This window comes from Dendrobates tinctorius, unplaced genomic scaffold, assembly GCF_039654945.1.
Source record: "Dendrobates tinctorius isolate UK_male_01 unplaced genomic scaffold, ASM3965494v1 ptg000157l, whole genome shotgun sequence".
Taxonomy (NCBI): domain Eukaryota; kingdom Metazoa; phylum Chordata; class Amphibia; order Anura; family Dendrobatidae; genus Dendrobates; species Dendrobates tinctorius.
The window spans coordinates 15,518,974-15,591,062 of NW_027361824.1; positions in this window are offsets into that span (position 1 = coordinate 15,518,974).

A 72,089-nucleotide genomic window follows, 5' to 3' on the forward strand; every position below is an offset into this window, starting at 1 on the left:
CTGCCCCGCTATCACCTCCTCCTGGGGAGGGGTCAGACACCTTCCTTTTTAGGGAAGCCCCCGACGTGTCCATCCCTCCCCCCCAGTGTCCTCGCCCCCGGGTTCCAGGCCTGTCCCCCCCTCAGGAGGAACAGTGCCCCCTGAGGGACGGACTCCACCATCCCCCGAAGGACCCTCTAGTGTTACCCGCGGCCCAGCACCCTCGTCTTGCGGATCATCATCTGAACCTCCGAGGGCGCTGAACCGGTTGGAGAGTCTGATCAGAGGGGGGTCAGCGGGCTCTTCCGTATGCACTCTTGTGGTCGGGGGCGGGGGGGACTTTGAAGACTTGTCAGCCCTCTTCCCTCCCGATTTACGGTTGGCACGCTTGTTTTTGCCACCTGATGCTGTAGGCTGCCCCCTGACATCCTCGTCGACACTTTCATAACGAGAGGAGTCGTCTGAGTCAGCCGCTTTCTCCTCTCTCTCCATCCTCCTGATCTCCTCACTCACCGCACTCTCTCCCAGGGCCTCAGAGGCTTTTGCCACGGGCCTAGAGGGAGGAGCAGGCATCACCCCAGTTTCCCGAGGCTCCACCTGCCCCTTGCCTCCATGGCGTTTTTCTTGCCTCCGCTCATACGCGGGGCCCCTTGCCTTAGCATTGCCCTTCCTCACTGGCCCCTCAGCCCTTCCCCCTCCGCCACCACCTGCCATGGCAGAAGCACCGCCAGAGGTTACCCCCTCACGGTTTCCCCCCACCGGGCCTGCAGCGGTATTGGAGAAAGAGCGAGGGCAGCGGCTGAGCGGGTGACCTAGGTCACCACACAGGTGGCACCGAATGTCTTTGCACAAGGCGGCCAGGTGGCCTACCCCACCACACAATGCACACTTCTGCACCTTGCAGCTGGCGCTGAAGTGGGTGGGGTCGCCGCACTTGTGGCAGACCTTCGGTTGCCCCTGGTAGAAGACCAGGATCCTGTCCCTCCCCAAGAACGCCGAGGAAGGGATGTGGGTGACCGTGCCGCCAGAAATCTTCAGCTTTACCATGAAGGTCCAGCCCCCCGACCAGATGCCAAATTCATCCCTGTTCTTTTTTGGGACCTCGGTGACTTCCCCGTAATGAGAAAGCCACGTCATTATGTCCACGCCTGTGAGCGACTCGTTACAAGTCACCACGGTCACTCGCTTGACGGCATTTTGGCGAGACACCGCTTGCGCAACGAAGTCTCGCCATCCGGCCTCTTCTCGCACCAGCTCGTAGTTCGACCAGAAGAGCTCAAGCCCCTCTGGCCGCACAAAACTGACATCAAGGAAACGGGACGCCGAAGGATGTATCAGGGCAAAGATGTCATTCGCCCCGAAGCCCATCTTTAGGAGGAGCTCCACCACCTTGCTCCTGGGTGGTATAGCTTCATTGCCCCCCCACCTAAGACGGACCACATTCCTTCTTGGCGGCCCCTGCCCGGCTGTGGGGAGAGACCAAACAGTCCCTCCCTCCCTTTGATTTTGGAAGGCAGCAAGGCCGTGTCTCTCTATCCAGAAAGACAGGTCCACTGTCCTCCCCTCTACTGTTACCGACCTTTCTCCCCTTTTAAGGGCCTCCAGGAAATGGTGGTGCAAAGCGCCATCCCTGGAGCCCGGAGGCGAGGAGACCCCCCCAGGACCACCCTGACCCCCAACCGCGGCCCCCACATAGTTACGTTGGGGTCTCACGGCCGGGGGGGCAGATGGGCCAGCCCTCCTACCACCACTTGTGCCTGCACCCTCATTCGTCCTCCCACTCACTCTCCCATTCACTCTATTATTCCCAGCATTCACTCCAGCACTTTCAGCCACATTCACTCCCTCATCCATGTCACTCACATCCCCATTCACGTCCACCAACAACTCCTCAAAAATATCAGTCACCCCGCTCTCACATTCACTCACGCACTCCTCATACTCCTCAGCACCAATTTTATTTATATTTACATTTTTATTTACATCAGCATTAACAGTTCCTTTGCCGCAATTTTCCCTCCCACCTGCTGGGGGCCCTAGCTGGCCAGGTGCTCCATGATTGCCCTTACTGGCCAGGAGTGCTGCTGCCCCTTTAAGTGCCTCAGCGCTGATAACATACTGCACATTTCCCTGGCTGTGCCTGGGAGCAGCTCTTGGTTTCTCCAGCACCATTTTTTTTTCTTTTTCAGAGTTTCTTTTGTTTTCCTTGCTCTGGGCAGGGATGGCCTCTGGCACCGCTCCCTTCCCTGCATCCTTCTTCACTCCCTCTGCCGGCTTGCCAGGGGGCGCCAGAGTCCCCGCACCCTCAGATGAAGGTAGGTGGGCTGGGGACCCCGACAACGCCCCGCCAGCTTTTGGGGGCAGCTTGCTTGCACTGCTTGGGAGGGTGGGTGGGACAGAGGGCAGCGGGCCTGCCGTGGCCACGCCCCCCCGCCAGTCACGGCCACCACGGGCAGAGCAGTGACCCCTTGCGAGGCCACGCCCCCCCAGGTGACGCGGACCTAGCGAGCGGGACAGCGGCCGAGGAGGACACGCCCCCCCGCATGCCACAGCCTTTGCAGGCCGGGCAACACTCGGGGAGGCCCCGCCCCCTCGCAGACCACCGCCGCCACTCTGTGCCCACCACTTGCCACGGGCAGGGCCGGCCACTCCCCCTCGTCGCCCAGTGGCGGCGGAGCCCCCTGCACGGACCCCCTTTTGGGTCGACGTGCCGGAGACCCCGCTCTTACCACGGGCGCCGCCATGGGAGCGACCAGCTCCCTGCACCGCTTCAGTTGTTGTTTTATTTTTTGCTCGCCCTTCCTAGACTTCTGGACCCCCACTAGCGATCCAGACTTAGCGGATCCGTACGTGGGGGGCCCAGAAGCCCCAGCACTCACCGCCGGAGGTGCGGCCCTGGCTCTACCAACTTTACCTGGTGCCAGGCCAGCCCCCCCTGCCACCGAGGGTTGAGCCTGGACACCACCACCAACACCACAACCAGCACCGACCTCCATGTCGCTGCCCTGGTCTGAACTGTCACCAGATGCGACAGTCAGGTCACAACAGTCATCTCTCTCCCCTCTCCCTCACTGCGGACCCACCACAGGGCCCGAGCCGGGGTGGGTAGCGGGTTCCACACAGCGGGACAGAGGGGCCCCGGGAAGAGGAGCAAAAACCAGTTGTTCCTCCACGCCTTCAGAGGCCTTACGCCTGCGCCTCCTGTTTCTCCTCTTCCCGGTTGCCTCATCCTCCGGGCAGACTTCATCCCCAAACAACAGTGTGCCAAACCGTGCTGGGGATTCCATCTGCCGCACTTGCCTGAGGATGAGGCAGCCCCCCTCGGTATTACTCCCACTCCCTCCATCCTCCCCCTCGCTCCTGCTTTCCTCTGCGTTACTGGAGTCCAGCGGGAGGGCCAATTGCTCAGGGGCTATCCCGCTGCATGTTACCTGACTCCTGCTGGTGTCCGTCAGGTCTTCAGGTGGAGGCGGCCCGGGTGTAGCGTGGGCGCCATCTTGCTCTTCCTTCTCCTCACTTTCCTCCACCTGGGTGGGGCCTCCTGACCCCCCAGGAGACCTACCGGCCATGGCCCTGAACCGGTCCTCGTTCCGCAGCTTCTCCTGGAAGGGGCCGCTGCCAGCCATGATGACACTTCGCCGGCCCTCCAGGGCCCGAATCTCCTCTTCCAGCCGCTGGACTGTGGCGGCGACCTCCGCTTTCTTTGAGGTACGGAGCCTGTTTTTAGATATTATCCTGGCTCCCTCCAACTTCCCCCGAAGTCTCCTCAGCTGCTTCCCGGCCTCCTCATATTCGGAGAGGTGGGCATGGATGCGGGAGGCGTAGGTGGTAGCCAACTCTCCCGCAGCCTTGGAGCCCCAGATGTTAAGGGGGGACCCCGCCTCACCTCTGCCGGCTGCTGCACCTCCAGGGGAAGGGCCCGCCACAGCCTTCACTTCAGGGGTTCCGGACCCTGGAGCCTTGCGGCCCCCTGGTGTCCGCTTTTTCCCCATCCCTGGGACTGGCTGGCTGTGCCTTGGGCCTCCTGGTGGTGGATGAGGCCCCCCACCCCCAGCTGGCTTGCCGGGGGGTGGGAGGCAGGGGCACAGCCCCGGCGCTCAGTCCCAGGTAGAGTCCTCTTTCCTGGGAAGGGGGCAGATGGAAAGTCCTTGCAGGAAAAAAAAAAACCTCCCTTCCCAGGAGCTTAGCAAAATCCCAGCCTGCAGACGCTCAGCTGCGATGCTCCTCCTCTTCCTGGGCGTGTCCAGAGCTGCACTCACTATTCTGCTGGTGCAGTCACTGTGTACATACATTACTGATCCTGAGTTACCTCCTGTATTATACCCCAGAGCTGCACTCACTATTCTGCTGGTGCAGTCACTGTGTACATACATTACTGATCCTGAGTTACATCCTGTAGCTCTTTTTTATTATAAAAGTATCAAAACACAATACATAACAGACTACATAATACAAAACACAATACATAGCAGATAAACAATGCTCCCGACATAAATATTTGTGCAAACCTCGCAATTTTACCTGATCCCCCAGGCTTTCCAGCCTAGAGGGCCCCAGCAGGATCCCTCCACCCCTATACAACTTGAAATAAAGAAACCCCTATGTAACACATTCATCCCCTACGCACACCCTTTCACACTCCATTCGCGCTTTGCACCCATACCTATATACAAGTAATAAAGAAAAAAAAACATATTCCGGCCCTTCTGCCTTAAAAAAAAACCATAGCCACTTATACTGGCAAAACCCCAGCACCAGCCTAACACCTCTACGAAAAATTTTTTTTTTTTTTTTTTTTTAAATTTTAATAATTTTTTTCCCTTTTTTTTTTTTTTTTTTTTTTATTTATCATCCCCCCACCACACCCAAGGTCCAAAAGTCCATGGCCCATTACACGAAACACACAAGGTCCATCAATGTTCATGGCCTATCACATCTATCTCTTGGCAAAAACAGTTTATGCTCCAAGAGGAAAACCCTCACCCGGCTCCACCCAAAACCTATGCTATTTACCACGTGGTCCATTCTTCTTTTCCTTTCCACGATTTGTCCATCCACTTTCCCTTCAGATAAAGGTCCTCTTTTCCCATTCTCACCCCCCATTCACCCCCCTCCCAACCTCACTACACCCTCCCATGCACTCCTAACTAAAACAAAAGAAAGTATGTATAATACACAAAAATACAAATATACAATATATATCTACATATACACCACATAACATTATTACCATATTTGTTTTGGCTTGCCACCACACACTTTCCTTTGCAGACCCAAGATCAGTGCCTGCAAGCCCAATATCCATTAATGCTCTATGTTTCCAAAACAAAAGTCTAGAGTGGCATGCTTTAGCCCACCACCAGGAAAAGGAGTTCTCAAGGCCCCGTCCCTCACTAACTCATTCACCCTGTCCCTCAACAACTAAGACTGTCCCTGCTTCTGTCCCTAAAGAAACTGTCCCTATCTGTCCCTTCCTGTCCCTACTCCACCTAACTTAATATAACTAACTTTCTATCTGTCCCTCAGTGCCTGTCCCTCCCTGTCCCTATCTGCCCCTACTTCTGTCCCTAGCACACCCAGTGAAACTTATGCTATCCCTACCCTCATTCACACGGAGCTAGCTCTCCCTTGAGTGCGTTTTTAAAAGGAGAGGCCTCTCCAAAGCCAAGAGGCCTTCCTCACACCCAAACTTTCGAACTCCAAAGAACGGACCTTCACCAGGTCACCCAAGATGTTTCCTACCACCTCATCCCTTGGGAGGGTTTTTTTCCGCGTCGAAACTAGGCACCGTGCATTCCAAGTGTAGAACCTAACCACTACACTGACTAGAAATAAAGTGCATGGGTCCCGGCCACCCAGGGATCTGAACGCTCCATAAACCCACTCAGCGTAGGAGAGGGACGCCAGCCGCGGCCAACGTATGGAAGCACCCACCCTGTTGTACACCTCTGCATTAAAGGGACACTGAAGCAGGAAGTGCTCCATGCTTTCCAGCACGTCGCCACACTCCTCACGGGGACAACCCCGATCATCGGATTTCCTGCACTTCAGGTTATCCTTTACATACAGCCTCCCGTGGAAGCAACGCCAGGTCAAGTCCCAAAACTTCATGGGGATCCGCTTAGAATTTAAAAGCCCCAGCCCGACCCCCAGATCCCGGCCTGGGCAATCCTTAAGGGCCAGGGGCTTCTGGAAATGGGTCAACAGGACCCTCCTGTCAAGGCATTGCCTCGACATGGTCCTGATTTCCCACATTCCCAGACCCCACCGGCGGATCACCTTCAGAACCGGGGTAGCGTAAGCCGGGAGATGCCCATGAGGTGTGCGTAGGTCCTTCACCTGCCCTCCTGTCTCCCATTCCTGGAAGAAAGGCCAAAGCCAACCCTTGCAGGAGACTACCCACGGAGGAGCCCTCTCTAGCCAGAGGTTGGAGATGTTAGTCTTAAGAAAGGTGTTTACTAGAAACACCACCGGGTTGACCATACCCAACCCGCCTAGTCTCCTCGTACGGTATGTAACCTCCCTCTTGATTAGGTTAAGCCTATTCCCCCATAACAATTGGAAGAACAGGCTATAGACCCGTGTCCAGAGAGGTTCCGGCAAGATGCACACACTGCCCAGGTATATTAATAAAGGTAGCAGAAAGCCTTTAGCCAGGGCAACCCTTTCCCTCAGGGTTAAAGACCAACCCTTCCATTGGTCCACCTTTTGGGCAGCGATCTTAAGTCTGCCCTCCCAATTTTGCTGGGGGTAATCCCCGGGGCCAAATTCGATGCCTAGAATTTTGGCGGTGGCCTGGGGCCCTGGAAGGGTGTCCGGGAGATCAAACCTGGGATCTCCCCCTCCCAGCCAGAGACTTTCACACTTATCCCGGTTGATCATGGACCCGGATGCCTCCGAGTAGCGCACTACCTCCGACATGACCCAATCCGCCTCCCTTCTCGAGGACACGAAAAGGGAAACATCATCGGCATACGCCACCACCCTCAGAGGACCCAGAGCCCGCCTGGTCCATCCCGACTCCCGCCAACGGTCCACGATCTACCCTCCTTAGGAAGGGATCGATCGCGAACACGTATAAAAGCGGGCTCAGCGGACAGCCCTGACGGACCCCAGAACCCACCTCAAAAGGGCGACCTGACCAACCGTTCACCAGCGGAAAAGTCTCAGCCCCTTGGTACAAGATCTCTAACCATTTTACAAACCTCCCAGGCAGACCATACCTCAAAAGGACGGACCAGAGGTACTCGTGGTTGACCCGGTCAAAGGCTTTCGCTTGATCTAATGACAGCAAGTACCCCCTCCAGTGACCTGCCCTACCCTGCTCCACTGCCTCTCGGACACCGAGCACAGCACTAAAAGTACTGCGGCCCGGAACAGAGCAATGCTGGGCCCCTGAAAGGAGCCGGGGTGCAAACTTCACCAGCCGATTAAACAGCACCTTGGCCAGAACCTTCCGGTCCGTATCGAGAAGCGCTATGGGACGCCAATTCTCGATACGGGACGGATCCTTACCCTTTGACAGAATAATGAGGGCTGATTTCCTCATTGAGTCGGGAAGAGTGCCCGAGGAGAGACACTCATTAAATACCCCTGTCAAGAGGGGGACCAAGGAGTCCCTAAAAGTCTTATAGAACTCGGATGTTAAGCCATCCGGACCTGGCGATTTCTTGGGCCGAAGCCCATCAATGGCCAGTCTCACTTCCTCTTCCCTGATTTCCTCTGCCAAAACACCAAGAGAGGGATCACCCCCTGGCTCAGGGACGGTTTCAGCCAGGAAAGCCGACATCCTGTCCCGATCCAGATCCTTCTTTTCCAAGAGGTGTGAGTAGAAGGATCTGACCACCTCCAGGATCCCTGATTTGGATCTGTTCAGGGACCCCGTACTGTCGATCAGTCCTGTCACCATCTTACAATTCACTGACATCTTACAGTTTCTGTAAGGGTCGGGTGAGCGGTACTTCCCAAAGTCCCTCTCAAAAACTAAAGATGTGTGTCTATCATACTGACACCTCTTGAGCAAAGATTTCACTCTGGAGATTTCCTCACGGTCACCTCCAGTCGAGACAAGCTGCTCGAGTTTCCTCCCCAGGGCCTGGTACAAGCGGTGCCTGTTCAGACTCCTGAGGCTCGAGAGCTGACGGAAGAACCCCGCCACCCGCTTTTTGAAGATCTCCCACCACTCTGACTTACTACTACAGAGATCCAACAGCGGTACCTGGCTCTGAAGAAAGTCCTCGAAGGATTGTCTCACCTCCGCTTCTTCCAGCAGGGACGAATTGAGCTTCCACAGCCCTCTTCCCATCCGATGAGTCTCTGCAACATTCAGAGAAAAGAAAATTAGACAGTGATCGGAAAACTCCACCTCAACGGCGGACACAGCAGAAAAGATGGCGTCCTCCTTAAAAAAAAACCTGTCTATTCTAGACCTACAGCTACCCCTATGGTAGGTGAAACCTCCGTGACCTGGGGTGTGCCGGATGTGGACATCCACCAGGCGAGCTTCGCTGGCTATGCTATTCAACGCGACGCAATCATAAGCCAGGCGATCTGCGGGACCCCCCCGGTCACGGGACCTCGTAATGGTGTTGAAGTCCCCACCGAAGACCACCTGCCGGCTCGTAAAAAGAAAGGGCTTGATCCTCAGGAAGAGACATTTGCGGTCCCACTTGGACTGCGGGCCGTAGATGTTGATGACCCGAGCTCTTGTCCCCTCATGAAGACATCTAGGATCAGGCACCTCCCCATTTCCAACTCAGTAACCCGTCGGCATTCAACAGCTGCAGTCTTAAAAAGGACTGCCACCCCGCTATACGGCTCGGCCGCAAGAGACCAGTATGAGGGCCCGCACCTCCACTCCCTCCGTGCTTTATAGATGGCCCCCATGTCTGTTAGTCTGGTCTCTTGCAAGAATAAAATTTCTGCCTCAATCCGGGAGAAAAAATCAAAGGCCGTGAAGCGAGCCGCATCTGACTTTATGCTGGCAACATTAATAGATGCCAGCGTCAACGGGGCGAGTTCCGCCATCATGGGTGATCAAGTTGGATGGCCAACTTCTTACCACTGCTATCACCTCCACCTGGGGAGGGGTCGGACACCTTCCTTTTCAGGGAAGCTCCCGTTGTGTCCATCCCACCCCCCCGGTGTCCTCGCCCCCGGGTTCCAGGTCTGTCCCCCCCCCAGGAGGAACACTGCCCCCTGAGGGACGGACCCCACCATCCCCCGAAGGACCCTCCGGTGGTACCCCCGGCCCAGCATCCTCGTCTTGCGGCCCATCATCCGAGCCTCCGAGGACGCTGAACCGGTTGGAGAGATCAATCAGAGGGGGGTCAGCGGGCCCTTCCGTGCGCACCCTGGTGGTCGGGGGCGGGGGAGATTTTGAAGGCTTGCCAGCCTTCTTCCCCCCCGATTTGTTACGATTGGCACGTTTACTTTTGCCACCCGCTGCTGTAGGCTGCTCCTGGACCTCCTCATCAACACTTTCATACTGTGAGGACCCGTCCGAGTCAGCCGCTTTATCCTCCCTCTCCATCCTCCTGATCTCCTCTCTCACCACACTCTCCCTCAGGACCTCAGAGGCTTTTGCCACGGGCCTGGAGGGAGGAGCAGGCATCGACCCGGTTGCCCGAGACTTCACCTGCCCCCCACCCCCATGGCGTTTTTCTTGCCTCCGCACATACGCGGGGCCCCTCACCTTGGCATTGCCCTTCCTCACCGGTCCCTCAGCCCCTTCCCCTCTGCCACCACCTGCCACAGCTGCAGGAGCGCCGCCAGAGGTTTCTCCCTCACGGACTCCTCCCGCCGGGCCTGCAGCGGCATTAGAAAAGGAGCGAGGGCAGCGGCTGAGAGGGTGACCTAGGTCACCACACAAGTGACACCGAATGTCTTTACACGAGGCGGCCAGATGACCTACCCCACCACACAAGGCACATTTCTGTACCTTGCAGCTAGCGCTGAAGTGAGTGGGGTCGCCGCACTTGTGGCAGACCTTCGGTTGCCCCTGGTAGAAGACCAGGATCCTGTCCCTTCCCAGGAACGCCGAGGAAGGGATGTGGGTGACCGTGCCGCCGGAAACCTTCAGTTTAACCATGAAGGTCCAGCCCCCCGACCAGATGCCGAATTCGTCCCTGTTCTTTTTGGGGACCTCGGTGACTTCCCCGTAACGGGAAAGCCACGTCATAATGTCCACGCCGGCAAGTGACTCGTTACAAGTGACCACGGTCACTCGCTTGACGGAATTTTGGCGAGACACCGCTTGCGCAACGAAGTCTCGCCATCCGGGCTCTTCCCGCACCAGCTCATAGTTAGACCAGAAGAGCTCAAGCCCCTCTGGCCGCACAAAGCTGACGTCGAAGAAGCGGGACGCCGAAGGATGTATCAGGGCAAAGATGTCATTCGCCCCGAAGCCCATCTTAAGGAGGAGCTCCACCACCTTGCTCCTAGGTGGACAAGCTTCACTGCCCCCCCACCTAAGACGGACCACATTCCTCCTTTGCGGCCCCTGCCCGGCTGTGGGGAGAGACCAAACAGTCCCTCCCTCCCTTTGGTTTTGGAAGGCAGCAAGGCCGTGTCTCTCTATCCAGAAAGACAAGTCCACTGTCCTCCCCTCTACCACTATCGACCTTTCTCCTTTTTTGAGGGCCTCCAGGAAACGGTGGTGCAAAGCGCCGTCCCTGGAGCCCGGAGGCGAGGAGACCCCCCCAGGACCACCCCGAGGACCACCCCGACCCCCAGCCGCGGCCCCCGCATAACTATGTTGGGGTCTTGCGGCCAGGGGGGCAGACGGGCCAGCCCTCCCACCACTACCACCACTTGTGCCAGCACCCTCATTCGTCCTCCCACTCACTCTCCCATTCACTCTTTTATTATTTGCATTCACTCCAGCACACTCACCCACATTCACAGTAGCACTCACTCCCTCATCCATGTCACTCATATCACCATTCACTTCAGCAAACATCTCCTCAAATATGTCCACTCCGCTTTCATACTCACTCTCACTCGCACAATTGGTGAACATAGCAACATTATTTACATTTTTTACATTTTTAACATTTCCCAAACCAGTGTAGTTCCTCTCTTTGCCTGCTGGGGGCCCTGAGCTCTCTTGCTGGGAGCTACTCCAGCTCCTGTCCAGGAGCGCCGCTGCCCCTTTAAATGCCTCAGTGCAGATGACATCATGCACTCTGCCCTGGCTGGGCCTAGGAGCAACAGCAGCTCCTGGTTTCAGCTCCATTTTTTTTTCTTTTGCTGAGTTTTGTTTACTCTGGGCAGGGACGGCCACTGGCACCGCTCCCTGCCCTGCACTTTTCTTCACCCCCGCCTTGCCAGGGAGCGCCAGAGTCCCCGCACCCTCAGATGAAGGTAGGTGGGCCGGGGACCCCGACAACTCCCCGCCAGCTTTTGGGGGCAGCACAGCATTACTTGGAAGGGTGGGTGGGACAGAAAGCAGCGGGCCCGCAGCGGCCACGCCCCCCCCGCCGGTCGCAGCCACCCCAGGCAGAGCGGCGACCCCTTGCGAGGCCATGCCCCCCCCGGGCGACGCAGACGCAGCGGGTGGGATGACGGCCGAGGAGGACATGCCCCCCCCCGCACGCCACAGCCTGCAACACTCGGGGAGGCCACGCAACACTCGGGGAGGCCACGCCCCCCTCACGGACCACCGCTGCCACCCCATGCCCACCACTTGAGACAGGCAAGGCCGGCCACTCCCCCTCGTCGCCCAGCGGCGGCGGAGCCCCCTGCACGGACCCCTTTTTGGGTCGACGTGCCGGAGACCCCGCTCTCACCACAGGCGCCGACATGGGAGCGACCAGCACTTTGCACCGCCTCAGCTGCTGCTTGATGTTCTGTTCGCCCTTCCTAGGCTTCTGGACCCCCACTAGCGATCCAGACTTAGCGGATCCGTACGTGGGGGGTCCAGAAGCCCCAGCACTCGCCGCCGGAGGTGCGGCCCTGGCTGTACCAACTTTACCTGGTGCCAGGCCAGCCTCCCCTGCCACCGAGGGCTGAGCCTGGACACCACCACCAACACCACAACCAGCACCGACCTCCATGTCGCTGCCCTGGTCTGAACTGTCACCAGATGCGACAGTCAGGTCACAACAGTCATCTCTCTCCCCGCTCCCTCGCTGCGGACCCACCACAGGGCCCGAGCCGGGGTGGGTAGCGGGTTCCACACAGCGGGACAGAGGGGCCCCGGGAAGAGGAGCAAAAACCAGTTGTTCCTCCACGCCTTCAGAGGCCTTACGCCTGCGCCTCCTGTTTCTCCTCTTCCCGGTTGCCTCATCCTCCGGGCAGACTTCATACCCAAACAACAGCGTGCCAAACCGTGCTGGGGATTCAGTCTGCCGTACTTGTTTAAGGATGAGGCAGCCCCCCTCAGAACTACTCCCGCTCCCTCCATCCTCCCCCTCGCTCCCGCTTTCCTCCGCATTACTGGAGTCCAGCGGGAGGGCCACCTGCTCGGGGGCTATCCCGCTGCATGTTACCTGACTCACGCTGGTGTCCGCCAGGTCTTCAGTTGGAGGTGGCCCGGATGTGGTGTGGGCGCCATCTTGTTCTTCCTCCTCCTCGCTTTCCTCCACCTGGATGGGGACTCCTGACCCCCCAGGAGACCCACCGGCCATGGCCCTGAACCGGTCCTCGTTCTGCAGCTTTTCCTGGAAGGGGCCGCTGCCGGCCATGATGGAACTTCGCCTGTCCTCCAGGGCCCGAATCTCCCCTTTCAGCCGCTTGACCGTGGCGGTGACCTCCGCTCTCTTTGAGGCAGGGAGCCTGTTTTTACTGATGACCCGGGCTCCCTCCAACTCCCCCCGGAGTCTCCTGAGCTGCTTGCCGGCCTCCTCGTACTCGGAGAGGTGGGCATGAATGCGGGAGGCGTAGGTGGTAGCTGGCTCTCCCGCAACCTTGGAGCCCCAGATGTTAAGGGGGGGCCCCGCCTCACCTCTGCCGGCTGCTGCACCTCCGGGGGAAGGGCCCGCCACAGCCTTCACTTCGGGGGTCCCGGACCCTGGAGCCTTGCGGCCCCCTGGGGTCCGCTTTTTCCCCATCCCTGGGACTTGCTGGCTGTGCCTTGGGCCTCCTTGTGGTGGATGAGGCCCCCCACCCCCAGCTGGCTTGCCGGAGGGTGGGAGCCAGGGGCACAGCCCCGGCGCTCAGTCCCAGGGAGAGTCCTCTTTCCTGGGAAGGGGGCAGATGGAAAGTCCTTGCAGGAAAAAAAACCTCCCTTCCCAGGAGCTTAGCAAAACCCCAGCCTGCAGACGCTCAGCACAGACGCTCCTCCTCTTCCTGGGCGTGCCCAGAGCTGCACTCACTATTCTGCTGGTGCAGTCACTGTGTACATACATTACATTACTGATCCTGAGTTACATCCTGTATTATACTCCAGAGCTGCACTCACTATTCTGCTGGTGCAGTCACTGTGTACATACATTACATTACTGATCCTGATTTACATCCTGTATCTCTTTTATTATAAAAATATCAAAAACACAATACATAAGACAGACAAAAACAACATTCCAGAAATCAAAAACCACGATACATGAACTAAAATAAACCACACCGACATACAAAAAAAAAAACTTGTGCAAATATGCTAGTTTACGACAGTCCATCTCTGAAGAACATAGTGCAGTGTCTCCAGGCTTTGCAGCCTGAGGGACCCCCAGCAGGAACCTCCAAAAAAAAAACAAAGAAAACAAACAAACAAACAAAAATCCATTCCTTCACATTCAACCCCATTCACACCTTCACTCATGCTCCCATTCATTCCTATATACTGGATTTAAAACAGGAAAGTAAACACTTTTTCTGGCCCACTGCCTTAAACAGAAAAAACAGCCATCTTGGCAGACCCTCAACTACTTCCCCTCAACACAGCAAGAAACCACCCCCCTTTTTCCCTTTTTTTTTTTTTTTTTTTAATATATATATATATTTTTTTTTTTTCCCACCACCCACACCACAGGTCCACAAGTTCGTAGCCTTTTCCACACCTAGGTCCATGAAAGTTTATGGCCTCAGAAAAAAAAACAGCACCTCAGGGTCCAGGAAAGTTTATGGCCCGTATCTACATTTCCTTATATATTTCCCATGGTCCTTGGTGTAGTTCCCAGGCCATCTCCTTCTGATCTTCGGCCCTTGATTTCTCAGGGTCCATTCCAGGGTCCAAACTTCCCCCCTCCCTCCCGCAAGAAACCCCCACCCAACCTGACTGTACCCCTTCCCCCTTTCCTAACTATAATATATACATTTTTTTTTTAAAAGCACCATCCTAGCGACATACATACAATACTGCATACATGTACAGATACACAAAAAGCACATACTACACTTGTTATACACCTAAGATACGACCTGCTATAACCATTGATAATATTACCCAAACAATAAGTATTAACCACATTTCCAAAAACCTTGCCACAGGCCCAAGTTTGGTGCCTGCAAGCCCAATATCCATTAAATTTCATGCTTCCAAAACAAAAAGCTAAAGTGACATGCACCAGCCCAACACCAGGAAAGGAGTTCTGGAGGCCCCATCCCTCACTAACACATTCACCCTGTCCCTCAACAACTAAGACTGTCCCTACTTCTGTCCCTAAAAAAAACTGTCCCTATCTGTCCCTACCTGCCCCTACTCTACCTAACTTATCATAACTAACTCTCTATCTGTCCCTCAGTGCCTGTCCCTCCCTGTCCCTATCTGCCCCTAATTCTGTCCCTAACACCCAGTGAAACTTATGCTATCCCTACCCTCATTCACACGGAGCTAGCTCTCCCTTGAGTGCGTTTCTAAAAGGAGAGACCCCTCCAAAGCCAAGAGGCCTTCCTCACACCCAACCTTTCGAACTCCAAAGAACGGACCTTCACCAGGTCACCCAAGATGTTTCCTACCACCTCATCCCTCGGAAGGGTTTTTTTCCGCGTCGAAACTAGGCACCGTGCATTCCAAGTGTAGAACCTAACCACTACACTGACTAGGAATAAAGTGCACGGGTCCCGGCCACCCAGGGATCTGAACGCTCCATAGGCCCACTCAGCGTAGGAGAGGGACGCCAGCCGCGGCCAACGTATGGAAGCACCCACCCTGTTGTAAACCTCTGCATTAAAGGGACAATGAAGCAGGAAGTGCTCCATGCTTTCCAGCACGTCGCCACACTCCTCACGGGGACAACCCCGATCATCGGATTTCCTGCACTTCAAGTTATCCTTTACATACAGCCTCCCGTGGAAGCAGCGCCAGGTCAAGTCCCAAAACTTCATGGGGATCCGCTTAGAATTTAAAAGCCCCAGCCCGACCTCCAGATCCCGGCCTGGGCAATCCTTAAGGGCCAGGGGCTTCTGGAAATGTGTCAACAGGACCCTCCTGTCAAGGCATTGCCTCGACATGGTCCTGATTTCCCACATTCCCAGACCCCACCGGCGGATCACCTTCAGAACCGGGGTAGCGTAAGCCGGGAGATGCCCATGAGGTGTGCGTAGGTCCTTCACCTGCCCTCCTGTCTCCCATTCCTGGAAGAAAGGCCAAAGCCAACCCTTGCAGGAGACTACCCACGGAGGAGCCCTCTCTAGCCAGAGGTTGGAGATGTTAGTCTTAAGAAAGGTGTTTACTAGAAACACCACCGGGTTGACCATACCCAACCCACCTAGTCTCCTCGTACGGTATGTAACCTCCCTCTTGATTAGGTTAAGCCTATTCCCCCATAACAATTGGAAGAACAGGCTATAGACCCGTGTCCAGAGAGGTTCCGGCAAGATGCACACACTGCCCAGGTATATTAATAAAGGTAGCAGAAAGCCTTTAGCCAGGGCAACCCTTTCCCTCAGGGTTAAAGACCAACCCTTCCATTGGTCCACCTTTTGGGCGGCGATCTTAAGTCTGCCCTCCCAATTTTGCTGGGGGTAATCCCCGGGGCCAAATTCGATGCCTAGAATTTTGGCGGTGGCCTGGGGCCCTGGAAGGGTGTCCGGGAGATCAAACCTGGGATCTCCCCCTCCCAGCCAGAGACTTTCACACTTATCCCGGTTGATCATGGACCCGGATGCCTCCGAGTAGCGCACTACCTCCGACATGACCCAATCCGCCTCCCTTCTCGAGGACACGAAAAGGGAAACATCATCGGCATACGCCACCACCCTCAGAGAGGACCCAGAGCCCGCCTGGTCCATCCCGACTCCCGCCAACGGTCCACGATCTACCCTCCTTAGGAAGGGATCGATCGCGAACACGTATAAAAGCGGGCTCAGCGGACAGCCCTGACGGACCCCAGAACCCACCTCAAAAGGGCGACCTGACCAACCGTTCACCAGCGGAAAAGTCTCAGCCCCTTGGTACAAGATCTCTAACCATTTTACAAACCTCCCAGGCAGACCATACCTCAAAAGGACGGACCAGAGGTACTCGTGGTTGACCCGGTCAAAGGCTTTCGCTTGATCTAATGACAGCAAGTACCCCTTCCAGTGACCTGCCCTACCCTGCTCCACTGCCTCTCGGACACCGAGCACAGCACTAAAAGTACTGCGGCCCGGAACAGAGCAATGCTGGGCCCCTGAAAGGAGCCGGGGTGCAAACTTCACCAGCCGATTAAACAGCACCTTGGCCAGAACCTTCCGGTCCGTATCGAGAAGCGCTATGGGACGCCAATTCTCGATACGGGACGGATCCTTACCCTTTGACAGAATAATGAGGGCTGACTTCCTCATTGAGTCGGGAAGAGTGCCCGAGGAGAGACACTCATTAAATACCCCTGTCAAGAGGGGGACCAAGGAGTCCCTAAAAGTCTTATAGAACTCGGATGTTAAGCCATCCGGACCTGGCGATTTCTTGGGCCGAAGCCCATCAATGGCCAGTCTCACTTCCTCTTCCCTGATTTCCTCTGCCAAAACACCAAGAGAGGGATCACCCCCTGGCTCAGGGACGGTTTCAGCCAGGAAAGCCGACATCCTGTCCCGATCCAGATCCTTCTTTTCCAAGAGGTGTGAGTAGAAGGATCTGACCACCTCCAGGATCCCTGATTTGGATCTGTTCAGGGACCCCGTACTGTCGATCAGTCCTGTCACCATCTTACAATTCACTGACATCTTACAGTTTCTGTAAGGGTCGGGTGAGCGGTACTTCCCGAAGTCCCTCTCAAAAACTAAAGATGTGTGTCTATCATACTGACACCTCTTGAGCAAAGATTTCACTCTGGAGATTTCCTCACGGTCACCTCCAGTCGAGACAAGCTGCTCGAGTTTCCTCCCCAGGGCCTGGTACAAGCGGTGCCTGTTCAGACTCCTGAGGCTCGAGAGCTGACGGAAGAACCCCGCCACCCGCTTTTTGAAGATCTCCCACCACTCTGACTTACTACTACAGAGATCCAACAGCGGTACCTGGCTCTGAAGAAAGTCCTCGAAGGATTGTCTCACCTCCGCTTCTTCCAGCAGGGACGAATTGAGCTTCCACAGCCCTCTTCCCATCCGATGAGTCTCTGCAACATTCAGAGAAAAGAAAATTAGACAGTGATCGGAGAACTCCACCTCAACGGCGGACACAGCAGAAAAGATGGCGTCCTCCTTCAAAAAAAACCTGTCTATTCTAGACCTACAGCTACCCCTATGGTAGGTGAAACCTCCGTGACCTGGGGTGTGCCGGATGTGGACATCCACCAGGCGAGCTTCGCTGGCTATGCTATTCAACGCGACGCTATCATAAGCCAGGCGATCTCCGGGACCCCCCCGGTCACGGGACCTCGTAATGGTGTTGAAGTCCCCACCGAAGACCACCTGCCGGCTCGTAAAAAGAAAGGGCTTGATCCTCAGGAAGAGGCATTTGCGGTCCCACTTGGACTGCGGGTCGTAGATGTTGATGAGCCGGAGCTCTTGTCCCCTCATGAAGACATCTAGGATCAGGCACCTCCCCATTTCCAACTCAGTAACCCGTCGGCATTCAACAGCTGCAGTCTTAAAAAGGACTGCCACCCCGCTATACGGCTCGGCCGCAAGAGACCAGTATGAGGGCCCGCACCTCCACTCCCTCCGTGCTTTATAGATGGCCCCCATGTCTGTTAGTCTGGTCTCTTGCAAGAATAAAATTTCTGCCTCAATCCGGGAGAAAAAATCAAAGGCCGTGAAGCGAGCCGCATCTGACTTTATGCTGGCAACATTAATAGATGCCAGCGTCAACGGGGCGAGTTCCGCCATCATGGGTGATCAAGTTGGATGGCCAACTTCTTACCACTGCTATCACCTCCACCTGGGGAGGGGTCGGACACCTTCCTTTTCAGGGAAGCTCCCGTTGTGTCCATCCCACCCCCCCCGGTGTCCTCGCCCCCGGGTTCCAGGTCTGTCCCCCCCCCAGGAGGAACACTGCCCCCTGAGGGACGGACCCCACCATCCCCCGAAGGACCCTCCGGTGGTACCCCCGGCCCAGCATCCTCGTCTTGCGGCCCATCATCCGAGCCTCCGAGGACGCTGAACCGGTTGGAGAGATCAATCAGAGGGGGGTCAGCGGGCCCTTCCGTGCGCACCCTGGTGGTCGGGGGCGGGGGAGATTTTGAAGGCTTGCCAGCCTTCTTCCCCCCCCGATTTGTTACGATTGGCACGTTTACTTTTGCCACCCGCTGCTGTTGGCTGCTCCTGGACCTCCTCATCAACACTTTCATACTGTGAGGACCCGTCCGAGTCAGCCGCTTTATCCTCCCTCTCCATCCTCCTGATCTCCTCTCTCACCACACTCTCCCTCAGGACCTCAGAGGCTTTTGCCACGGGCCTGGAGGGAGGAGCAGGCATCGACCCGGTTGCCCGAGACTTCACCTGCCCCCCACCCCCATGGCGTTTTTCTTGCCTCCGCACATACGCGGGGCCCCTCACCTTGGCATTGCCCTTCCTCACCGGTCCCTCAGCCCCTTCCCCTCCGCCACCACCTGCCACAGCTGCAGGAGCGCCGCCAGAGGTTTCTCCCTCACGGACTCCTCCCGCCGGGCCTGCAGCGGCATTAGAAAAGGAGCGAGGGCAGCGGCTGAGAGGGTGACCTAGGTCACCACACAAGTGACACCGAAAGTCCTTACACGAGGCGGCCAGATGACCTACCCCACCACACAAGGCACATTTCTGTACCTTGCAGCTAGCGCTGAAGTGAGTGGGGTCGCCGCACTTGTGGCAGACCTTCGGTTGCCCCTGGTAGAAGACCAGGATCCTGTCCCTTCCCAGGAACGCCGAGGAAGGGATGTGGGTGACCGTGCCGCCGGAAACCTTCAGTTTAACCATGAAGGTCCAGCCCCCCGACCAGATGCCGAATTCGTCCCTGTTCTTTTTGGGGACCTCGGTGACTTCCCCGTAACGGGAAAGCCACGTCATAATGTCCACGCCGGCAAGTGACTCGTTACAAGTGACCACGGTCACTCGCTTGACGGAATTTTGGCGAGACACCGCTTGCGCAACGAAGTCTCGCCATCCGGGCTCTTCCCGCACCAGCTCATAGTTAGACCAGAAGAGCTCAAGCCCCTCTGGCCGCACAAAGCTGACGTCGAAGAAGCGGGACGCCGAAGGATGTATCAGGGCAAAGATGTCATTCGCCCCGAAGCCCATCTTAAGGAGGAGCTCCACCACCTTGCTCCTAGGTGGACAAGCTTCACTGCCCCCCCACCTAAGACGGACCACATTCCTCCTTTGCGGCCCCTGCCCGGCTGTGGGGAGAGACCAAACAGTCCCTCCCTCCCTTTGGTTTTGGAAGGCAGCAAGGCCATGTCTCTCTATCCAGAAAGACAAGTCCACTGTCCTCCCCTCTACCACTATCGACCTTTCTCCTTTTTTGAGGGCCTCCAGGAAACGGTGGTGCAAAGCGCCGTCCCTGGAGCCCGGAGGCGAGGAGACCCCCCCAGGACCACCCCGAGGACCACCCCGACCCCCAGCCGCGGCCCCCGCATAACTATGTTGGGGTCTTGCGGCCAGGGGGGCAGACGGGCCAGCCCTCCCACCACTACCACCACTTGTGCCAGCACCCTCATTCGTCCTCCCACTCACTCTCCCATTCACTCTTTTATTATTTGCATTCACCCCAGCATTCACTCCAGCACACTCACCCACATTCACAGTAGCACTCACTCCTTCATCCATGTCACTCATATCACCATTCACTTCAGCAAACATCTCCTCAAATATGTCCACTCCACTTTCGTACTCACTCTCACTTGCACAATTGGTGAACATAGCAACATTATTTACATTATTTACATTTCCCGAACCAGTGCAGTTCCTCTCTTTGCCTGCTGGGGGCCCTGAGCTCTCTTGCTGGGAGCTACTCCAGCTCCTGTCCAGGAGCGCTGCTGCCCCTTTAAATGCCTCAGTGCAGATGACATCATGCACCCTGCCCTGGCTGGGCCTAGGAGCAACAGCATCTCCTGGTTTCAGCTCCATTTTTTTTCCTTTTTCTAAGGTTTCCTTGCTCTGGGCAGGGACGGCCACTGGCACCGCTCCCTGCCCTGCACTTTTCTTCACCCCCGCCGCCGGCTTGCCAGGGAGCGCCAGAGTCCCCGCACCCCCAGATGAAGGTAGGTGGGCCGGGGACCCCGAAAACTCTCCGCCAGCTTTTGGGGGCAGCACAGCATTACTTAGAAGGGTGGGTGGGACAGAGGGCAGCGGGCCCGCAGCGGCCACGCCCCCCCGCCGGTCGCAGCCACCCCAGGCAGAGCCGCGGCCCCCTGCGAGGCCACGGCCCCCCCGGGTGACACGAGCACAGCGGGCGGAGCCGCGACCGCTGAGGCCACTCCCCCCCGCCAGTCACAGCCACCACGGGCAGAGCAGCGACCCCTTGCGAGGCCACGCCCCCCCCGGGCGACGCAGACGCAGCGGGTGGGACGACGGCCGAGGAGGACATGCCCCCCCCGCACGCCGCAGCCTTTGCAGGCCGGGCAACACTCGGGGAGGCCACGCCCCCCTCACGGACCACCGCCGCCACCCTATGCCCACCACTTGAGACGGGCAAGGCCGGCCACTCCCCCTCGTCACCCAGCGGCGGCGGAGCCCCCTGCACGGACCCCTTTTTGGGTCGACGTGCCGGAGACCCCGCTCTCACCACAGGCGCCGACATGGGAGCGACCAGCACTTTGCACCGCCTCAGCTGCTGCTTGATGTTCTGTTTGCCCTTCCTAGGCTTCTGGACCCCCACTAGCGATCCAGACTTAGCGGATCCGTACGTGGGGGGTCCAGAAGCCCCAGCACTCGCCGCCGGAGGTGCGGCCCTGGCTGTACCAACTTTACCTGGTGCCTGGCCAGCCCCCCCTGCCACCGAGGGCTGAGCCTGGACACCACCACCAACACCACAACCAGCACCGACCTCCATGTCGCTGCCCTGGTCTGAACTGTCACCAGATGCGACAGTCAGGTCACAACAGTCATCTCTCTCCCCGCTCCCTTGCTGCGGACCCACCACAGGGCCCGAGCCGGGGTGGGTAGCGGGTTCCACACAGCGGGACAGAGGGGCCCCGGGAAGAGGAGCAAAAACCAGTTGTTCCTCCACGCCTTCAGAGGCCTTACGCCTGCGCCTCCTGTTTCTCCTCTTCCCGGTTGCCCCATCCTCCGGGCAGACCTCATACCCAAACAACAGCGTGCCAAACCGTGCTGGGGATTCAGTCTGCCGTACTTGTTTAAGGATGAGGCAGCCCCCCTCAGAACTACTCCCGCTCCCTCCATCCTCCCCCTCGCTCCCGCTTTCCTCCGTGTTACTGGAGTCCAGCGGGAGGGCCACCTGCTCAGGGGCTATCTCGCTGCATGTTACCTGGCTCTCGCTGGTGTCCGCCAGGTCTTCAGGTGGAGGCGGCCCGGGTGTGGTGTGGGCGCCATCTTGCTCTTCCTCCTCCTCGCTTTCCTCCACCTGGATGGGGACTCCTGACCCCCCAGGAAACCCACCGGCCATGGCCCTGAACCGGTCCTCGTTCTGCAGCTTTTCCTGGAAGGGGCCGCTGCCGGCCATGATGGAACTTCGCCTGTCCTCCAGGGCCCGAATCTCCCCTTTCAGCCACTTGACCGTGGCGGTGACCTCCGCTCTCTTTGAGGCAGGGAGCCTGTTTTTACTGATGACCCGGGCTCCCTCCAACTCCCCCCGGAGTCTCCTGAGCTGCTTGCCGGCCTCCTCGTACTCGGAGAGGTGGGCATGAATGCGGGAGGCGTAGGTGGTAGCTGGCTCTCCCGCAACCTTGGAGCCCCAGATGTTAAGGGGGGGCCCCGCCTCACCTCTGCCGGCTGCTGCACCTCCGGGGGAAGGGCCCGCCACAGCCTTCACTTCAGGGGTCCCGGACCCTGGAGCCTTGCGGCCCCCTGGGGTCCGCTTTTTCCCCATCCCTGGGACTGTCTGGCTGTGCCTTGGGCCTCCTGGTGGTGGATGAGGCCCCCCACCCCCAGCTGGCTTGCCGGAGGGTGGGAGCCAGGGGCACAGCCCCGGCGCTCAGTCCCAGGGAGAGTCCTCTTTCCTGGGAAGGGGGCAGATGGAAAGTCCTTGCAGGAAAAAAAACCTCCCTTCCCAGGAGCTTAGCAAAATCCCAGCCTGCAGACGCTCAGCTGCGATGCTCCTCCTCTTCCTGGGCGTGTCCAGAGCTGCACTCACTATTCTGCTGGTGCAGTCACTGTGTACATACATTACTGATCCTGAGTTACCTCCTGTATTATACCCCAGAGCTGCACTCACTATTCTGCTGGTGCAGTCACTGTGTACATACATTACTGATCCTGAGTTACATCCTGTATCTCTTTTATTATAAAAATATCAAAAACACAATACATAAGACAGACAAAAACAACATTCCAGAAATCAAAAACCACGATACATGAACTAAAATAAACCACACCGACATACAAAAAAAAAACTTGTGCAAATATGCTAGCTTATGACAGTCCATCTCTGAAGAACATAGTGCAGTGTCTCCAGGCTTTGCAGCCTGAGGGACCCCCAGCAGGAACCTCCAAAAAAAAAAAAAAACAAAGAAAACAAACAAACAAACAAAAATCCATTCCTTCACATTCAACCCCATTCACACCTTCACTCATGCTCCCATTCATTCCTATATACTGGATTTAAAACAGGAAAGTAAACACTTTTTCTGGCCCACTGCCTTAAACAGAAAAAACAGCCATCTTGGCAGACCCTCAACTACTTCCCCTCAACACAGCAAGAAACCACCCCCCTTTTTCCCTTTTTTTTTTTTTTTTTTTTTTTTTTAATATATATGTATATTTTTTTTTTTTCCCACCACCCACACCACAGGTCCACAAGTTCGTAGCCTTTTCCACACCTAGGTCCATGAAAGTTTATGGCCTCAGAAAAAAAAACAGCACCTCAGGGTCCAGGAAAGTTTATGGCCCGTATCTTCATTTCCTTATATATTTCCCATGGTCCTTGGTGTAGTTCCCAGGCCATCTCCTTCTGATCTTCGGCCCTTGATTTCTCAGGGTCCATTCCAGGGTCCAAACTTCCCCCCTCCCTCCCGCAAGAAACCCCCACCCAACCTGACTGTACCCCTTCCCCCTTTCCTAACTATAATATATACATTTTTTTTTTAAAAGCACCATCCTAGCGACATACATACAATACTGCATACATGTACAGATACACAAAAAGCACATACTACACTTGTTATACACCTAAGATACGACCTGCTATAACCATTGATAATATTACCCAAACAATAAGTATTAACCACATTTCCAAAAACCTTGCCACAGGCCCAAGTTTGGTGCCTGCAAGCCCAATATCCATTAAATTTCATGCTTCCAAAACAAAAAGCTAAAGTGACATGCACCAGCCCAACACCAGGAAAGGAGTTCTGGAGGCCCCATCCCTCACTAACACATTCACCCTGTCCCTCAACAACTAAGACTGTCCCTACTTCTGTCCCTAAAAAAAAAAACTGTCCCTATCTGTCCCTACCTGCCCCTACTCTACCTAACTTATCATAACTAACTCTCTATCTGTCCCTCAGTGCCTGTCCCTCCCTGACCCTATCTGCCCCTAATTCTGTCCCTAACACCCAGTGAAACTTATGCTATCCCTACCCTCATTCACACGGAGCTAGCTCTCCCTTGAGTGCGTTTCTAAAAGGAGAGGCCCCTCCAAAGCCAAGAGGCCTTCCTCACACCCAACCTTTCGAACTCCAAAGAACGGACCTTCACCAGGTCACCCAAGATGTTTCCTACCACCTCATCCCTCGAAAGGGTTTTTTTCCGCGTCGAAACTAGGCACCGTGCATTCCAAGTGTAGAACCTAACCACTACACTGACTAGGAATAAAGTGCACGGGTCCCGGCCACCCAGGGATCTGAACGCTCCATAGGCCCACTCAGCGTAGGAGAGGGACGCCAGCCGCGGCCAACGTATGGAAGCACCCACCCTGTTGTAAACCTCTGCATTAAAGGGACACTGAAGCAGGAAGTGCTCCATGCTTTCCAGCACGTCGCCACACTCCTCACGGGGACAACCCCGATCATCGGATTTCCTGCACTTCAAGTTATCCTTTACATACAGCCTCCCGTGGAAGCAGCGCCAGGTCAAGTCCCAAAACTTCATGGGGATCCGATTAGAATTTAAAAGCCCCAGCCCGACCCCCAGATCCCGGCCTGGGCAATCCTTAAGGGCCAGGGGCTTCTGGAAATGTGTCAACAGGACCCTCCTGTCAAGGCATTGCCTCGACATGGTCCTGATTTCCCACATTCCCAGACCCCACCGGCGGATCACCTTCAGAACCGGGGTAGCGTAAGCCGGGAGATGCCCATGAGGTGTGCGTAGGTCCTTCACCTGCCCTCCTGTCTCCCATTCCTGGAAGAAAGGCCAAAGCCAACCCTTGCAGGAGACTACCCACGGAGGAGCCCTCTCTAGCCAGAGGTTGGAGATGTTAGTCTTAAGAAAGGTGTTTACTAGAAACACCACCGGGTTGACCATACCCAACCCACCTAGTCTCCTCGTACGGTATGTAACCTCCCTCTTGATTAGGTTAAGCCTATTCCCCCATAACAATTGGAAGAACAGGCTATAGACCCGTGTCCAGAGAGGTTCCGGCAAGATGCACACACTGCCCAGGTATATTAATAAAGGTAGCAGAAAGCCTTTAGCCAGGGCAACCCTTTCCCTCAGGGTTAAAGACCAACCCTTCCATTGGTCCACCTTTTGGGCGGCGATCTTAAGTCTGCCCTCCCAATTTTGCTGGGGGTAATCCCCGGGGCCAAATTCGATGCCTAGAATTTTGGCGGTGGCCTGGGGCCCTGGAAGGGTGTCCGGGAGATCAAACCTGGGATCTCCCCCTCCCAGCCAGAGACTTTCACACTTATCCCGGTTGATCATGGACCCGGATGCCTCCGAGTAGCGCACTACCTCCGACATGACCCAATCCGCCTCCCTTCTCGAGGACACGAAAAGGGAAACATCATCGGCATACGCCACCACCCTCAGAGAGGACCCAGAGCCCGCCTGGTCCATCCCGACTCCCGCCAACGGTCCACGATCTACCCTCCTTAGGAAGGGATCGATCGCGAACACATATAAAAGCGGGCTCAGCGGACAGCCCTGACGGACCCCAGAACCCACCTCAAAAGGGCGACCTGACCAACCGTTCACCAGCGGAAAAGTCTCAGCCCCTTGGTACAAGATCTCTAACCATTTTACAAACCTCCCAGGCAGACCATACCTCAAAAGGACGGACCAGAGGTACTCGTGGTTGACCCGGTCAAAGGCTTTCGCTTGATCTAATGACAGCAAGTACCCCTTCCAGTGACCTGCCCTACCCTGCTCCACTGCCTCTCGGACACCGAGCACAGCACTAAAAGTACTGCGGCCCGGAACAGAGCAATGCTGGGCCCCTGAAAGGAGCCGGGGTGCAAACTTCACCAGCCGATTAAACAGCACCTTGGCCAGAACCTTCCGGTCCGTATCGAGAAGCGCTATGGGATGCCAATTCTCGATACGGGACGGATCCTTACCCTTTGACAGAATAATGAGGGCTGACTTCCTCATTGAGTCGGGAAGAGTGCCCGAGGAGAGACACTCATTAAATACCCCTGTCAAGAGGGGGACCAAGGAGTCCCTAAAAGTCTTATAGAACTTGGATGTTAAGCCATCCGGACCTGGCGATTTCTTGGGCCGAAGCCCATCAATGGCCAGTCTCACTTCCTCTTCCCTGATTTCCTCTGCCAAAACACCAAGAGAGGGATCACCCCCTGGCTCAGGGACGGTTTCAGCCAGGAAAGCCGACATCCTGTCCCGATCCAGATCCTTCTTTTCCAAGAGGTGTGAGTAGAAGGATCTGACCACCTCCAGGATCCCTGATTTGGATCTGTTCAGGGACCCCGTACTGTCGATCAGTCCTGTCACCATCTTACAATTCACTGACATCTTACAGTTTCGGTAAGGGTCGGGTGAGCGGTACTTCCCGAAGTCCCTCTCAAAAACTAAAGATGTGTGTCTATCATACTGACACCTCTTGAGCAAAGATTTCACTCTGGAGATTTCCTCACGGTCACCTCCAGTCGAGACAAGCTGCTCGAGTTTCCTCCCCAGGGCCTGGTACAAGCGGTGCCTGTTCAGACTCCTGAGGCTCGAGAGCTGACGGAAGAACCCCGCCACCCGCTTTTTGAAGATCTCCCACCACTCTGACTTACTACTACAGAGATCCAACAGCGGTACCTGGCTCTGAAGAAAGTCCTCGAAGGATTGTCTCACCTCCGCTTCTTCCAGCAGGGACGAATTGAGCTTCCACAGCCCTCTTCCCATCCGATGAGTCTCTGCAACATTCAGAGAAAAGAAAATTAGACAGTGATCGGAGAACTCCACCTCAACGGCGGACACAGCAGAAAAGATGGCGTCCTCCTTCAAAAAAAACCTGTCTATTCTAGACCTACAGCTACCCCTATGGTAGGTGAAACCTCCGTGACCTGGGGTGTGCCGGATGTGGACATCCACCAGGCGAGCTTCGCTGGCTATGCTATTCAACGCGACGCTATCATAAGCCAGGCGATCTCCGGGACCCCCCCGGTCACGGGACCTCGTAATGGTGTTGAAGTCCCCACCGAAGACCACCTGCCGGCTCGTAAAAAGAAAGGGCTTGATCCTCAGGAAGAGACATTTGCGGTCCCACTTGGACTGCGGGCCGTAGATGTTGATGAGCCGGAGCTCTTGTCCCCTCATGAAGACATCTAGGATCAGGCACCTCCCCATTTCCAACTCAGTAACCCGTCGGCATTCAACAGCTGCAGTCTTAAAAAGGACTGCCACCCCGCTATACGGCTCGGCCGCAAGAGACCAGTATGAGGGCCCGCACCTCCACTCCCTCCGTGCTTTATAGATGGCCCCCATGTCTGTTAGTCTGGTCTCTTGCAAGAATAAAATTTCTGCCTCAATCCGGGAGAAAAAATCAAAGGCCGTGAAGCGAGCCGCATCTGACTTTATGCTGGCAACATTAATAGATGCCAGCGTCAACGGGGCGAGTTCCGCCATCATGGGTGATCAAGTTGGATGGCCAACTTCTTACCACTGCTATCACCTCCACCTGGGGAGGGGTCGGACACCTTCCTTTTCAGGGAAGCTCCCGTTGTGTCCATCCCACCCCCCCCAGTGTCCTCGCCCCCGGGTTCCAGGTCTGTCCCCCCCCCAGGAGGAACACTGCCCCCTGAGGGACGGACCCCACCATCCCCCGAAGGACCCTCCGGTGGTACCCCCGGCCCAGCATCCTCGTCTTGCGGCCCATCATCCGAGCCTCCGAGGATGCTGAACCGGTTGGAGAGATCAATCAGAGGGGGGTCAGCGGGCCCTTCCGTGCGCACCCTGGTGGTCGGGGGCGGGGGAGATTTTGAAGGCTTGCCAGCCTTCTTCCCCCCCGATTTGTTACGATTGGCACGTTTACTTTTGCCACCCGCTGCTGTAGGCTGCTCCTGGACCTCCTCATCAACACTTTCATACTGTGAGGACCCGTCCGAGTCAGCCGCTTTATCCTCCCTCTCCATCCTCCTGATCTCCTCTCTCACCACACTCTCCCTCAGGACCTCAGAGGCTTTTGCCACGGGCCTGGAGGGAGGAGCAGGCATCGACCCGGTTGCCCGAGACTTCACCTGCCCCCCACCCCCATGGCGTTTTTCTTGCCTCCGCACATACGCGGGGCCCCTCACCTTGGCATTGCCCTTCCTCACCGGTCCCTCAGCCCCTTCCCCTCTGCCACCACCTGCCACAGCTGCAGGAGCGCCGCCAGAGGTTTCTCCCTCACGGACTCCTCCCGCCGGGCCTGCAGCGGCATTAGAAAAGGAGCGAGGGCAGCGGCTGAGAGGGTGACCTAGGTCACCACACAAGTGACACCGAATGTCTTTACACGAGGCGGCCAGATGACCTACCCCACCACACAAGGCACATTTCTGTACCTTGCAGCTAGCGCTGAAGTGAGTGGGGTCGCCGCACTTGTGGCAGACCTTCGGTTGCCCCTGGTAGAAGACCAGGATCCTGTCCCTTCCCAGGAACGCCGAGGAAGGGATGTGGGTGACCGTGCCGCCGGAAACCTTCAGTTTAACCATGAAGGTCCAGCCCCCCGACCAGATGCCGAATTCGTCCCTGTTCTTTTTGGGGACCTCGGTGACTTCCCCGTAACGGGAAAGCCACGTCATAATGTCCACGCCGGCAAGTGACTCGTTACAAGTGACCACGGTCACTCGCTTGACGGAATTTTGGCGAGACACCGCTTGCGCAACGAAGTCTCGCCATCCGGGCTCTTCCCGCACCAGCTCATAGTTAGACCAGAAGAGCTCAAGCCCCTCTGGCCGCACAAAGCTGACGTCGAAGAAGCGGGACGCCGAAGGATGTATCAGGGCAAAGATGTCATTCGCCCCGAAGCCCATCTTAAGGAGGAGCTCCACCACCTTGCTCCTAGGTGGACAAGCTTCACTGCCCCCCCACCTAAGACGGACCACATTCCTCCTTTGCGGCCCCTGCCCGGCTGTGGGGAGAGACCAAACAGTCCCTCCCTCCCTTTGGTTTTGGAAGGCAGCAAGGCCATGTCTCTCTATCCAGAAAGACAAGTCCACTGTCCTCCCCTCTACCACTATCGACCTTTCTCCTTTTTTGAGGGCCTCCAGGAAACGGTGGTGCAAAGCGCCGTCCCTGGAGCCCGGAGGCGAGGAGACCCCCCCAGGACCACCCCGACCCCCAGCCGCGGCCCCCGCATAACTATGTTGGGGTCTTGCGGCCAGGGGGGCAGACGGGCCAGCCCTCCCACCACTACCACCACTTGTGCCAGCACCCTCATTCGTCCTCCCACTCACTCTCCCATTCACTCTTTTATTATTTGCATTCACTCCAACACATTCACCCACATTCACAGTAGCACTCACTCCCTCATCCATGTCACTCATATCACCATTCACTTCAGCAAACATCTCCTCAAATATGTCCACTCCGCTTTCATACTCACTCTCACTCGCACAATTGGTGAACATAGCAACATTATTTACATTTTTTACATTTTTAACATTTCCCAAACCAGTGTAGTTCCTCTCTTTGCCTGCTGGGGGCCCTGAGCTCTCTTGCTGGGAGCTACTCCAGCTCCTGTCCAGGAGCGCCGCTGCCCCTTTAAATGCCTCAGTGCAGATGACATCATGCACTCTGCCCTGGCTGGGCCTAGGAGCAACAGCAGCTCCTGGTTTCAGCTCCATTTTTTTTTCTTTTGCTGAGTTTTGTTTACTCTGGGCAGGGACGGCCACTGGCACCGCTCCCTGCCCTGCACTTTTCTTCACCCCCGCCGCCGGCTTGCCAGGGAGCGCCAGAGTCCCCGCACCCTCAGATGAAGGTAGGTGGGCCGGGGACCCCGACAACTCCCCGCCAGCTTTTGGGGGCAGCACAGCATTACTTGGAAGGGTGGGTGGGACAGAAAGCAGCGGGCCCGCAGTGGCCACGCCCCCCCGCCGGTCGCAGCCACCCCAGGCAGAGCCGCGGCCCCCTGCGAGGCCACGGCCCCCCCCGGGTGACGCGAGCACAGCGGGCGGAGTCGCGACCGCTGAGGCCACACCCCCCCGCCAGTCACAGCCACCACGGGCAGAGCGGCGACCCCTTGCGAGGCCATGCCCCCCAGGGCGACGCAGACGCAGCGGGTGGGATGACGGCCGAGGAGGACATGCCCCCCCCGGGCGACGCAGCCTTTGCAGGCCGGGCAACACTCGCCACGCCCCCCTCACGGACCACCGCTGCCACCCCATGCCCACCACTTGAGACAGGCAAGGCCGGCCACTCCCCCTCGTCGCCCAGCGGCGGCGGAGCCCCCTGCACGGACCCCTTTTTGGGTCGACGTGCCGGAGACCCCGCTCTCACCACAGGCGCCGACATGGGAGCGACCAGCACTTTGCACCGCCTCAGCTGCTGCTTGATGTTCTGTTCGCCCTTCCTAGGCTTCTGGACCCCCACTAGCGATCCAGACTTAGCGGATCCGTACGTGGGGGGTCCAGAAGCCCCAGCACTCGCCGCCGGAGGTGCGGCCCTGGCTGTACCAACTTTACCTGGTGCCAGGCCAGCCTCCCCTGCCACCGAGGGCTGAGCCTGGACACCACCACCAACACCACAACCAGCACCGACCTCCATGTCGCTGCCCTGGTCTGAACTGTCACCAGATGCGACAGTCAGGTCACAACAGTCATCTCTCTCCCCGCTCCCTCGCTGCGGACCCACCACAGGGCCCGAGCCGGGGTGGGTAGCGGGTTCCACACAGCGGGACAGAGGGGCCCCGGGAAGAGGAGCAAAAACCAGTTGTTCCTCCACGCCTTCAGAGGCCTTACGCCTGCGCCTCCTGTTTCTCCTCTTCCCGGTTGCCTCATCCTCCGGGCAGACTTCATACCCAAACAACAGCGTGCCAAACCGTGCTGGGGATTCAGTCTGCCGTACTTGTTTAAGGATGAGGCAGCCCCCCTCAGAACTACTCCCGCTCCCTCCATCCTCCCCCTCGCTCCCGCTTTCCTCCGCGTTACTGGAGTCCAGCGGGAGGGCCACCTGCTCGGGGGCTATCCCGCTGCATGTTACCTGACTCACGCTGGTGTCCGCCAGGTCTTCAGGTGGAGGTGGCCCGGATGTGGTGTGGGCGCCATCTTGTTCTTCCTCCTCCTCGCTTTCCTCCACCTGGATGGGGACTCCTGACCCCCCAGGAGACCCACCGGCCATGGCCCTGAACCGGTCCTCGTTCTGCAGCTTTTCCTGGAAGGGGCCGCTGCCGGCCATGATGGAACTTCGCCTGTCCTCCAGGGCCCGAATCTCCCCTTTCAGCCGCTTGACCGTGGCGGTGACCTTCGCTCTCTTTGAGGCAGGGAGCCTGTTTTTACTGATGACCCGGGCTCCCTCCAACTCCCCCCGGAGTCTCCTGAGCTGCTTGCCGGCCTCCTCGTACTCGGAGAGGTGGGCATGAATGCGGGAGGCGTAGGTAGTAGCTGGCTCTCCCGCAACCTTGGAGCCCCAGATGTTAAGGGGGGGCCCCGCCTCACCTCTGCCGGCTGCTGCACCTCCGGGGGAAGGGCCCGCCACAGCCTTCACTTCAGGGGTCCTGGACCCTGGAGCCTTGCGGCCCCCTGGGGTCCGCTTTTTCACCATCCCTGGGACTGTCTGGCTGTGCCTTGGGCCTCCTGGTGGTGGATGAGGCCCCCCACCCCCAGCTGGCTTGCCGGAGGGTGGGAGCCAGGGGCACAGCCCCGGCGCTCAGTCCCAGGGAGAGTCCTCTTTCCTGGGAAGGGGGCAGATGGAAAGTCCTTGCAGGAAAAAAAACCTCCCTTCCCAGGAGCTTAGCAAAATCCCAGCCTGCAGACGCTCAGCTGCGATGCTCCTCCTCTTCCTGGGCGTGTCCAGAGCTGCACTCACTATTCTGCTGGTGCAGTCACTGTGTACATACATTACTGATCCTGAGTTACCTCCTGTATTATACCCCAGAGCTGCACTCACTATTCTGCTGGTGCAGTCACTGTGTACATACATTACTGATCCTGAGTTACATCCTGTATTATACCCCAGAGCTGCACTCACTATTCTGCTGGTGCAGTCACTGTGTACATACATTACATTACTGATCCTGAGTTACATCCTGTATTATACCCCAGAGCCACCCTCACTATTCTGCTGGTGCAGTCACTGTGTACATACATTACTGATCCTGAGTTAGGCTAGTTTCACACTAGCGTTTTGGAGCGCAGCGACGGCCTGTGCATGGCCGCCGCTAAGCCCCGCCCCCTGCCGCGGCCCCGCCGGTAGCTCCGCCCACCGGCGCATGACGCTGCATGCGCCCTGCGTCCCCTATCTTTATCACAGGGGGCGCAGGCCGTGCGCAGTATGCATTTGGCGGCGCATGCGCCTTTTTGACGGTGCGCCGACGCAACCAAAATGCAGCAGGTTGCGTTTGGCGCTGGTCGGCGCACCGTCAAAAGGACGCATGCGCCGCCAAACGCATACTGCACACGGCCTGAGCCCCCTGTGATAAAGATAGGGGACGCAGGGCGCATGCAGCGTCATGCGCCGGTGGGCGGAGCTACCGGCGGGGCGCAGCAGGGGGCGGGGCTTAGCGGCGGCCGTGCGCAGGCCGTCGCTGCGCTCCAAAACGCAAGTGTGAAACTAGCCTTACATCCTGTATTATACTCCAGAGCTGCACTCACTATTCTGCTGGTGCAGTCACTGTGTATATACATTACATTACTGATCCTGAGTTACATCCTGTATTATACTCCAGAGCTGCACTCACTATTCTGCTGGTGCAGTCACTGTGTACATACATTACATTACTGATCCTGATTTACATCCTGTATTATACCCCAGAGCTGCACTCGCTATTCTGCTGGTGCAGTCACTGTGTACATACATTACATTACTGATCCTGAGATACATCCTGTATTATACTCCAGAGCTGCACTCACTATTCTGCTGGTGCAGTCACTGTGTACATACATTACTGATCCTGAGTTACCTCCTGTATTATACTCCAGAGCTGCACTCACTATTCTGCTGGTGCAGTTACTGTGTACATACATTACATTACTGATCCTGAGTTACATCCTGTATTATACTCCAGAGCTGCACTCACTATTCTGCTGGTGCAGTCACTGTGTACATACATTACATTACTGATCCTGAGTTACATCCTGTATTATACCCCAGAGCTGCACTCACTATTCTGCTGGTGCAGTCACTGTGTACATACATTACATTACTGATCCTGAGTTACATCCTGTATTATACTCCAGAGCTGCACTCACTATTCTGCTGGTGCAGTCACTGTGTACATACATTACATTACTGATCCTGTACTGATCTTGAGTTACATCCTGTATCTCTTTTATTATAAAAATACAAAACAAAGCTTACAGACAAACTCAATAAAAAACATTATTAATAACCCCAAATGTCCAATGTCCAGCAGAAAAATTAATTTCATTATTACCCCCAGCAAGGGAAGAGACCTATATCCTTTTTACCCTTCCTATGTACCTATTTCCCCTCATACACTCATACCCACACCCCTAGAAAACACAAAACTCGGACAACTGCCCTAAAAAGTAAATAGGCCGCCTGGCCGACTTAATTATATATTCTTATATACTACATATTTATATATATATATATATATATATATACACTGTATATATACACACATATATATACATATTTTTACTATATATATTTTTTTTTCCTCTCCTAAACTAAACCACCACCATTCCCCCAAAGGTCCCACAAAAGTTTGTGGTCTTTCTCAAGCAGCAAGGTCCATAAAAGTTTATGGCCTTTATTTTTCATCTTCTTGGCATCCCGACGTCCATTCTCCAAAACCCATCCCCCCTCCCTCCAAGAAACCCCCCACCCCACCTAAACTAAATCCCCCTACACGCACCATAGTACATACAACATATATATACAACCTTATAATAACATATTAATAATAACATACTTATCAATAATAATCAGTACACACCTTAACCTTGACCAAAGAACAGGCCCAAGTTCGATGCTTGCAAGCCCTATACCCGGGATACCAATTACAAAACAAAAATCTATAAGTGAGGGTTACAGCCCACCACCAGGAACTGGAGACCATAGAGGCTCTCACCCTAATCTACCGCACATCACCCTGACCCTCCCTAACAACACAAAAGAGAAAAAAATCCTGTCCTTATAGCCCTACCAATCTCTCCCTACCTGTCCCTCACTGATCCTCACTACCAACCTAATACTACTGTAACTACCTGTCTTTAAAGACTGTCCCTATCTGTCCCTACACATCTATCTGACCCTAAAAAATAAAGATAAAAGGATAAAAAAAACTAAACTGTATCACATGCACACAGAACCTAACTCTCCCTAGGGCACATTAAAGGAGAGACCCCTCCATAGAACAGAGGCCCTCCCTGCACCCAGCATCTCAAACTCCAGCGAGCGCACTTTGGCCAGGTCACCCAGGATGTTCCTAATCACCTCTTCCCTCGGGAGGACTTTCCGCTAAGTAGACACTAGACACCATGCATTCCATGTGGCCTAAGGCGCATGCCCGAGACAGGAGCAGAGGAGGAGGAGGAAGCCTTGTGCAGATTTGCAGGATGGGAGACCGCTGGAGCGGTGAGCGGGGAGCCGGGGGGAGACCCAGGGAGCAGGAGCAGGCAGAGCGGGACCCATCATGACAGGTGACGCCAGCCCCGACCTGACAGGCAGCGCTGATACCGACCTGACAGACGGTGTCAGCGTGACAGTACCCCCCCATTTACATCTCCTCCTTCTGAGATTGGCAAAGAATGGGTCCATGATGTGCGGAGCAACCACATTCTCTCACAGTTCCCAAGACCTCTTCTCAGGACCGAACCCTCTCCAATCGATGAGGAAAAAGGTCTTCCCCTAACCTTTTTCATGGCCAAAATATCTCTCACTTCAAAGACGTCATCGGCCTCTACTGGCTGAGGAACAACAGGAGGCGCAGGGCAGAACTGATTGAGGATGACCGGTTTCAGGAGCAAGACATAGAAGGCGTTATGGACCCAGAGTGAAGCAGGCAGCCTCCATCTATAGGTCGTATTGTGGATGCATCCAAGAATCTCGAAGGGACCGATGTACCGGGGGCCCAACTTATAAAAGGGATTTTCAAGCGGATGTGCTTGGTCGACAGCCAGACCTTGTCTACTGGATGGTATGGTGGGAGATCCCTCCGCCTCTTGTTGGCATGTTTTTTCATCCGGGCTGCGGCTTGTATAAGAGCCTCCTTGGTCTTCCTCCAGACCTGGGAAAACTCTTGGGAGAGGGCATCGATGGCGGGTACGCCCGAGGATGAAGATACTGGAAGAGGTACACCTGGGTTCTGACTGGAGACCACAAAAAACGGAGACTTGGTGGTGGATTCATTTGAATGATTGTTATGGGCGAACTCTGCCCATCGACCCAATTGTCATGATGGGCGTTAGAGAAGTTCCACAGGTAATAATAATAATAATAATAAATTTTATTTTTATAGCGCCGACATATTCCGCAGCACTTTACATTTCAGAGGGGATTTGTACAGACAATAGACATTACAGCATAACAATAATCACATACAGTAGATTATAACAAATACCAAGAGGAAAGAGGGCCCTGCTCGCAAGCTTACAGTCTATGAGGAAAGAGGTAGACACGAAAGGTGGCTGGTAACAGTTGCCCTGATTGTATGGACCAGCCATAATGTTAGGTGTGTGACAGCACGGACACAGAGGGCTAATGGATGCATAAAGCATGTTTGAGAATGGTGCGGGGAACCTGGTTAAGGTAAAATTTTTGGCTCTGCCACACAGGGATAGATTAGGTCAATGAGGTAGGAGGTCAAGACTTGGTTGACCAGTCCGACTTGCCCGTTGGTCTGTGGAATGTGGATGATAAGCGGAAGAGAAATCCAAAGATATGCCCAAGAGTTTACAGAGTGCTCTCCAGAAGTGGGAGGTAAACTGTACCCCGCGGTCAGACACGATTTGCTGAGGAAGCCCGTGTAATCTGAAAATCTGATGAATGAATGATTTTAGCCAATTCGGAGGCCATGGGCAAGCCAGGTAATGGGACAAAATGGGACATTTTGGAAAACCGATCGACTACTACCAGAACAGTCGTACATTCAGAAGAGCGCGGTAACAAAATCCATGGCGATATGTTGCCAAGGAGCTTCAGGAACAGGCAACGGCTGAAGGAGGCCGGAGGGCAAGCTTCTAGGTACCTTGTTCCTGGCACAAATTGAGCAGGAGGCCAAGAAGTCTAACACATATTGGCGGAGAGAAGGCCACCAGTAATAACAGGAAACCAGCGCAAGGGTCTTCTTGATGCCCACATGTCCAGCGATCTTGGAGGAGTGGCCCCAGCATAGTACTTCTACCCTTTTGCCTTGTGGGACGAGGGTCTTGCCAGGCGGCACGGAATGAAGACTCACAGGAGATACCGTTATAAACCGGGCAGGATCGATAACATGCGACGGAGCCTCCTCCACTTCGGGTGACTGCAGGGACCGGGAGAGAGCATCTGCTTTGGTATTTTTGTCACCGGGTTGGAAGTGGAGCTCGAAGTCGAAGCGAGAGAAAAACAATGACTACCTGGCTTGTCTGGAGTTGAGTCTTTGAGCCGACTGGAGGTAGGCCAAGTTTTTGTGGTCAGGGATGGACTGCCCCCCCAGGAGATAACGTCACTCCTCCAGCACCATCTTTATGGCCAGCAAGTTTCGATCCCCAATCGTGGTGTAGTTACATTCTGTGGGTGAAAATGACTTGGAGAAGAACCCGCACGGAGCCAAACGCCCAGTAGACGTCTTTTGGGAAAGAATCGCCCCAGCCGCAGTAGAAGATGCATCTACCTCCAAGACGAAGGGCTTGCCGACCTCTGGCCGATGCAAAACCGGAGCCGTGGCAAAGGCCCGCTTCAGGGCGAGGAATGCGTCTTCAGCTTCCGAGGGCCAGATGTTCGGTCTTGCTCCCTTCCGGGTAAGGGCAACAATAGGCTTGATTAAAGCAGAGAAGTGCGGGACGAATTGCCTATAGTAATTTGCGAAGCCCAAGAACCTGTCACGGTCACGTGTGTCTGGACTCAGCGAGTACCGCAAGGCGAACCCACATGACCCTGGATACACCGCCTTTGCTGTAGATATAGTATATCTTGACTTCAGCAAAGCATTTGACAAAGTATCTCATACAATCCTTATTGAAAAAATGACTAAGTATGGAATGGACAAGGCAACTGTTAGGTGGATTCATAACTGGCTTAGTGATCGGACCCAAAGAGTGGTCGTAAATGGCTGCACATCCAGTTGGAAGAATGTCTCAAGTGGGGTACCACAGGGCTCTGTCCTGGGCCCTGTATTGTTCAACATCTTTATCAACGATTTAGATGAAGGAATTGAGGGTAAACTGATTAAATTCGCTGATGACACAAAGCTAGGAGGGATAGCTAATACTAGAGAAGAGAGAGAGAGGATTCAAAAAGATATAAATAAACTGGAGAACTGGGCAGCAACTAACAGAATGGTTTTTAACAGGGACAAATGCAAAGTACTACATCTGGGCAATAAAAATGAAAAAAGCATATACAGAATGGGAGGAATAGGCCTAAGCAACAGCACATGTGAAAAAGACTTGGGTATACTAATAGATCACAAACTGAATATGAGTCAACAGTGTGATGCAGCAGCAAAAAAAGCAAATGCAATTCTAGGATGTATTAACAGAAGCATACAGTCTAGATCATGTGAAGTCATTATTTCCCTCTACTCCTCTTTGGTCAGACCTCATCTGGAATATTGTGTCCAGTTTTGGGCACCACATTTTAAAAAAAGACATCAACAAACTGGAGCAAGTTCAGAAAAGAGCAACCAGAATGGTGACCGGTCTGCAAACCCTGTCTTATGAGGAAAGGTTGCAGGATTTGGGATTGTTTAGTTTGCAAAAGAGAAGACTGAGAGGAGACTTAATAGCTGTCTACAAATATCTCAAGGGCTGTCACATTGTAGAAGGATCATCTTTATTCTCATTTGCACAAGGAAAGACTAGAAGCAATGGGATGAAACTGAATGGGAGGAGACACAGATTAGATATTAGAAAAAACTTTTTGACAGTTAGAGTGATCAATGAGTGGAACAAGCTGCCACGAGAAGTGGTGAGTTCTCCTTCAATGGATGTCTTCAAACAGAGGCTGGACAGACATCTGACTGGGATGATTTAGCGAATCCTGCTTTGAGCAGGGGGTTGGACCAGATGGCCCAGGAGGTCCCTTCCAACTCTACGATTCTATGATTCTATGAATTTAAATAAAAAACACGTGCAGCTGGATACACCGCCTCCAACTGGCGAATTTAGACATTACATGTATATACAAGTCTGGAAATCCCGCCTCCAGTAAGGCGAATTTAAACAATAAGAGAAACCAGGGAAACATTAACAATGGTGGGCCCTGCAATAGGGAATAGGGAAGTGGAGACCTCCTGTGCTCCCCTGAGCCAGTGTCCCTGCACTCCTAACGTTCTTTATGCCGGTTCCGCACCGGGGGCGCAACAGGAACCTAAAAACCCTAGCTCGTCCTGACCTAAACCCTCACTAGGGAATTGGTCGGTGCGGAAACTAATCCCACCACTGCACTAAAACACACATGAGGAAAGATGACAAAACAGGGAAAACACCACTTAGCTTTGCTCTGTTGCGTACGCTCCTAGCAACAGAGCCCACCACCTGTGTGCATCTTCTCCTCCACCCGGATCCATCACCAAAACTGGATCCTTCACCATAGTGCAGCCTTGGAGCACAGTCCACCACCAGTTGCAGCTGTCCAGTAACAGAGTCCCAAAGATGAGTTCAGCTCCTGCCCAAGAAGTCCAGCATGCTTGAGTCCAGCTCTCAGCAACCAAGTCCCGCATGCTGAGTGCAACTCTCTCCATAGTCGTCACTCCACCTAGCCATGCAAGCACCTCTTGCTGACACCATAAACTGCGACTCCACCAAGCCATGCCAGCCCTTCCTGCAGACCACATAGCTGCCACTCGTCCCCTCTGGCTGGGCTGCGCAGGACTCATGTTCAGCTCCTTCTTTCACCCAGGCTTCCTTGTGAATGACTAACACACAATCAATATCACCAACAGTGATAGAACCCACCTGGCTCCCTTTTATAGAGCCTAACACCTGATTTGTAATTGCGTGCACATTAACGCTAAAACTAAGGTGCGATACCACTCACCACCATCGGGCAACTTAGAATGAACGACACCACGTGTAATAATTCTAATGGCCACCTGGGGCAATCAACCCACTTTGGCACCAAGCCAAACGAAAAAAGTTCACTTATCCATTTAAACTGTCAGATCCACGCTGGATCATGACAGTACCCCCTCCTTAATGAGGGGCCTCTGGACCCTCAAGACCACTCCTCATTAGGGAAACACCAACAGCAGGGACACCCAGATCCTGAGTTCACCCCACCACTACCTGACACTTCAGGTTAATGACAAACGCACCGCTGGTATTGGCAATAATGTTCGTTTTGGAGGTACCACTCATCTCCACAGTGCCGACCTGGGGAACGAGTTTATGTATGTGTATGTTTGCTATGAGCTGATCAGACTCCACAACACACTTCCACAAGATGTTTTTTGGTGGCCACCCATACATGCTCGTTCACACACAGGTCCGGACCTGAACGTTTAATGCACACATTCATTTGTCATATATTTGGTGAACTCCTTCTGGACACAACAGAGGCGTCCCCCTGTCACCACACTCACAACCCCGCTATTCACCAAGGGACACCACCCTCCAACCCTTTTACCATGAGGTCTGCGCCTCACAGGGTTGGTTAATGGTGAGGGTTGAGATTTGTCCCTACTCCCCCGCAGCGCACCTGCTGCACACACCTGGAGGAGAAGGGGACAGGAATATGGAGGAAATATACACTCGCTGGTCGCCTTCCTCCAAGTGGCCAGGAGGGGACGGCCTCTTCGGTGGTATAGAAGATTTGGTGTGAGCCCCGCGGACTATCACCAGTCTGCTCACTACAGGGACGTACCCCTTCACCTCGGGGAACCCCAGACAGCACCATGGGGATCACCAACTCCACCCACCTGTCTGGGTACGTCCGCCTGTATGAACAAGTCCCGCTCCCCCACAGCGACTCAAGGGGGCTTTTGCCAGACCCGCAATTTGCCAAAGCCGACATTTTGATTTCCTGGTTACCTGAGCAGAGGCCCCAGACCCTGATAACTGCTGCTGCAGCGGCTCTAAACACCTTGCCGCTCCCCACTCACCTCAGTGAGGCCCGGCAGCAATTACTCACAGGTCTCCACATGGCCAAAGCTCACCAGAAAAAAAAAGTAGGGTTGGTGATAATGTCACGGTCACGTGTATCTGGACTCAGCGAGTACCGCAAGGCGAACCCATGTGATGCACGTGACACTGGATACACCGCCTCCGGTGGGGTAAATTTAAATAATAAACACGTGCAGCTGGATACACCGCCTCCAACTGGCGAATTTAGACATTACACGTATATACAAGTCTGGAAACCCCGCCTCCAGTAAGGCGAATTTAAACAATAATGGAAACCTGGGAAACATTAACAATGGTGGGCCCTGCGATAGGGAATACAGACGTGGAGACCTCCTGAGCTCCCCTGAGCCAGTGTCCCTGCACTCCTAACGCTCCCTATGCCGGTTCCGCACCGGAGGCGCAACAGGAACCTAAAAACCCTAGCTCGTCCTGACCTAAACCCTCACTAAGGAATTGGTCGGTGCGGAAACTAATCCCACCACTGCACTAAAACACACATGAGGAAAGATGACAAAACAGGGAAAATACCACTTAGCTTTGCTCTGTTGCGTACGCTCCTAGTAACAGAGCCCACCACCTGTATGCCTCTTCTCCTCCACCCGGATCCATCACCATAACTGGATCCTTCACCATAGTGCAGCCTTGGAGCAGAGTCCACCACCAGTTGCAGCTGACAAGTAACAGAATCCCAAAGATGAGTTCAGCTCCTGCCCAAGAAGTCCAGCATGCTTGAGTCCAGCTCTCAGCAACCAAGTCCCGCATGCTGAGTGTAACTCTCTCCATAGTCATCACTCCACCAAGCCATGCAAGCACCTCCTACTAACACCATAAACTGCGACTCCACCAAGCCATGCCAGCCCTTCCTGCAGACCACATAGCTGCCACTCGTCCCCTCTGGCTGGGCTGCGCAGGACTCATGTTCAGCTCCTTCTTTCACCCAGGCTTCCTTGTGAATGACTAACACACAATCAATATCACCAACAGTGATTGAACCCACCTGGCTCCCTTTTATAGAGCCTAACACCTGATTTGTAATTGCATGCACATTAACCATAAAACTAAGGTGCGATACCACTCACCACCACCGGGCAACTTAGAATGAACGACACCACGTGTAATAATTCTAATGGCCACCGGGGGCAATCAACCCACTTTGGCACCAAGCCAAACGGAGAAAAGTTCACTTATCCATTTAAACTGTCAGATCCACGCTGGATCATGACAGAACCATTGAATGGCTTTCACTCCGACAGGTCACGGCCATTTGAGCACCGGACAATTTCTCTGGGTCCATTTGCAACTCTGAGTCCGTGATGATATACCCCAAGAAGGGTAGGGAGGTCTGCTCAAACAGGCTTTTCTCTATCTTGGCATAAAGTTGATTCTCCCGCAGGAGTTGCAAGACAAGGCGAACACTCCTCCTGTGAGATGACAGGTCTGGTGAAAAGATGAGGATGTTATCTAAATACACCACGAGGCATGAATATAGAAGATCCCGGAAGACGTCGTTAGCAAATTCTTGGAAGACCGCTGGGGCGTTACAAAGCCCAAAGGGCATGACCAAATATTCATAATGGCCATCCCGCGTGTTGAAGGCAGTCTTCCACTCATCTCCGGCACGTATTTGGACCAAATTGTAGGCCACCCGTAGATCCAGTTTGGTAAAGATCCGGGCACCACGCAGGCAGTCAAACAATTCGGGGATAAGTGGTAGAGGATACCTATTCTTGACCGTGATGTTATTTAAGCCTCGGTAGTCAATGCAAGGTCGAAGGGATCCATCCTTCTTACGAACAAAGAAAAACCCGGCCCCTGCTGGAGAAGATGACTTCCGGATAAAGCCCCTGGCCAAGTTCTTCTGGTTGTACTCCGTCATGGCTGAGGTTTCTGCAGGCGACAATGGGTATATTCTTCCCCTGGGAGGAGTAGCTCCAGGAACTAGCTCGATTGGGCAATCGTAGGCCCGATGCGGAGGAAGGGTCTCAGCTTCTTTCTCGTTGAAGACATCCGCAAACGAATGGTGGGCCAAGGGAAGCCCCGGAAGGTCCGCGGGCACTTGGTGCAGACTGGTACGGGTAACAGGCAGCAGACAACATTCTTGGCAAGAGTGACTGCAGTGAAGGACTTCCCCGGAGCGCCAAGCAAGGACTGGCTCATGCGACCTGAGCCAGGGCAGGTCAAGGAGCAGAGCGTGAGACAATTTAGGCAAAACATAAAAAGCAATTCTCTCCCGGTGTAGAGCTCCGATCTGCATTTCCAGTTTGAGAGTGACCGTGGTGACGGGGACAGGTAACGGCTTGTCATCCACCATTGTGATCACACGCGGCTCTTCAAGGGTGACGACAGGAATCCGAAACTTGTCCACTTCTTCCAGCCGAATGAAGTTGCCCACCGCACCCGAGTCCACATACGCCTCCACAGATCTACACTCCCGACCTAGGAGAATTAAAGCTGAGATACTAAGGGGTAGAGAGGGAACAGAGTCACCTAGGGAGGCCTCTCTTACCTGGCCTAGGCGGAGAAGTTTCCCGGCCTCTCCGGACTGAAATGCAGAAAGTGGTTGGCTCCACCACAACAGAGGCATAATCCTTGCTCTAATCTTTCCCTGCGCCACAGCTCCGATAGCTTAACGCAATCCGCCTGCATGGGCTCCGGGGCAGAACTACTGGCAGGCTTGGACGAATGAGGGCTGGGGGCTGGGTTGAACCTAGACGGATTTTCCCTGAAAGCCCTCTCCAAAAGGCCCCTACCAACGACTCATTATTCCACCCCAGCTCTGAGGCCAGTGTCCGGAAGCTAATAGCGTACTGTCCCACGGTAAGAGTTCCCTGTCAGAGATTGAAAAGGGACTCCGTGGTGGAGGCCAGATGCCCGGGCTCGTCAAAGACCCGGCGGAAAGTATCCAGGAAGTCTTGTAGGCTGGATACCACTGGATCATCCCGCTCCCACAAGGGGTTCACCCATGCCAAGGCCTTCCCCTCGAGATGGGTATGATAAATGCCACCTTAGCCCTATCAGACGGGTATTGCTGGGGCAGCAGCTCGAAATGTAGGCGGCACTGGTTAAGAAACCCCCGGCACAATTTGGGATCCCCGCTATACTAAGAAGGCTTTCCCAAACGTGGCGGTGGGTGAGGTGCAGGGTCACGGGGCAGGGCAGACTGCAGGGACTGCAAACAGTCATCAACAGAACAGACGCCATGTAATTTAGGATATGGGACTGGGCCAGCAGAGGGGCGCTCCCTGGATCGGAGGTTTGAATGGCGGATAACCGAGTGTCCATGGAATTCATAAAAGCCATAATCCGGGTTTGGTTTGGTTCTCCCGCAAAAAGAGTAGTTCTTTTTGGGTGGCTGCCGAGGCACCAGCAGGGTCCATGGCCTGATTATACTGTCAGGAGTAGCAAGAGTGGACCCTCTGGGTCACGGTACCAGGATCCATGGGGCGAGCTGGCCAGGTGGTGCCGACCCCTATACAGGGACCTTTAGGAGCAGGCCCGAAGGAGTCGAATACCGCGACAGCTGGTACCAAGAGGGGCGGCTCAGGTGCAGATGAGACAACCAAGGCAGAGGGTCAGGAGCGCCTGGAGTCAGGAACGACTGGAGTCAGGAGCGACAGGAGTCAGGAGCGACCGGAGTCAGGAATGGCCACAGTCAGGAGCGACAGGATTCAGGAGCGACCGGAGTCAGGAGTGACCGGAGTCAGGGCGACCGGAGACAGGAGCGACAGGAGTCAGGAGCGACTGGAGACAGGAGTGACCAGACAGGGCCAGAGAACCGTACGGAAGGCACACGATAATCAGGCGCCTTCATGAGGGAGGAGCTGCCTGATATACCCTGTTCTGGAGGTTGATTGGTAATCTCTCCACAGGGCTGGTGCAGAAGGGGTTAAGTGAGGGGAAGAGCGTGCCCGTGGCCTAAGGCGCATGCCCGAGACAGGAGCAGAGGAGGAGGAGGAAGCCTTGTGCAGAGCTGCAGGACGGGAGACCGAGGGTGCCGCACGGTGGCTGGAGCGGTGAGCGGGGAGCCAGGGGGAGATCCTGGGAGCAGGAGCAGGCAGAGCGGGACCTGGCATGACAGATGACGCCGGCCCTGACCTGACAGGCGGCGCTGACACCGACAGGCCTCGCCGGCGTGACACTCCCATTTCTGGAAGAGAGGCCGAAACCACCCCCTACAGGAGAATACCCACAGAGGAGCCCTCTCTAACCAGAGGTTGGCGATGTTTGCCTTAAGAAAGGTGTTTACTAGAAAGACCACTGGGTTGACCATACCCAACCCTTCTAGTCTTCTTGTGCGTTATGTGACCTCCCTCTTGATTAGGTTCAGCCTACTTCCCCATAATAATTGGAAAAACAGGCTGTAGACCCGTGTCCAAAGAGGCTCTGGCAAAATGCAGGCGCTGCCCAGATATATTAGCAAAGGAAGCAAATAGCCCTTGGCAAGATTAACCCTTTCCCTTAGGGTCAAAGACCAACCCTTCCACTGATCCACCTTCTGGGCGGCAATCTTAAGTCTGCCCTCCCAGTTTTGCTGGGGATAGTCCCCCGGGCGAAACTGATGCCTAATATTTTTGCTGTGGCCTGAGGCCCTGGAAGGGTGTCCAGGAGATCAAAACTTGGATCTCCCCCTCCCAGCCAGAGACTCTCACACTTGTCACAGTTGATCATGGACCCGGATGCCACCGAGTAGCGTTCAACCTCAGACATCACCCAATCCGCCTCCTCTCTCAAGGATACAAAAAGGGAAACATCGTCAGCATACACCACTACCCTCAAGGCGGCCTCTGGTGCCGCCTGGTCCATCCCGACTCCCACCAACGGTCCGCGCTCCACCCTCCTTAAATGGTGGTCGATCGCGAACATGTATAACAGTGGGCTCAGAGGACAGCCCTGGCGGACACCAGACCTCACCTCAAAAGGGTGTCCGACCCAACCATTCACAAGCGGAAAAGTCTCTGCCCCATTGTATAAAACTCTCAACCAATCAACAAATCTCCCAGGCAGACCATACCTCAGAAGGACGGACCAGAGGTACTCATGGTTAACCCTGTCAAAGGCCTTCGCCTGGTCTAAGGACAGAAAGTACCCCTTCCAGTGACCTGCCCTGCCTGTTCCACTGCCTCTCGGACACCGAGCACAGCACTAAATGTGCTGCGGCCTGGAACAGAGCAGTGCTGGGCCCCCGAAAGGAGCCGGGGCGCAAACTTCACCAACCGATTAAAAAGCACCTTTGCCAGAATCTTTCGGTCCGTATTGTGAAGCGCTATGGGACGCCAATTCTCAATACGGGACAAGTCTTTACCCTTTAACAGGATAATCAGGGCTGACTTCCTCATTGAACTGGGCAGAATGTCCGAGGAGAGGCACTCATTAAACACCTCAGTCAAGAGGGGGACCAAAGAGTCCCTAAAAGTCTTATAGAGCTCGGATGTCAAACCACCCGGACCGGGCGATTTTTTGGGCCGGAGCCCATGAATCGCCCGTCTCACTTCCTCTTCCCTGATTGCTTCTGCCAAAACATGAAGAGAGGGGTCATCCCCCGCCTCAGGGATGGTTTCAGCCAGGAAAGCCGACATCTCTTCCCTATCAGGATCCCTCCTCCCTAAGAGGTGCGAGTAGAAGGATCTGACCACCTCCAGGATCCATAATTTGGATCTGTTCAGGAATCCCGTACTGTCGATCAGTCCTGTCACCATCTTACAATTCACTGACAACCTGCAGTTTCTGTAAGGGTCGAGCGAGCTGTACCTCACGAAATCCCTCTCAGAAACCAAGGATGTGTGCCTTGAGCAAGGTCTTCACCCTGGAGATTTCCTCTCGGTCCCTTCCAGTCGAGACGAGCTGCTCGAGTTTCCTCCCAAGCTGCCGATACAGGCGGTACCTGTTCAGGCCCCTGAGGCTCGAGAGCTGACGGAAGAACCTTGCGACCCTTCTTTTGAAGATCTCCCACCACTCAGACTTAATGCTACAAAGACCCAAGAGAGGTACCTGGCTCTGAAGAAATTCCTCAAAGTACTGTCTTACTTCCGCTTCTTCCAGAAGGGACGAGTTCAGCTTCCATAGGCCTCTCCCCATGCGGCGAGTCTCTGTAACATTCAAAGTAAAGAAAATTAAACATTGATCGGAGAACTCCACATCAACAGCGGACACTGCAGAAAAGATGGCTTCCTCCTTTAAAAAAAAAACCTATCTATCCTAGACCTACTGCTTCCCCTATAAAAGGTGAAACCCCCGTGAACTGGGGTGTGCCGGATGTGGACATCCACCAGGCGAGCTTCGCTTACTATGCTATTCAAGGCTACGCTATCATAAGTCAGCCAGTCTCCGGGGCCTCCCCTATCACGGAGTCAGGTTACAGACCTTCGATTGCTCCTGGTAGAAGATCTGGATTCTATCTCTCCCCAGAAATGTTGAGGAGGGGATGTGAGTGACCGTACCTCCTGAAACCTTCAACTTTACAATGAAGGTCCAGCTCCCTGCCCAAATGCTAAACTCGTCCCTATTTTTCTTATGGACATCCGTGACTTCCCATAATGAGAAAGCCACGTCATGATGTCGAACCCAGAGAGTGACTCGTTACTTGTCAGAACGGTCACCCTCTTTACGCTATTTTGGCGAGACACCACCTGTACGGCAAAGTCTCGCCAGCCGGGCTTCCCCTTTGCCAGTTCAAAATTCGACCAGAAAAGCTCTAAGCCCTCTGGCCCAACAAAACTGACATTGAAGAAGGAGGTGCCAAATGGATGAATCAGGGCAAAGATGTCCATCGCCCTGAAGTCCATCTTCAGAAGGCGCTCCACAACCCTCACCCTTGGCGGGCACGCTTCACTGCCCCTCCACCGAAGATGGACCACATTCCTGCTGGCCACCCCCTGTCCGGCTGTCAGGAGGGACCAAACCGTTTCCCCCTCCCTTTTATCTTGGAAGGCAGCCAGGCCGTACCTATCTAGCCAAAAGGCCAAGTCCACTGCTCTAACCTCTACTTCGATTGTCCGTTCTCCCTTTTTGAGGGCCTCCAGGAAACGGCGCCGCAAGACGCTAAAACCCGAGGTCCAGAGGCGAGGCCCCAGTCACCACCCCCGAATAACTCCGAGGACCGGTGGCCAGGGGGGCAGATGGACCAGCCCCCTCCCCCCTCCTCTCACTACCATCAGACACCACACTCATACTTGCCACCCCATTCACACTTGCCTCCTTAGACACACTGCCACTCGCATCCTCAACCACAGACACTTCCATACCCGCACCCTCCTCATCCACTCCATTATTCACCCCACGAACCCCACTCTCACTCACATGCACACTGGGGTCAACATCATCTTGCCTCACTTTTTGGGCATTTTCAGGTTTTTCTGCTTCTCCACTGCTACCGCCACCTACTGGTGGCATCTTCCCTGCCAGGGGGGTTCTGCATACACAGTGCTGCTGTCCCAGTCATGCTGCCATAGGGTTTCAGCAGCGCTGCACCCACAGCTTGTACAGAACTTCCTCCATCACTGGCAGGGAGGAAGCCAGGAGCAGTCCCACATCAAGCTCCGTCCTGCGTAGTTGCCGGCGCCCCTACCTCAGGTAAGCCCACAGACTCAGGGGACCCCGCCAGGCAAGTGCCCTTGCTGCTGTCTGCTGCAGTCTCTGCTCCATTGTTGATCACAGGTAAGACCATTTTTTTTCCTTTTGCTTGAGAAGCCACACCCCCAGCCTTCAGCTGCACAGCACAGCCACCCAAAGCCGCACCCACATGGGCAGCGGGTACTGAGGAGGCCACGCCCACCGAGACCGGCCCCACCGGGACCCCAGGAGCCTACCCAACCCCAGGGGCCCCTGGGCCACAGCGCCCCCCACCATCACACCCTGGGCCACAAACAGCCTGGCCACAGCAACTCCGGCGGCCGGCCCCAGGCTAGGCCACTCCCCCTCAGCGTTCACCGGCGGTGGGGCCCCCAGCCCTGACTTCACCGCAGACACCGCTAGGGGAGCAGACTCCACCATTTTCTTTTTCTGAGCCGGCTGTGCCGGAGTCGCAGGCCCCTTCACTTTAATATGTGCCTGGGTCCCCAGAAGTGATCCAGCTTTAAGGGATCCGTAAGTGGGGGACCCAGTGCTCACCGCCGGAGATGCAGTCCCGGCTGTCACTCTCTTGCCCACTGGGCCGCCCTCCGCACCATGCTCCATATCAGACACACCACTGCCTCCTCCGTTACCACAAACAGAGGCAGCGCCCTGTGTGTCATGGCCTGGAATCTCCCCGCTCCCTTGCTGCGGAATCACAACAGAGCTCGAGCCAGGGTGGGTAGCGGGTGCCGCACAGTGGGACCGGGGGGCCTCAGAGAGGGGGACATACACAAATTTTTGCACAACAGATGATTTCTTCTTTACCTTCTTCTTAGCCTTTCTCTTTGTCCCCCTCCTGGTTGCCTCGTCATCGCAGATCTCCTCCTCAAACCTCAGCTGGTTAAAACGGATCGGGGACTCGATCTGCCGGATCTGCTGCATGACGAGGCAGCCCACCTCACTGCTACTACCACCATCCTCATCCTCCCCCTCGCTCCCCCTGCCCTCTGAAGGGCCAGAATCTGACGGGAGAGCCACTTGCTTGGGGGCTATCCCACTATGTGACGCCTGGAGATCTCTTACCAGGCCACCAGGCGATGGGCAGGGCACGACCTCCTCCTCGCATTCCTGCTCCTCATCTTCCTCCACCGCCTGGCCGGAGCTCCGTGGCCCCTCCGGAGCCCCACCGGTCATGGCTCTGAACCGGTCGTCATTTTCCAGCTTCTCGCGGAAGGGCTCGCTGCCGGCAAAGATCTCACACCTCCGGCTTTCCAGGTCTTGAATGGGTTTTTTCTATCTTCCTGACCGCGGCGGATAGCTTGGCCTTCTTATTGCCGGAGGCCCTGTCCGACCTCTCCTGAGCTACCCTCAACTCTCCCCAGAGGGATCTTAGCTTCCTTGAGGCATCCGCATACTCGCAGAGGTGTGCATGGATGCGGGAACCATACACCACGGTGGATTCTTTCACTACCTTGTTGCCCCAATTAAGGGGAACCGCTGCAGCACCCCTGCTCGTACTCGGCCTACCTCCGGGGGAAAGAGCCGCCGTGGCCTCAGGGGTCCTACGGGCCCTCATGCTGAATCCCTTGCTTGGTTCTTGGTGAGATTTTGTGACCCTAGCTGGATTGGGAGCCCTCCCACCCCCCCACCGGATTGGACCGGGAGTTGGGAGCCGGGGGCACAGCCCAGGAGGCCAGTCCCAGAATGAGCCTTTCCTGGGAATGGGGCAGACAAAAAGTCCTGGATGAAAAACTTTACCTCAGTTCCCAGGAGCTCTCTCTAGGCACCACACACACCGAGCACATGGCAAGCTCTGCCTCTTCCTGTGTGATACTCCAGAGTTGTACTCACTATTCTGCTGGTGCAGTCACTGTGTACATACATTATACTACTGATCCTGAGTTACATCTTGTATTATACTCCAGAGCTGCACTCACTATTCTGCCGGTGCAGTCACTGTGTACATACAGTGGGGAAAAAAAGTATTTAGTCAGTCAGCAATAGTGCAAGTTCCACCACTTAAAAAGATGAGAGGCGTCGGTAATTTACATCATAGGTAGACCTCAACTATGGGAGACAAACTGAGAAAAAAAAATCCAGAAAATCACATTGTCTGTTTTTTTTTCATTTTATTTGCATATTATGGTGGAAAATAAGTATTTGGTCAGAAACAAGCAATCAAGATTTCTGGCTCTCACAGACCTGTAACCTTCTTTAAGAGTCTCCTCTTTCCTCCACTCATTACCTGTAGTAATGGCACCTGTTTAAACTTGTTATCAGTATAAAAAGACACCTGTGCACACCCTCAAGCAGTCTGACTCCAAACTCCACTATGGTGAAGACCAAAGAGCTGTCAAAGGACACCAGAAACAAAATTGTAGCCCTGCACCAGGCTGGGAAGACTGAATCTGCAATAGCCAACCAGCTTGGAGTGAAGAAATCAACTGTGGGAGCAATAATTAGAAAATGGAAGACATACAAGACCACTGATAATCTCCCTCGATCTGGTGCTCCACGCAAAATCCCACCCCGTGGGGTCAGAATGATCACAAGAACGGTGAGCAAAAATCCCAGAACCACGCGGGGGGACCTAGTGAATGAACTGCAGAGAGCTGGGACCAATGTAACAAGGCCTACCATAAGTAACACACTATGCCACCATGGACTCAGATCCTGCAGTGCCAGACGTGTCCCACTGCTTAAGCCTGTACATGTCCGGGCCCGTCTGAAGTTTGCTAGAGAGCATTTGGATGATCCAGAGGAGTTTTGGGAGAATGTCCTATGGTCTGATGAAACCAAACTGGAACTGTTTGGTAGAAACACAACTTGTCGTGTTTGGAGGAAAAAGAATACTGAGTTGCATCCATCAAACACCATACCTACTGTAAAGCATGGTGGTGGAAACATCATGCTTTGGGGCTGTTTCTCTGCAAAGGGGCCAGGACGACTGATCCGGGTACATGAAAGAATGAATGGGGCCATGTATCGTGAGATTTTAAGTGCAAACCTCCTTCCATCAGCAAGGGCATTGAAGATGAAACGTGGCTGGGTCTTTCAACATGACAATGATCCAAAGCACACCGCCAGGGCAACGAAGGAGTGGCTTCGTAAGAAGCATTTCAAGGTCCTGGAGTGGCCTAGCCAGTCTCCAGATCTCAACCCTATAGAAAACCTTTGGAGGGAGCTGAAAGTCCGTGTTGCCAAGCGAAAAGCCAAAAACATCACTGCTCTAGAGGAGATCTGCATGGAGGAATGGGCCAACATACCAACAACAGTGTGTGGCAACCTTGTGAAGACTTACAGAAAACGTTTGACCTCTGTCATTGCCAACAAAGGATATATCACAAAGTATTGAGATGAAATTTTGTTTCTGACCAAATACTTATTTTCCACCATAATATGCAAATAAAATGAAAAAAAACCAGACATTGTGATTTTCTGGATTTTTTTTTCTCAGTTTGTCTCCCATAGTTGAGTTCTACCTATGATGTAAATTACAGACGCCTCTCATCTTTTTAAGTGGTGGAACTTGCACTATTGCTGACTGACTAAATACTTTTTTTCCCCACTGTACATTACATTACTGATCCTGAGTTACATCCTGTTTTATATCCCAGAGCTGCATTCACTATTCTGCTGGTGCAGTCACTGTGTACATACATTACATTACTGATCCTGAGTTAACATCCTGTATTACACTCCAGAGCTGCACTCACTATTCTGCTGGTGCAGTCACTGTGTACATACATTACATTACTGTATTACATTCCAGAGCTGAACTCACTATTCTGCTGGTGCAGTCACTGTGTACATACATTACATTACTGATCCTCAGTTACATCCTGTATTATACCCCAGAGCTGCACTCACTATTCTGCTGGTGCAGCCACTGTGTACATACATTACATTACTGATCCTGAGTTACATCCTGTATTATACTGCAGAGCTGCGCTCACTATTCTGCTGGTGCAGTCACTGTGTACATACATTACATTTCTGATCCTGAGTTACATCCTGTACTATACTCCAGAGCTGCACTCACTATTCTGCTGGTGCTGTCACTGTGTACATACATTACATTACTGATCCTGAGTTACATCCTGTATTATACTCCAGAGCTGCACTCACTATTCTGCTGGTGCAGTCACTGTGTATATACATTACTGATCCTGTACTGGTCCTGAGTTACATCCTGTATTATACCCCAGAGCTGCACTCACTATTCTGCTGGTCCAGTCACTGTGTACATACAGTGCATTATTGATCCTGAGTTACATCCTGTATTACACTCCAGAGCTGCACTCACTATTCTGCTGGTGCAGTCACTGTGTACATACATTACATTATTGATCCTGAGTTACATCATCCTGTATTATACTCCAGAGCTGCACTCATTATTCTGCTGGTGCAGTCACTGTGTACATACATTACATTACTGATCCTGAGTTACATCCTGTTTTATACCCCAGAGCTGCACTCACTATTCTGCTGGTGCATTCACTGTGTACATACATTACATTACTGATCCTCAGTTACATCCTGTATTACACTGCAGAGCTGCACTCACTATTCTGCTGGTGCAGCCACTGTGTACATACATTACATTACTGATCCTGAGTTACATCCTGTATTATACTGCAGAGCTGCGCTCACTATTCTGCTGGTGCAGTCACTGTGTACATACATTACATTTCTGATCCTGAGTTACATCCTGTACTATACTCCAGAGCTGCACTCACTATTCTGCTGGTGCTGTCACTGTGTACATACATTACATTACTGATCCTGAGTTACATCCTGTATTATACTCCAGAGCTGCACTCACTATTCTGCTGGTGCAGTCACTGTGTATATACATTACTGATCCTGTACTGATCCTGAGTTACATCCTGTATTATACCCCAGAGCTGCACTCACTATTCTGCTGGTCCAGTCAATGTGTACATACAGTGCATTACTGATCCTGAGTTACATCCTGTATTACACTCCAGAGCTGCACTCACTATTCTGCTGGTGCAGTCACTGTGTACATACATTACATTACTGATCCGCAGTTACATTCTGTATTATACCCCAGAGCTGCACTCACTATTCTGCTGGTGCAGTCACTGTGTACATACATTACATTACTGATCCTGAGTTACATCCTGTATTATACTCCAGAGCTGCACTCACTATTCTGCTGGTGCAGTCACTGTGTACATACATTACATTACTGATCCTCAGTTATATATTGTATTATACTCCAGAGCTGCACTCACTATTCTGCTGCTGTTAGTGTGGTGCATTGTGAACTATGATATCTGGTGTTACCATTTCTCTAGGTTTGTGCCCCCCAGTAATGTAGATCCCACACTTTTAAGCTGTTCTTGCTTTTGTCTAACCAGTGAACTAGATTTGACTCTGTTTAAGGAATGGGAGAAGCCCCTTCATCATTCGGGCGGCTCTGCATTGGGGGCTGTCCGCCTTTCTACTGTGAGATGTATAATGTATACATTGCACAGGAAAGACCCTATCTACACAGTCCCCCGTCTTACAGATGACACAGTAATCTGGATTCTTTCATTTATTTGTGACGCTGGTGCCTTCTCCTTATGTCACCGCTGTTTCTATATTTCTTCCGCAGTGACAGTTCAGACTGACAGGTCGGTGTGGAGGGGGTAACACTGGTAATACTTCATATATACAATGGTGATGATAAACCCTGTAATCTCCAATTACATACTGTGCATGTGAAAGTGTGGAGCCGCCGCTCGGCCTCTTGTGCGTTGATTCATCTCCCTCCTCCCTGTCGTCTCCAGCTGTTTCCAGACGATGATCCGTAGACACATGTGCAGCAGATGCTCCCACCGACGAGAACCCCAAAATCTGCCCCTGACACATCTGTAACATCTATTCACTGCAAACTCACGATGAACTGCTTACTACGCCCCCCCATGCTGGAGCTGGGATTCAGACTGTGCAATTTTTTAATTACCCCCTATACTCAGTACAGGTACACAGCCCTAACTCTGTATGGTCTCACCGCACTGCAGATACATCCCCTGTATCCGTCATCTCTTAACATTCACTTATCCATTTGGGGGTTGTTGATTGTTGACTGTCAGGGGGTCCTTCTCTGACACCACACAATCAATAGAGCGAGGGAAGTGTGAACAATCCCAAGATCATTATTATAGGCAAAACTAAAAGGTCCATAAACAATCCACCACACTGAGGATACAATAGTCCAGAACATGAATGCAGTTCAGTAACAGGATGAATGTCCAAGGAGATGAGAGTCCAATAATCCAGCAGCCAGAGGATAAAATGGGTCCATATCCTTCCCCTTCTCTCTGACGTGCTGTCTTCACACAATCATCACCACACAGGGTCTGACTTGAACAGCTCCTGTCCTGCCCAGCCTCCTCCTTATGATCAGGGGTAGTCAGACGGGTTGGGGAGGTTTTCAGGCCTCCCAGACCTGACAAAGGTGCCTTGGGGATTAAGGCACTACAGGGGGTTCATCAGGGGGCATAGATACAGTCAGGCTGCAGACAGTAAGTGAGCTAATTCAATTATCAGACTTTTGGAAGGAAATTGAGACTCTAGACAATATGGGGAATACACGGAATGATACAGGGCAACAAGAGAACACTATGGAAATCCATAAAATATAAATAGACACAAAATGATACCCACATAACATATCACACCATCACATTGACCATTTATCGATAACCAACCAAGCCGAGGGGACGCATCTAGCTCTTGTCCTGTCCCCTTCGCTCCTTAGTGTGTGTGATACATCTGATACATTTGTTGCAACAAGAACTGGGCAGAGCATTACTGTATCCATATGACTAAACATTGTGGTCACCAATTCATCATTGCTCTTTCTCCACTTTTCTGGAAAAACATGTCCTCTCCTTCTTAGTAGCTTTAGTATTTGTTCACTTTTTTGGGACACTTTTTCTCTTAAAGCGAACCCATCACCAGGTTTGATGGATATGAGATACGGCCGTAACACTTCAGGGCTGATATAGAGCATTCTATAATGCTGTATGTAGGGAATTGGACTGACCTATGGACCTGTCTGCAGCATGAAGGTGAATGCAAAATGTGCCGTAAAAGTACTTGAAGTGAACTGGTGTACATGTATGTGGGGAGACAGCTAGAGACAGTGGAGGATGGTAAAGTACTGGGTTTGGCCACTAGGGAGAGACCAAGAACAGCAGGAAAAGGAGACGGTGCAGTACTAGAGATTGGCTACAAGATGGAGGCAGAGAGCAGTGAGGAATGGGCTTAACAGCAGCTTCAGGCTACGAAACCACAGCGTCATGGGGGGCGGAGTTACAGGAGCTCTAGAGGGAAATTCCCGGGGAGGGGAATAAAAAGGCAGAGAGTTCCAGAAGGAAGCCAGTCCAGGAGGAGGAGCTCAGGAGAAGAGGAGACAGAACGGAGAGACGGACAGAAGAAGAAGCTCCAGTAGGGACTGAGGAGAGAGATGGTCAGGGGGGTGGCCCTGACAGGAGAGCCGTAGGACAGAGGAAGCCCGGGGGTAACCAGACGGACGGACTCGAACGGGGAAGCGCTGTGGCCATGGACCTAATGGCAGCCACAGTGAGAGAACCGCAAGGGACATCACTGTACAGGAAAGAGAAGAAGGTGAAAGGTACCCGGGCCTGTGCGTAGAAGCTGTCGTGCTGCTGTTGTGTTGCTGTGGTCGTTGGGAGGATGGCCAATAAAGAGGACCTGTTGAACGCACATCAGTCTCTGTCTCCAGTCTGTCTGCGGCCAAAAAGAGACCACCCCCCAGTCGGCACACGTACCTACACTGTATATCTGCTCCCAACCTGACCTGCAAGACCAGAAATAGAGCTTTTATTATACTGAACTGCGGGGAGGTCCGGTCCAAGGGGTGTTGCTGGTCTTGGTCTGGTGCCTCCCTTCTTCTTTCGATGCCGGCCTCCTTCTTTCTTTGTATGGATGAAGTGTCCTACATCATCCACATAGTGTCCTCGGCACTGTGCGCCTGCGCAGGCGTACCTTTCTTCCCTGACGAGGGCAGAGTAAAGTACGGCAGTGCGCATGTGATATGACGCTTTGACCTTTCCCGGCGCCTGTGCACTGCAGTACTTTACTCTGCCCTCGTCAGGGCAGAGAAATATGCCTGCGCAGGAGCACAGTGCCGAGGACACCATGTGGATGATGTAGGACACGTCATCCATGCAAAGCAAGAAGAAGGACAGCATCGAAAGAAGAAGGGATGTGCCAGATCAAGACTAGCGACACCCCCCAGACTGGACCGCCCCCTTTAAAAGGTCTTTTTCTAGTCTTGCAGGTCAGGTTTTGGGGCAGATGTACAGCATTATAGAATCCTGCATATCAGCCCTGAAAGGTGGTGGCCATATCTCATATTGGTCATATTTGGTGACAGGTTCCCTTTAAGTCTTTCGTTAATTTTTTTTGCATCAACTTTGCTTATCCAGATGTTTTAGACACATTCGTGACTATTAAAAAATGATATATTTTTAAGGCGCCTCTCACTCCAATCTCTGCCCGCAGTAAGGTTCATTGAGAAGTTTTTAATTCTGTGCATGTTTTCAACTTTTGAAATGATTTTATGCCTTTGGTGCTAAAAATTTGAAAAAAAAGCAGCTTAAAACAAACAAAAAAAACATTATTGGATTTTGGCACAGAAAAAAAGTCAGCAAATATCACAAGATAAAAATTTCAAAAGAGACCTCAATAAATTGCAAATGATGAATTATTTACACTGGTCCTGATGAGCGGGCCTGATGGCGTAAAAGGGATCTGATTAATTAAGGGGCGCATGTATCATGATGAATCAGGCGCATCTGAAAAGTGGCGTGTGCCTCGCCACAAATCTTACTCCGGTCAGTGATGGGAGTAAGATTTCTGGCATAAAGCACACCACAGTTGGTCATTAATTAGACGAACTGTGAGTTTCCACCCCAACTCAGCCCACTTTGGCATGGAAACTGTGGTGAAAATGCCAAAAGTCTCAATATTTTTGCACACCAATTTTGTGACTTATCAAAGTGTTTTTTTACGTCAGATTTCTGGCAAAAACACTTTGCTATCGGGACCCTTATGTACAAAACTAGAATTATGATGCAGACGATATATCAATAGGGGCCAAACAAACCAGATTCAAAAAACAAAAACACCAACAATAAAATATAACCATTTATTACATATGCATTAAAAATTATTGTTTTGGGACCATAATCCAAAAACCGACATAGAGAGTAAGGATTGAATCTTCTTTTATCTGCATGACATATTTTCTCTGTATGCTGTATTAAAGAATAATCCTGAAATCTTGCAGTTTTTCCCTTGAGTCGCTTAATAATCTGATACTTCTTCTTCTGTAGAGATCACTTTACAGCAGTCTCATTATCATCACAGACAGGGTTATATTTTTCTGCACTGATAAGAGCATGCCCACGGTGAAGATATTCTGTGATTGTCATGTGTCGCCCCCAGGAGTATGGTCTCCACACTGGCATTGCCTTCCTCCAGGGAGGGTGATGTCAGGCTTGGAAACAATGAAGGGTCTCTCTGACAGTTAATCTCTACATACAACACAGTTCCCACTCCAGGCCAGCAGAGGTAGCTCTGAACCAGAATTGGGGGAGGAGTGCTCTCTGAGGGCCAGGAAGGGAAATTAGTCAGTTAGTGTGAGGAGGGCAACGAGTGTAGACGTGTGGAGAGAAGCTGGGGGTCGAGCAGAGGATAGAGAGCTCCCTCCCAGTGAGAGCGCATGATGTGAAGTCTGGTCTCCACGGTTGTATGGATACTGAAGGTCCTGCAACAGAAGCCAGAGGAACAGGAAGCTGTAAATGCTCTATTCCCAACTAAGACTCAGAGGCACAACAGCGAAGGGTGAGCCAAGAGAGATAGAGGGCTACAGCTGTCTGCCATATGAGGTAGATCTGAGAGGGAACAAGAAGGAGGAACTTCAGTGCAACAGTACTGCAGGTACCTCAAGTAAGCGTTAGAGAGGAGACTACACAATCCATCTGACAGACAGATTCCTAAGTTGCTTCCAGGCTAATCAGCTCCTGGGCCATCTGTAATCTGGATCCTGGGCGGCACTTACAAGTAAAGGTAAAGAAACTACATTCCGCTGTGTCCTTGCCTTCTTCCTGCAACTTCTACAGCACTGCTACATCTCTGTGCCAGACACTGCACCCTCTTCCCCAACACCTATCTACGCTGCCCTGGGACCAACAGCCCTGCCTGTGGAGGGCTACATCTTTGCTGCACTACACCATCTGTCCCAGAGGATCTGTCCGCAGCGTCGGCTTAACACCTTCATTGCCGAACACCACAGGTGGCGTCACGAATCACTCATAAACTTTATTTCACCACTCAAACTCCTTTTTACATGGGCGCCCAGGGCCACGGACCGGGTCACCGCTGCTGTGGCATTCTCCTCTGAAGGACCGGCCTGGTAGCGAGTATCCCATTTTGGGCGTCTCATTTTGGCGTCACGAACAGGATTATGGAGCCCGGTGTCCCCGAGTCCTGTGTGCCAGAGACTGTTTTGTGTACTGTTGGCGCCATTGCTGCCATTATCCCGCTGCTTGACGCGCGCGGAAAACCAGAGAGGTGGGCCGTTGTGGGCGGAGCCTGCCAAAGAGCGCAAGTAAGTGAAGTGCTGCGCGGGAGAGAGGACATCGCGCGAGAAGGGGAAGAGCTGATGCCTACAGCCGGTAAGCCGCTCAACCCCGGGGCCTGGCAACCGTTAACTAGGCGGGAAGTAGAATGTCCGAGGCACGCGCCGATGCAGCGGCAGACGCCCCCGCCAGCCCCTCAGCGCCGCAAGATGCAGTGCCCAATGCGGCTGCGGCTCCAATAGCACCCACCGCAGCGGTCCCCATAATGCTGCTGTCTATGCCTTACATACCGGGAGCAGCATGGCTACCGCAGTATTCAGGGGAGCCACATACCCTGAGTGAATTTAAAGAGAGACTGTGCAGTTTGTTTGAGGTGTATCCTCTATCTGAAAGTCAGAAGGTGAACATCCTGATTGGGCAGCTAACAGGTGCAGCACAGAGAGAAGTAAAAGCCTGGCAGGACACTGACAAAGAGACTGTTAAAAAGATTTTAGCCAAGCTAAGAAGCACCTTTGACACCCGCCCTGCAGCTGAAATCAAGATGAGGTTCTTTAGATGTAAACAGAAAGCGCAGGACAATATAAGGGACTATGCTCTTAACCTGCAGGAGGCGCTGCGAGCCGTCAAGCAGATTGACTCTGACAGTGTGAAAGATGGAGACGGACTGCTAAAGGAGCAATTTATTGAAGGACTCTTATCCAGCACCCACAGAGCACAGCTGCGCATCATAGCCCTACAGAACCCTGATGTGGACTTTGCTGATTTCAAGGACAGGGCTATCCAGGTGCTGCAGGAACCAACTGTCAGCCGTCCAGCGCCCCCTGGGCGCCAAGCGATCACCTACCACCAGGAAGCAACATCTTTCCCTTCCATCCCTGTGGAGGCTGATGCACAGACTCTGGATAAAGATCTGACAGAAGAGCTGCGTCTTCAGGTCCAGGAGTTGACCAAAGGGATTGCTGCACTTACTAAAACCGTGCAGTCCCTGCAGGTGTCCTCCAAGGAGAAGATCCAGCTTGTTTCCAGTCCAGAGGATGTCCCGTGGCTCCGGAAGAGGAGAACCCCGCCACTCCGAAGGAGGAACAACGATCGCTATGACCAGGATGGATGTCCCATCTGTCGTCACTGCTGCAAGGCAGGTCACCTTGCAAGATTTTGTTATTTAACCCCTTCACCCCCAAGGGTGGTTTGCACGTTCATGACCGGGCCAATTTTTACAATTCTGACCACTGTACCATTTATGAAGTCATAACTCTGGAACGCTTCCATGGATCCCGGTGATTCTGACATTGTTTTCTCGTGACATATTGTACTTCATGTTAGTGGTGAAATTTCATTCAAATAACTTGTGTTTATTTGTGAAAAAAACAGAAATTTGGCAAAAATTTTGAAAATTTCGCAATTTTCCAACTTTGAATTTTTATGCCCTTAAATTACAGAGATATGGCACACAAAAAACTTGATAACTAACATTTCCCACATGTTTACTTTACATCAGCACAATTTTGGAACCAAAATTTTTTTTTGTTAGGAAGTTATAAGGGTTAAAAGTTGACCAGCGATTTCTCATTTTTACAAAACCATTTTATTTTTAGGACCACATCACATTTGAAGCCACTTTGAGGGGTCTATATGATAGAAAATACCCAAAAGTGACACCATTCGAAAAACTGCACCCCTTAAGGTGCTCAAAACCACATTCAAGAAGTTTGTTAACCCTTTAGGTGCATCACAGGAATTTTTTTGAATATTTAAAAAAAAATGAACATCTAACTTTTTTCACAAAAAAAATACTTCAGGTTCAATTTTTTTATTTTACCAAGGGTAACAGGAGAAATTGGACTGCAAAAGTTATTGTGCAATTTGTCCTGAGTACGCTGATACCTGATTTGTGGGGGGGAACGACTGTTTCGGCGCATGGCAGAGCTCAGAATGGAAGGAGCGCCGTTTGACTTTTTCAATGCAAAATTGGCTGGAATTCAGATCGGACGCCATGTCACGTTTGGAGAGTCCCTGATGTACCTAAACAGTGGAAACCCCCTACAAGTGACCCCATTTTGGAAACTAGACCCCCCAAGGAACTTATCTAGATATGTGGTGAGAACTTTGAACCCACAAGGGCTTTACAGAAGTTTATAACGTACAGCGGTACAATTAAAAAATCATATTTTTTCCACAAAAATGATCTTTTCACCCCAATTTTTATTTTCCCAAGGGTAACAGGACCCTAAAAGTTATTGTGCAATTTGTCCTGAGTACGCTGATACCCCACATGTGGGGGTAAACCACTATTTGGGCGCATGGCAGAGCTTGGAAGGGAAGCAGCGCCATTTGACGTTTTTGGCTGGAATTGAGATCAGACACCATGTCGAGATTGGAAAACCCCTGATGTGCCAAAACAGTGGAAACCCCCCACAAATGACACCATTTTGGAAACTAGACCCCCTAAGGAACTTATGAACTTATCTAGATGTGTGGTGAGAACTTTGAACCCCCAAGGGCTTCACAGAAGTTTATAACATACAGCCGTACAATTAAAAAATCATATTTTTTCCACAAAAATGATCTTTTCACCCTCAATTCTTATTTTTTCAAGGGTAACAGGACCCTAAAAGTTATTGTGCAATTTGTCCTGAGTACGCTGATACCCCACATGTGGGGGTAAACCACTATTTGGGCGCATGGCAGAGCTCGGAAGGGAAGCAGCGCCATTTGACGTTTTTGGCTGGAATTGAGATCGGACACCATGTCACGATTGGAAAACCCCTGATGTACCAAAACAGTGGAAACCCCCCACAAATGACACCATTTTGGAAACTAGACCCCCTAAGGAACTTATCTAGATGTGTGGTGAGAACTTTGAACCCCCAAGGGCTTCACAGAAGTTTATAACGCTCGGACGTGAAAATAAAAAAATCATTTTTTTCCACAAAAATTATATTTTTGCCCCCAATTTTTTATTTTCCTAAGGGTAACAGGAGAAATTGGACCCCAAAAATTGTTTTGCAATTTGTCCTGAGTAGGCTGATACCCTACATCTGGGGGTAAAACACTGTTTGGGCGCATGGCAGAGCTTGGAAGGGAAGGAGCACCATTTGACTTTTTCAACTCAGAATTGGCTGGAATTGAGATCAGACGCAATGTTGCATTTGGAGAGCCCCTGATGTGCCCAAACAGTGGAAACGCCCAATTCTAACTCCAACCCGAACCCCAACACACCCCTAACCCTAATCTCAGCCCTAACCCTAACCCTAGCCCTAACCCTAATGGAAAAATGGAAATAAATACATTTTTTTATTTTATTATTTTTCCCTAACTAAGGGGGTGATAACGGGGGGTTTGATTTACTATTTATGGCGGTTTTTATGTTTGGCAGCTGTCGCACGCTAAAATACGCTTTTTATTGTAAAAATAGTTTTTGCATCACCACATATTGAGAGCTATAATTTTTCCGTATTTTGACCCACCGAGTCATGTGAGGTCTTATTTTTTGCGGGACAAGTTGACGTTTTTATTGGTACCATTTTCGGGCACGTGACATTTTTTGATCGCTTTTTATTCCGATTTTTGAGACGCAGAATGAACAAAAACCAGCGTTTCATGAATTTCTTTTGGGGGAGTGCGTTTACACCGTTCCGCGTGCGGTAAAATTGATAAAGCGGTTTTATTCTTCGGGTCAGTACGGTTACAGTGATACCTCATTTAGGTCATTTTTTTATGTTTTGTCGGTTTTATGCAATGAAAACTATTTTATATAAAAAATAATTATTTTTGCATCGCTTTATTCTGCGAGCTATAACTTTTTTATTTTTTTGCTGATGATGCTGTGTGGCAGCTCGTTTTTTGCGGGACAAGATGACGTTTTCAGCGGTACCATGGATATTTATATGCGTCTTTTTGATTGCGCGTTTTACACTTTTTGTTTGGCGGTATGATAATAAATCATTATTTTTTGCTTCGTTTTTTATTTTTATTTTTTAAGGGGTTCGCTAAAGGGGTTAACTAATGGGACAGTTTTATAGGGCGGGTCATTACGGACGTGGCGATACCTAATATGTGTACTTTTATTGTTTTTTTTGTTTTTTATTTCCAAAAAATGGATTTATTTGGGGGAATATTTTTTTTTTTTTCCAATTTATTTGGCGATTTTTTTTAAATTATTTTAACACTTTATTTTTTTTTTTACTTTATTAAATAGTCCCAGGTGGGACATCACTGTCCTGTGACAGATCGCTGATCTGTCACATCACAGATCACTGTGACAGATCAGCAATCTGTCACAGGCATTGAAGAAGACTTCCTCTTGCCTGCGCTTTGCAGGCACTGAGGAAGCCAGCTTCCTGCAGGCCCCCGAAGGCCCCCGTCGCCATCTTGGATTCGGGGGCCTGCAGGAAAGGAGCCCCCCGCAGCAGCGCTGCACATTGCGCTGCCGTGGGGGGCTCAGGGAAGCACGGAGGGAGCCCCCTCCCTGCCGATGCTTCCCTTTAACCCCCGGTACACCGCGATCATGTTTGATCGCGGTGTGCAAGGGGTTAACGTGTCGGGGGCGGTCCGTGACCGCCCCTGACACATTGTGCCGGGTGTCAGCTGTGATAATCAGCTGACACCCGGCCGCAATTAGCGGCGCTCACCGCGTGGGCGCCGCTGATCGCGGTAGACGTACTATCCCGTCCATTTGCATAGGGGCCCAGGTCCCATGGACAGGATAGTACGTCTCATGTCAGAAAGGGGTTAAACGAGCAACCCCTGGGGCAGAGGGCCAACCCCCAAGAGTAGGACAACAAGGCCCAAGGAACTGGCGAGCCAAGTATGTTGGAGGGAGACCGATCCTTCCAGTGGTGATTGACGGCATCCCCATGAACGCTTTTCTGGACACTGGCTCCCAGGTGACCACTATGCCCTATATCCTCTACAAGCGGTATTGGGCTGACTCTGAACTTACCCGTGGCCCAAGTGATGAACTGACAGTAGTTGCCAGTAATGGTCAGTCTTTACCGCAAGTGGGATGTAAAGAAATTACTGTTAAAGTGGGCAGAGTAGAGTTAAAATCTCAAGGTCTGATAGTTGTGGATATTGATCGACGTGAATGTAATCCCATGATGACTCTTGGTACAAATGTAATTGAAAATTGTCTTTCCGAGGTTATTGTCTTGTTGCAACAGGTGGCTGAGACTGCTGGTTCCAATGAACAGCGAGTCCTGCAGAAGGAGATCAGAGCCCTGATGCAAAGGCAACAGGTAGAACTCTCTGGCGGAGAAATTGGCAGCGTCAGAGTGAGTGATGCTTTCCCCATTGCAATACCCCCAGATGTGAAATGTTGATTTGTTGGTGTCGGGCAGCCATAGGCCTCAGAGGAAAAGATTACCAGGCATTGGTAGAACCAGTATACTCTGATAGCAGGCCCACTGTCCTGACAGCCAGAGGGGTAGTTGATGTATGTAAAGGGAGAGTACCTGTACGCCATCTGAATTGTGGGGAGGAGGAGGCCACAATACCTCGGTATGCCACAGTTACTAAGATGCTCACTGTCAGTAACAATGCAAAGCAGGCAGCAGAGCCCTTGGTCTCACCCGACCAGGTGGAGGACAATGGCTCTGTAAAGCAGCTGGAGGAGTGGTGCCAGCAACTGCAGGTGGGGACTGACTCCACCCCTTCATACCAAAAGAATGGGGTTTACAGAGTGACCCAGCAGTATGAGCGGGTATTCAGCAAACACCCTCTAGATTTTGGGAAGACAAAAGGGCTTCAACATCATATCCCCACTGGAGATCATCCACCCATAAAAGAAAGGTACCGGCCTATACCCCCAACACAATACCAATGTGCCAAAGGTATGTTGAGGGAGATGAAGGAAGCTGGGGTTATCAGAGACAGTTGTAGCCCCTGGACAGCTCCAATAGTTTTTGTAAAGAAAAAGGATGGTACCATGAGAATGTGTGTTGACTACAGGAAAATTAACAGCATTACACATAAGGATGCCTACCCATTACCCAGAATTGAGGAGTCATTGGCTGCACTTAAAACTGCTAACTATTTTTCCACCTTAGATCTCACTAGTGGGTATTGGCAGGTTCCCGTGGCAGAGGCAGACAAGGAGAAAACAGCATTTACCACCCCAATGGGTCTCTGTGAGTTCAACTATGTGCCATTCGGGCTCTGCACCGCCCCAGGAACATTTCAACGGCTGATGGAGTGCTGCCTGGGACACAAGAACTTCGAGACGGTCCTGTTGTACCTTGATGATGTCATTGTTTTCTCCAAGACTTATGAAGACCATCTGAAGCACCTGGCTGAGGTGTTTGAAGCCTTATCCAACTTTGGCCTGAAGGTGAAGCCTTCCAAATGCCACCTCCTGATGCCCAAGGTTCAGTACCTCGGTTATGTAGTGAGTGCACAGAGGGTGTGGCACCAGATCCTGACAAAGTCACGGTCATCCGGGACTGGCCGAAGCCCAGCAACCTCCATGAGGTACGCCAATTCCTCGGGTTGGTAGGCTACTACCGAAGGTTCATCAAAGACTTCACTGCGATAGCCACTCCTATGCAAAATCTTCTGGTGGGGCAGTCCAAGAAAGCCAAACAGAAAAGTTCCACATTTGAATGGACTGAGGAGTTGGAGAGGACCTTCACCCGACTGAAGATGGCTCTCACAGGAGATGAAGTTCTGGCCTACCCAGTTTATGACCAACCCTTTATGTTGTATACTGATGCCAGCAACGTGGGACTTGGAGCAGTACTGTCACAGGTACAGAAAGAGTGATCTCCTACGCAAGCAGGAAGCTTCGTCCCACTGAAAGGAACTCTGACAACTACAGTTCCTTCAAGCTGGAGTTCCTCGCCATAGTCTGGACTGTGACTGAAAGATTCAAGCATTACCTAGCTTCAGCCAAGTTTACCAACTTCACGGACAACAACCCGTTGACTCACTTGAAAACTGCCAAGCTAGGTGCACTGGAGCAGCGATGGATGGCTCGGCTGTCTAACTATGAATTTACCATCAAGTACCGAGCGGGGCACAAGAATGCCAATGCTGATGCGCTGTCCAGAATGCCTAATCTGCCAGATGCAGGAGAAGACCCTGAAACACTTGAAGAAATTGAGTTACCTGCCTTCCACCGGCCAATTGCGACCCAACGTGCCCAAGGAGTGAGAAACAGAAGGTCTATCCTGAAAGAGGCTACCCTAAATCCACTGCCTCACCATGACTGGGCAGAAAACCAGGATAGCGACCCTGCAGTCCGCCTGGTGAAGGAGCTACTGTCACAAGCTGACTCACGCCCGGATTCAGATGCTCCTGAAGAAACCCAGCAGTTGTGGAAGGAAAGAGGCAGACTGTTCATCTATGAAGGAAAGCTGTGCCGGAGGAGTATCAATGCCCGCACTCATGAGCTGGTCTGGCAGGTGGTAGTCCCAAAGAGAGAAGTATCAATGGTCTTGGAAGCATACCATAAAGGAGCTGGACACTTCGGATGGAAGAAGTTGGAGGCCTTGCTCCGAGAGAGATTTTACTGGGCTGGTATGAGGAAAGCCATTGAAAATTGGTGCCGGGAGTGTGGACAATGGAACCTGTGCAGAAAGGACCGTAACAGCCAGCGAGCTCCTTTGCAGTCAATAATAACCAAACAACCACTTGAGTTGGTCGCCCTGGACCATGTGAAGCTGGTCCCAAGCCGTTCAGGCTGCATTTATGCTCTTACCATCGTTGACCACTACTTAAGATTCCTGGTAGTTGTGCCTGTCAAGGATCAAACAGCCAGGACAGCAGCCATAGCATTCCAACAGCACTTTTATAGACCACACGGATACCCCGAGCGAGTGCTTACAGATCAAGGTCCAGCCTTTGAGGCGGAAGTGTTCCAGGAATTCTGTAACTTGTATGGTTGTAAGAAGTTCAGGACAACACTGTACCATCCACAGACCAATGGCATGTGCGAAAAGATGAACCAGGTGGTGATCGTCCTACTGAAGACCTTGCCCTTGGAAGAGAGGAATCTGTGGCCAGAAAAGTTGCCAGATCTGGTAGACCTCTACAACCACATTCCTGTGAATTCCACCAACTGCACTCCAGCCTACCTAATGAGAGCGAGGCCTGGTAAGCTGCCTATTGATTTGGATATGGGAGTCCTGACACCTGAAGTGACATCACCAGATGTTGACTGGGATACAGAGAGGCAGCAACAGTACAGAAGAGTACAAGAGTGTATGGAAAAGAGTCTAGCTCAGGCAAGACAAAAACAAGAGACGAACTACAATCAGCATGCACCTGCAGTTCCCTTGTCACCAGGAGAACAAGTCCTAAAGAGGAAAAGAAGGATGCTTAAGTTGGATGACCAATGGGAAGCTGAACCCTACACCATTCTACCCTCAAACTTTGACAATACCAAGGTGTGCCTTATTAGTAAAGATGGAGGAGAAACCTCAGCAGTGTTAGAGCTGGCGGAACGCACCAGATTATAAAATAGTAGAGAGTGCGTTCGCAGCCCGGGGTCCACCGTGCAGAGGTGGTACACTGCTGCTAGGGAATGGCGGAAAGGAAGAGCGGCGTGAAAACAGTCACGCGTGGGTTACGTCACCTAGTGTGAACAGGAGCGGATTCTGTTACTTCACAGAACCGCACAGCCGCTTGAAAGTGAATGCCGGAGCCTGTCTAGCTTACAGAGCCCGGCCACAGAGCGCACAGCAAACAGCCACAGAACTCCACCCCAAGGCACGGGGTTAGAGTCCTTCTAAGCCACTGAGCGCGCGGTGTCTCTGCCACGAACGCCGCTATAGACGCTGGCTAAGGTGTGCGGAGCACTTGCTCTGAGGCGTGCCGAGTCACTGATAGTGACTAATATCTGACTCAACTCTGTCCTACCTACGCCTAAGCCTGAGGAGAGGCGCAGAATGGTATAGAAGCTGGTACCCAGGTGTAGCGGTGCTGGAATAACTGGAGGACACCAGAGTATGCGGTTCCAAAGCTTTACTCACTGTTTGCAGTTCACACAAATGCCTGCCTCCGCACTGTGTTCTTCAGGTCAGGGCCCCAGCCAACCTCCAGGCAGGATAGGATTCTCCCCTCCACACTCCGCCAATATGTACCTTACTGAACGACTCCTCCAATGCGCCTTTAGGTGCGAAGCACTCCAGTACTTAGTTACCCTGGAATGCCTCTCTCTAGGTGTTCCTAGTCTCTACTTGTATGACAGACAGCTGTAGCCTGCTTCGGGGACTCCTCTCTGCGTCCCAGCTCTCTATTCAGTTGCTGTTGTGTCCCAAGTCTATGATGGGAGTAAGGCGTTAGTGGCTCACTACTCCTCCGGTGTCTGTTGCCGGACATAAAGATCCAATCAACCTCGGGGACCGGGCCCCGGCCTTTGCGCTCTGGACTGGAAGGATTCTCTCTCTTTCTCAACCTGCTTCCCACCGTCCTTCTATTCTCCTTCGTTCCGATCTGTTCTATCTCTTTTATGGAATCTGTAGTCTCCAGTCTACGTTTCCTTCCTTCTGTTCCTTTCCCGTGCCAGCTGGCTTAAGTCACTGAGGCAGCTGCAGCACTCCTTCCTCCATTCCTCTTCCAGGGATCCTCACTCCTATCTGAGTGACTTCCTTCTCTGGGACTCACCCCAGACTGCCCTGAAATCCTACACCTTCCCTCTCTATTATATCTAACTCCACCCACCTCCCCAGCACCTCCCGTGTTACGAAGCCAGGGACCACAAAAGGCACCCTATGACCTTTTCAGCATAAAGCATGGATGGGTCCCTGCTGAACTATCCTGTGTGTGGGGTGCAGGTGTTGGAATGTGAAAGGGAGTTCCCACCTTACCTGGATGGTGGGGTACCACACCTTAGGAGAAGGTGCAGTACTTCTGTGGTGACTGAAGCCTCAGGGGCGCCACACACTCATTTCTGAGAGGATGAATATGGCACACGTTTACCCCTTTTGCAACTGCTTAGGCAAAAATGATAACCCCCATAATCATTTCCAAAAAATATAGAAAAGTCTACAATCACAAACTCAAAATAGATTTTAAAGCAAAAATATATATCTAGATGTAGTTAAGTAACCTAGAAAAAAAAAATAGATTTAATAAAGTTTAACCCCTTCACTACCAAGGGTGGTTTGCACGTTAACTCCCGGGCCAATTTTTACAATTCTGACCACTGTCCCTTTATGAGGTAATAACTCTGGAACGCTTCCATGGATCCCGGTGATTCTGACAGTGTTTTCTCGTGACATATTGTACTTCATGTTAGAAGTAAAATTTCATTCATAGAACTTGCGTTTATTTCTGAAAAAAATGGAAATTTGGCAAAAATTTTGAAAATTTCGCAATTTTCCAACTTTGAATTTTTATGCTCTTAAATCACAGAGATACGGCACACAAAAAACTTAATAAATAACATTTTCCACATGTCTACTTTACATCAGCACAATTTGGGAACCAAAATTTTTTTTTGTTAGGAAGTTATAAGGGTTAAAAGTTGACCAGCGATTTCTCATTTTTACAACACCATTTTATTATTAGGGACCACATCACATTTGAAGTCACTTTGAGGGGTTTATATAATAGAAAATAGCCAAAATGACACCATTCTAAAAACTGCACCCCTTAAGGTGCTCAAAACCACATTCAAGAAGTTTATTAACCCTTCAGTTGCTTCACAGGAATTTTTTGAATGTTTAAAAAAAAAATGAACATTTAACTTTTTTTCACAAAAAAAATTACTTCAGGTCCAATTTTTTTATTTTACCAAGGGTAACAGGAGAAATTGGACTGGAAAAGTTATTGTGCAATTTGTCCTGAGTAGTGTTGAGCGATACCTTCCGATATCGGGAAATATCGGTTTGGATTGGATTGGACCGATACCCAAAAAGTATCGGCTATCGCCAATTCCGATACCGGAAACTAATGCAAGTCAATGGGACAGAAATATCGGAATTAAAATAAACCCTTTCTTTCCTTGTAGGTTAATTTTACATGAAGGAAAACAACTAAGAATAATGTAGAATGTATTGGGGGAGGTGGAGGAGACATTAAAGGCATAGAGGTTTAGCCCAATCAAATGGAATAGCAGGAATTTATTTTTTTTTTTAAGACGTTCGGAGTTACTAAGATATTGACTATGTTAAAGGGGTTGTGTAGCAATAGAGGGAGACGTTCAGAAAAGGCACATGTGTTGGCGGAGTGTTGGAACGGAGTGCTTCATCTAGCTTGGAGGTTGACTGAGCCCCTGACCCGGAGGACATTGCACAGATGCGGGCACCTGTGTGTGTGTGGCGCCCCTGAGGCTCAGTCGCCACAGAGGTACTGCACCTTCTCCTAAGGTGTAGTGCTCCAACACTCGCACCCCACACACAGCAGGGTAGTTCTGCACAACCACATTGCGGCTCAGTGCTTAGAGAGTAGCAGAGCACCTCTGGTGGTTCCCTGCTTGGAACACGAAACGTGCTGGGAGGTGGGTGGAGTTTAGATATATAAAAGAGTGGGAAAGTGTAGGATTACAGGTCAGTCTGACAGGAGGTCAGCGAGGAAGGAAGCCACTCGGGAGGAGTGGGGATCCCTGGAAGAAGGGATGGAGGAAGGAGTGCTGCAGCTGCCTCAGTGATCTGAGCCAGCTGGCACAGGAAAGGAAAAGGAGAAAGACGTAGAACTGAAACCTAAGCTTCCATAAGAGAGAGAAGGATCAGTACGAAATGAAGGGGTAGAGAGAACAGAGAGGAGACGTGGGTTGGAAGAGGAACCCTGCCTATAGGTTCTCAGCGCAGGTCCCCGAGGTTGTATGGACACTTATAGTTCTGCAGCAGACACCGGTGGAGTAGTTGGCTGTAAATGCACTACTCCCATCTAAGACTTGGGGCACAACAGCAACATGGATAGAGAGCCGGGACTCAGGAGAATGGAGTCCCCGAAGCAGGCTACAGCTGTCTGCCATACGAGTAGAGTTCTTGGAAACATCTGACAGGAGGAACTCCAGAGTACCACAGTACTGGAGATCTTCACACTTTAAGGAACAATAGATGAGTCATTCAGGAATGGTACATGTTGGCGGAGTGTTGGAGAGGAGCGTTCCATCTGGCCTGGAGGTTGGCTGAGTCTCTGACCCGGAGGACACGGCCCGGAGGCAGGCACCCTTGTGTACCGCAGACTGTGAGTAAAGCTTTGGAACTGCAAGCCTCGGTGTCCTCCATTCATTCTTGCGCCAACCTGCTCAGCACCGCTACATCTGGGTACCATTCTTTACACTGCCTGCGCTGTTGTGAGTTCATTTTCCCCTTCGTCACTGAGGTATGGTGAACTCCCTATTCTGGTGAAGGAAGGTAATGAGCCTGATTATCAGGCACCTGAACCTGATGAGGATGACTGGCTGAGTGGAGTCACGGACTGGATATAAGGCTGCCGACGCCCTTCTGCCCTGCGGGTGATTTCTCTGTGGACTTCTAGGACACCAGTCTGATTCCTGCTCCTCTAAGCTAAGTTTTTCTGCTTTGCCTGTTTGCATTAGTGTTTTGTTTTCCTTGCTTTTCTGGATTCTTCCATACCCTGCTGGGGTGAGCTGAATGTCCTTTTGCCTGTAGCTCTGTCTTCAGAATATTCCTGAGTACTGACATAGCTTTTTTGAAGCCTAGCGTCTTCAGGGCCTTTTTCACTGTCAGTCTGTTGGCTCTTATTTTCATAGGGTTTTTCACGGATTGCAGACAAAAGCCTTCCTGTCCTTTTCTATCTAGCTAGATTGGGCCCCGTCTTTGCTCAGTCTATCTTTCTGCCTGTGTTAGTGTTTTCATCTTGCTTCACCGTCATTATATGTTGGGGGCTGCCTATTGCTTTGGGGTCTGCTCTGGGGCAGTTTAGTTTTCCCCTTTCTTTCTTTAGGCCTAGCTATTTCTCTGGCTGTGATCGAGGGGTCTAGGGCATCGTAGGAACCCCCCACGGCTACTGCTAGTTGTGTTGATAGGTTCAGGGGTCTGCAATCTGATAGCTGCCAACTTCTCTGGCTTTCTGGACTTAGCTAGCATTTCTGTTTTTGCCTCCTATGGTGACTCAATCATAACAGAATCACCCGCCATACCGCAGATCCTAGGGTACTCAATTGCAGGAAAGAATTGTAAAAAAAAAATAAAAAAATAAAGTGTTTATATTTTTTCCTCTATATCTCTGAGGCCGTAGGGGGAACTTTTTTTTTTCTCTCAATGGAGATAAAGCAATTCTCTGATCGTGTGGAGCAGCTCGCTGCGGAAGTGCGGGGAATTTCCGCCTACCTTGCTCGTTCACATGCTGTTGAACCAAAGATCCCTACACCTGATGTATTTTTTGGGGATCGATCTAAATTTTTGAGTTTCAAAAATAATTGTAAATTATTTTTTGCCTTGAAGCCTAACTCGTCAGGGAGCTCCGCGCAGCAGGTTAAAATTGTCATCTCTTTGCTGCGTGGCGATCCCCAGGATTGGGCGTTTTCTTTGAAACCAGATGATCCTATTCTGACTAATGTGAACACATTCTTACAGGCTTTGGGGTTGTTGTATGACGAACCTAATGCTATTGATCAGGCTGAAAAGACCCTGTTGGCATTGAACCAGGGTCGAGATTCTGCAGAGTTGTACTGTCAAAAGTTCCGAAAGTGGGCGGTCCTTACTACCTGGAATGATAATGCCTTGGCTGCTCTCTTTCGGAAGGGTTTGTCAGAAGC